The sequence below is a fragment of the Lipophrys pholis genome (assembly GCF_963383615.2).
Source record: "Lipophrys pholis genome assembly, chromosome: 18".
In the NCBI taxonomy this organism is placed as follows: Eukaryota; Metazoa; Chordata; class Actinopteri; order Blenniiformes; family Blenniidae; genus Lipophrys; species Lipophrys pholis.
Genome location: NC_137646.1, coordinates 21,817,052 through 21,889,140, shown reverse-complemented (window position 1 = coordinate 21,889,140; position 72,089 = coordinate 21,817,052). Strand labels below are relative to the sequence as shown.

Sequence of the window (72,089 nt, the reverse complement as noted above, 5' to 3'; positions counted from 1 at the left end):
AGACAATGCCATTTATCAAAGTGGAAATACATAAAAAGTTGTATTTGTACTATTTTTAAAAACATTAATTCACTTATATACAACTGCTGCATTGCTTTCATATTTTAGAAAAACTCCCATTTTGATGATTTAGTTTTTGATAATGTCCCAAAATGCCACATCATTTTTCATGTGGTGTCGTTTATATATTGTACCGTGCAATTCACCGACATAAATGCAGTAAAGACCACTCGACTCTGTATTTCAGGGATGGGTCATTAACCAGACATAACTTCAACTCAGCTCTGCTCAATAGGACTTTGTCTCTTTCAGTTTAATTTACATTTATTTGATAGGACCGAACACAGAACAGTCATTTCAGGGCACTTCTAAAGAGAAACGCAACAATTATCTTAATATGATGCAGTACGTTGAAGGATTTCCATCTTGTCTCAAGTTCTTGTACCTCTTTGATTGTTTAGTCTGCTTCCCGTCGTGATCCTTCCACAAAGGCAAAGTTATGCACACAGTCGCGATCAACTGAAAACTTCTCTATCGTGTGGCCGTACGGCTGTATAATGCAACGGTCTGACCCCAGTTCTGACAGCCGATTAAAGCCGTTTACAAATAAATAAGAGTCTGAAAGAATAAGATCTCAGTCTTGCTGATGCTGCTGCTGCTGCTGCTGGGGAGTTCCTGCTGTAAACTCGAGGTCAGAACAGCCCGAGCTGTCGCGTCTGTCAATAAACCTTCCAGCTTAATTGGCTGAAAACAGACTTTCACCAAGGACGAGTCATATTCAAACAGGAGTCATTAAATGTGATTAGACGTGATGTTGATTCACCGTGGCTTCGATGAGGATTCTGTTTGGCTTGCTTCCCAACTCTGCCTAAATTATATTTAATCTTAGTCGCGTGGCAATTTAATTCAATTAAAGGTAAATCAGACCTACATATTGATCATTTAACGCTTCTGATGACTTTGTTTAATATTGAACTGCTTCATAAGCACCGCAGCCTGTAATTTTCTTTCATTTACTGCTTTAAAAGGTGAATTATGTTCATTCTTACTTTTGGTAAATCCGCCGAGTTTTCTTCTCCGGGACTGACGACACTGCCGACGATCACAAAGCTCTTAAAAGATCTTGTCCGGCGAGATGCTTTTGGAGGCTGCGGCGAATGATCTCATTACTCATCTGCAACGCGGCAGAAAACAAACACCGTCTCACACACTTGTCACAAATAATGAGCTTCGGGGGACCAAGTTACAGACACCGAGATTTACATTTATTACACGCTCAAGTGCTGAGCTATAATAACAAGTCACTGTTATACCGAAACCCTGGATACAAAAGTAGTCTTACAGTATAAAGTCATTAGCTGCGGAAAGGGGGGGGGGGGGGGGGGGGGGGGGGGGGGGGACAAACAGCACGCAAAACCAAGGTATTAGCTTATTCATTACTCGCTCCAGAGAACACATTTTGGTTTTTATACAGCTTAGCTGAAGAGACAGAGGCATTACACTGGTTGCGCTGGATGAGTACGAGTGAATTTCGGGTCCAGCGAGGTCCGGCGTCTCCCTGCAGTGATAGAGTCTTCGGTTTAGACCGGCCAAAACCGACACGGTGAAAGTAATTGCGTAATATTCCACATCACTTCTGAAAGCCACGACGTGAAGAAGGAGGTGACGAGGCCCGATTTGGATCCATCATTGGGAAATGAAAGCCCAATTTTAAGTTAGAAATGATCCTCTGTGATGGACTGGTGACCTGTTCAGGTTGTACTCTGCCTTCTTCCGCCCGTCCAGATATGAACTATTTCTATGTAGATAAAGGTAAACAATAGAAATTATGAGCTCGAAGTCAGATTTTCTTTTGTGATAAAATGTGTGTATATCACATCTATAACTCTTTTCCTAAGTCTCATCAATTTACGGTTGTAGTTAAGAATACCAGAGTACCCAGAAGAAACCCATTCACACACACACACACACACAGGAAGAACATACAAACCCGTCCTCGCACGTCGCCTAAATCCCTCATTTGAAAGTATAGAAGATGAATTTATGTCTCTGTACCACAGCTTTGCCCCTACAAGGGTAAACAGCAGTAACTCCCGCAACATAAAGACAAAAAACATAATTCAAAGTTGACGGTTTTACACCCGAATGCCACTGGCGCAAAGCACCCGGGATACCTAAAGAAGTCCAAATCCTGCCTTCTGTCTTCGAACGATGCGCAGACGACACCACTATTGTCTCTGCACGCAGTTGGGAGTAGTTGTCGGTCTCCACCAGCTCCTGAAGGAGAAACCTGTCTCTCCAGCTGCCAACGCGGCAATATGACCACCAGCTTGTTTTCCGCTCGTAAAAATATCAATTAGATCTGCCACATTCGACAATAAAATGTATATTTAAAGCTTTAAAAGTGAAGCACCGGGTAGTTTTATCTTTAAAAAAAAAAAAAAAAAGGCTATTTTAATGGATCGTTATGAGTGATTAGCTGCAGCTGCAATATCAACAGATGAATGATGTTGATTCTCCGGATGACGCAGTCGCTTTGACTCGGATTTTTGTGTGTTTCTCCGCAGACGATAAAAAGAAGTCTTCGAAAGCACAATTGCGAAACACAAACGCCAACTCTGAGCCGCGTGCGGCGCGTTTTGAAGGCGTCACGTTTCACCGTTTTATAAATGTCCGACGAGGGGAGAGGAAGACGAGTCACGAGACGAGCGTCGGCGACGGCAAAAAGCCGTTTCTGCGAATTGTTGAATGAGAACAACAAAAAGAAGCACCGCATTACAAATACCTGCAACTTACAAATTCTGGGCTGTGGAGCTTATCACACACACACACACACACACACACACACACACACACACACACACACAGAAAGAGAATGAAGGAAATGACGGATGAAATAAATGAAATGGAAAACGAGAAACACGGAACTACATGCAATCATTTCACTTCTTCACGATAATCGTGTGCGTGCGTGCGTGTGTGTGTGTGTGTGTGTGTGTCATCAGCTGAATCCAGCCCTCTGGCCTCTGTTTACCGCAGTCGGAATGGAAATCCCCAAATACATGTCATAAAATAATCTTTTTTTTTTTTTTTCTTTTAAATGAAAAGGATCACAGTGTGACAGCTCGGATCTGGTGCCTCTCGACTTTCCCGCCAAAGGTCACACATGGCACCGCCTTAAATTGACAGACCTTAAAAGTTGCTTTACACTCGAGGCCTTGCCGTGTAACACTTATTGCTTCAGCTGAATATTTGATCACATTCATAAGCCCAAAGCCCCAGATTGAAGCGGTTAGTGTGCGTATATCCCCCGCAGGTTCGGTCTAACCGCCAGATGTGGGCCAGGGGAGGAGGGGCCAGCACATCTGTATCGATTCAAACGGGTGGGGGCGGGCTCGCGAGCGCACGCCAATTCACACACACACACACACACACACACACATCTACAGGTGTGGCTTTGTACCACGGGGTGAGAAAAGGGTACGGCTTTAAAAGTGAGTGGAATTCAAGCAGGCGCACATTTCATAAAAGCCCCTATTTGATGTGCTAGGTGTCAGTCAAGCATGATGTCTGAGACACACACACACACACACACACACACACACACACAGGTAGGAGGCTATAAGAGAGGGAGGAAGCGAGGCGAGGGAAGGAGAGGGTGTAATTATTGAGGATGATGTGTATAGAGGCCTATGCGGAATGACAGCTTCCCTTTCATTTCTCTGATCACTGGTTTAATCCTGACAGAGCTACAGCGGGCCACGGAGCAGCTCTGTCTGCCTGCCTGAGCCCCACCGCCCTGTGTGTGTGTGTGTGTGTGTGTGTGTGTGTGTGTGTGTGTGTGTGTGTGTGTGTGTGTGTGTGCATCTGCACACCTGTGAGCGTGCACAAGGCTGAGGTGACAAAGTATATATAGGTGTGCACATCTCTGCATTCGATGGTGTCATAACACAAGCTATTTTTGTGTGTGTGTGTGTGTGTGTGTGTGTGTGTGTGTGTGTGTGTGTGTGTGTGTGTGTTCGCTGCCCAGGAAAATGTGTTGTACAGGCTGATTGCGGTGGCAAGCAAATGCTGCTTTTAATGAAGGATGAAGGGGGGGTGGGGGGGTGGGCGGTGGGGGGGGACGAGCGGGGAAACACAGGAAATTAAATTGATATGTAAATGACGGAAATTCTCATTTGAGCTGAAGGTTGAGAGTGCTACAGCATTAACCAGCTTATGAGTTAATAATGATTTTTTTCTCTCCCTCTTTTCCTCCGTCTGACTCACACACAATCTCTCTCTTTCATACGGAGGGAGAAGATGAAGACAACATATGTCCCTGAATGTGAACTCTCTGGAGGTTTAACCCCCCCGCACCCCACCACTTCATTGTATAATCTGGACCTTCTCAAAAATGACAACCAGCGACTCTCAAAGCTGCACATCCCTCCTACTTTTCTAAACCATTGTTTTCCTGTAAAACTGTTAAAAGAACAAGCAGACGAGTCTCGGATGGACGTGCGGGGCGACGGGTGTCGGACAGCTTGTAAGAGCAGCGTCGCTCCGTGTATTGAGGGAGTTTAAAAAAAAAAAAAAAAAAAACTAAGACAACATCGGCTGCAGCTCCAGAGTGCACCAGAGGCAAATGACTGCAGAACGATCACTGCAGCTATTATCAACCGCTGGGGTTATTATTTTCTCTCCCCCTCGCTTTGGTATTAGCTGGAACCGAGCAGCCCAGTCAAAAGTCCTTGCCCTGCAGCCTCCGGTGATTGGAAAATGATATTAAACCAGACATTGTGTTCCCCAGTGCAAAAAAAAAAAAAAAAAAAAAAAGAAAGCGAGAGAGAGAAGAGGGGAGGGAACACACAAAGCTGCAACAAATGAAAATGGTTGAGGCCCTGCAGGAGAAAGAGGGGGCAGTGGCAAGTCACACACAGGACACAGCGCAGACCCACGCAGTCAGAAATGGGCAAAGGAAAAAATAAAAAAAGCCGGGGACACAATGCATTAGGCATCACGCGCGTAAAGAGAGGCAGACAACCACACATGCTCCCGTGACATAAATGGACTCTGATTAGAAAGTATTAGCCCCAAAAAAACATCAGACACAAATGGAAACCACATCAGTGATCTGGTCCCGCTCCGGTCAGAGAAGCGGGGGAAGGCCGGGGGCCGCCTGGTGAAATCCTCGCTCTGCACAAAGCAAACAAGACATTTTCCATCTCTATTATTTCATACCCCCGAGAGGAGATAGGGGGGGAAAAAAAAAAAATTTGACGTGAGCGATGCCGCGAGGAGCGGCGACATCTATCTGGGCGACGAAGAGGCGTCGGTGAGCCACAGGTCTGGATCACTGCAAAGCCCCCCCATCACTGCAGCAGGAGCACGCACGCACACACACACACACACACACACACACACACACACACACACACACACACACACACACACACACACACACACACACACACACACACACACACACACACACACACACACACACACACACACACACACACACACACACACACAGTTACACACACACACACACACACACAGTTACACTCCTTTCACACATGTGCAATACATGCAACATCACTCAAAAACTTGGTTTTACCACTAAAAGCAGAAAATAAAAGTTTGCCGACTGTGCCGCCTTTTAGTTCGACCAATATTAAAGACAGTGGCAACTAAAATTGAAAAGGAGTGTTAAGATCGCATATAATGTAAAAAGAAAAATCAAACTTTCTACCTTCACGTGAAAGAAAAGTAACTATTTGAATGACGTGTTTAATCAGTTTTTACTGAAAAAAAATGGAGAAAGTCACTCATTTTCAATGAAAACTGCTTCATTTTAAAAGGGAACTATGTCAATCTAAAGAGGCCAAATAATGTGAGTTTATCTTATAGTCAGACTTTTTCATCCACTTCGTTTTTAAACTCAACTCAGAAGATCCGACTCAGAAGATCCGACTCTTTGACCCGACGTTATTCCCTTTGAAATGAGTCCACGTGTAAATCACATGAACATTAGCGCGTACAAAACTTGATAATGTACAACGTAGAGGCGAATCTACTCACGTACTGAATTGGCGAATAAAAGACGTGCAAATTATAACAGAAAATCCATTCAGTGTATTTGCCTTCTAAAATGTAGACCATCAAACATGTGGAGACGTATAACGTCAACATGTTTGAAAAGGTGGTGCAAATCAGTGATGAGTCCATGCTGAACATTTACAAATGAACAAGTAAATGATTGTTCTCGTGTAAAAAAAAAAAAAAAAAAAAAAAGGGGGCCTAATGCCTCCAAGGACGCACATGGGAATTCTCCTGTTATTATTCTGAGCTGATCAAAATGCACCTAAACTGACATGGCATTATGTTTGCATCAGTAAAATCAGGCCCTGTGCCTTTGAAGGAACTCATTCAGGTCTAAATAATACACCAGAAACAAATCCAGCTGAAAAAAAAAGGTTTTGAAGTTTTAAGCACTTCCAGAATCTTCATTTCATTTCAGAAAAAGTTTTGCATGCGCCGACGTTCGATTGCGGCGACTCTCAACTATAAAACTGCAAAGTCCCAGGAGAACTTGGACTGGGAGTCATGACACTCTGGGGTTGTTGTTTTTGTCCGTCTATTTCGCGCATGTACAGAACTTTTTACAGCCGGCGTGTTGCACGCGTTTCTGCCGTCGACGGAGGCCAGAGCATTTTCAAAAAGTTGCACCTCGTATTTTCAGTGGTTTAGAGTTTAGATTGAAAACCAGTTCACGAAACTCTGGCTTGTTTTACAGCGTTTAGAACATTGTTTTCTCCGCTTCGCTCCTTTAGAGGTGGTTAAAGGATTTCTCACAAATTGACGGGCAAAACAGATGGTCGTTAGTCAGCGGTGGAAAATAAATGCAATATTTCAGAGGACCTTCATTTTCCTGAATTTGATTCAAAACATTGAGACTTTTGAGAGTTTCTCTTATAAAAGCCGAGCCACCACAGGGGAAATCATATTTCTCTCTTTTTTCACCCATTATTTTCTTTGTTTGCCTTGTTTGGATGATAACTGGTGCCCGTGTGGGTCATTTCATTTCAGGTAATAGGGCCACTGCTAAATTATTTATATCCAAAATGCACCTTTATTTTAGTTTCTATTTCCAGTATTCTGTATTTTGGGTACATTTTGTCCTCAAAGAGAGTGCAATTATTTTGTGGTTGAACCATTTAAAATCTCCTGGCTAATATATATATATATATACATACACTCTTTTGTACATTTCCTAGGAGTAATTTCAAAACATTACACTGTAGAGACCGTCAGCAAACTACTAATATGCTCTTAAAATACTTTATTTATTAAGTCTAGTACATTGTGCAAGCCGTCTATAATGTACAGATGGATGGATGCACAGACGGACGGACTCGGTGTCCATTAAGAATTAAAATACTTTCAAGGTCTCTGATGTTTCGGCCCAGATGAGGGGACATGTAAGGTAAAAAGTTTAACCACTCGGTATTTTCCTACCATTTCCGTGCAGACACCAACGCACTGTTGAAGCATTTAAAGCCATTATTTCCATTAGAGAATATCACAGGGGCTTTTTTCCCCGCTTGCTTATAACGTGTTAAAATGTCAACAAATGGAGGGGAAAAAAAACCCCCACCAAAATGAAGATGTTTCTTCCTGTAGTGGGTTGCCAGGTCTGCTATTATCGCATGAACTTGTGCCGTTTTTTTTTTAATTGTTGCAGCAGTTTGTTTTTGTGCAGGTCGGACCTTCTGAATGCAAATTACATGTATAATATCTATGAGTAAAGATCGTAACACAATCGGTTTACATGAACGTCGCCGCCACCCTGAAATGTAGCAGAGTCCATTTAAAAATCGGGCACTTCACAAAAAAAAAAAAAAAGTGTTTGATTATCTTTATGGGTGTAAACAAAAACAACGGATGGTTGAAAACGCATTCTGATTTGACAGATGAAAATCTGAGTCTTGGACGGCTCTACAAATGCAATGTAATTACAGAAAGATGTCTTTGGGTGTCGGGTGAAAGAAATCTTTTGAGAGGAAATGCTTTTAAGCCAGCACGCTGAAAAATTTTATTTTGGAAAGATTACTGAATAAACGATTGCAGTGGCAGCCACGCTGTCTGGATTTTACAAACGGTAAACATGGTTTCGTGTGGGCATATTTTGATGTCCTTCTGGTTTGGTGCGATTTTGTGTGTCAGACCTGGCAACCCTGTAATGTACATGTCAGCTTACGCATCTGCAGAGTTGCTCTCACCTGCTTTTATTGAGACATTGCCTTTACTTCAGTAAGTTCTCAAAATCTCAGTGCAGCGTTACACGCAAATGTCCTTGTTTTAATAAAAAGAAAAAAGAAAAGCAGAGGTCACTGCAGCAGGAAGAATGTGGGGTTCAGGTGGAAGCCTTTTACCAGGAAAATTTCTCTTTTGACTTCTTTGAAGGAATCATAAAAACATTCTGAATAATGAATAATTCCTTGCTGAATCATCCTGCCACACTTTTAAAGCGCACTGCAGTCGAGGAGTCGACGCCAAATTCGTGTTTTTCTCGGCGTGTAGATACCCAGACTGTGTAGTCACCGCACCTTTTTTTGGTACATATTCATTTAATACTGATGACCGAATTAGGCAAGTCCGTCTCGGAAATGATTTAGTGTCGATTTTATTGTCACAGATGCAGTCATAAAACACACCTTTCCCCAAAGTAAACATGACAACACAGAATGTCTGAACCGATTTCAAATAGTCAAGCATGAAGCATTACGGGATAATAAAACTAATTCTGCAACCTGCTGCGCTGTAGATGTGGGGCGTGTGTGTGTTGATGCATGAATTTAATTCTAAAGCCGATATTGGCCACTTCAAACCACAAGCCCATGCAAATACCCTGCAAAATAGGGTAGTAAGACTTTTAAATCTAGATATAAGCTTAGACTGTAAAAATCAAGGACTTTTAAATAACTTTTAAAACATGTAAAAAAAAAAAAAGTGTCATTTAATACGTAGTGTACTGAACATTCCCCTTGAAGAAAAAGGCAAATTCAAACCTATAGAATCGATTTATATATTAGTTTTTGCGACGTTTCGGCACCTGAATATTCAAAATCCAAAACGTTTTCTCCTCCTTGGGCTTTAGTACTAATAAACGCGAGTCTGAAAGGACTCAGAGGGCTGAAATAAAGCCTTTTGGGACATTACTGAAGAGCAGCAGGAAATGTCAAAACATCAAGTCGCATGATGGGAATGTAACTGGATGAGAGGCCCTCAAGGCGAAGGCACTGATGTCGGTCAGGATGCCACCAGTATCCCTTTACTTCTCAAAACCGAGTGAAATCCTTCCTGTCACGTTCGTAACATGTCACTTACCGAAGCGACTCTCCTCCGGTTTGTCCGAGAGGCGGGCCCTCCGGAGGGACGCGTTTAAACCCGACAAGGTTCAGAGGCCATTTTGAAAGAGGGCTGCTCGCCGACGGCGCCCGCGCTGTCAGATCACCGCAGCCACATCCGCACTCTCGGAAAATAATTACAGCAAATGTTTTGTTTGAGCCGGCACGCCTTGGTGTATTATCAAAGGAATAGGAGAGGGAGACAGGCCGGAGAGGAGGAGGAGGAGGAGGAGGAAGGAAGGAGAAGAAGGCGAGGATGATGCCAAAACGAAGGCACACATAAAAGAGAGAGAAGTCATGTAACGGGGCAGCAAATGGTTGCAACAATGAGGGTTCAGAACATAATTATTTGAGGTTAAACATTTTTCCCTTGGCCTGTGGAGCTGTCAATTGAAATGAAAAGCACTGGGGTAATGGAAACAGAGATGGGGCCTTCTATTCGCCGCGCTCGCTCTGGGTATTGTAACCCTGATGTCTGAACACCCAGGATGAGCGAGAGGGAGCGGCGGCGGCGGCGGCGGCGGCGATGCCTTATCAGAAGACAAAAAAAAAAAAAAAAACTAATCCAACTGGAGAGCTGATCAACCAGTGAAAAGATATTCTGACAGAGAGAGGTCATCTGTTAGTATTGTACTCCGAACTTATCTCTGGAATACAGGGCCGCCCGAGTGGACGACCGCGAACGCCTCTTAATTGCCTCCAACAATGACGTTCGAAAAATTGAAGCCGGACAGTTTGACAAAAACACTCTGTGTGGACGTTCAGAACCGTGTGAATGTAACGGGAGGTAAAAGCAGACAGACCAAAGGAAGGTCAAGGAAGCAGTGATTGGTACTGAAGAGACTATTGATCCTCTAACCGACGTAGTCGCGGAGACGACCGACTTGACTTTTTGTCGCAGGTTTGATCTGAACACAACCTCCTATCTCCGTGCACCCGTGAGGCGGTTTTGAAAAAAGTCGAGATGTTATTGATTTCACTGGCAATGGGGGGGGCAACAAAGTTTAATTTAACCACATTTGAACCTGATTGGATTTGTTCCTATTCTGTCACCACTCTTCCCCTAAAAATCTAAAAGAGAAAATTACCCAACGCACGGGTTGATGGTGAGACGTTTGGGGTTGAAGGCCAAACAGAAGCTTGAAGTTTCGGATCGTCGATCGAGATTTTTTCAGACTTATTTCCACCCTTTGAAGAACCGGTTTTCAATTCCCATATCTAATCCGAGGTGTGTATCACCCACCGCTAACCAGGTTGAGGAAGTTAGACTCTCCACGTTGAATCACAATCGTCCATTCCACTGTGATGAAAATGATCTGCGGGAGGTGTGTCCGCCGCCGATTGGTTGAGATCTGTCATTCCTGCCAAGGTTTGATGCCGGACCAGCAACTGATGGTGTCAAATTTTCCCCACAATCGCCACGGAATTGCATGCGAGGCAAGTCTGCGAAAAAACCAAGTATTTTCTGCCCAAGAGGAACAACTGGATCAATCTAGTTTGCGAGCAAACACACTGACAGAAAACAGACTTTTAAAATAATAGTACGTTCCGGACCACCGTAGCAAAGACGGATTGTTTGGACGCAGTAACACAAAACACGCTTGGTGCAGACAAAAGTAACTTGTGTATGAATGTTATTCAAGATGTTTTTCATTTTTATCTTATGTCGGGAGGCGCTCTAATAGTCATTTTTATTCCTCTGCAACAGTAATATCTAATAGAAAACATCATGTTTTTCCTCGTCTTACTAAATACATTAGTGCACTTTAGCAGTAGCTTTCTTTGTTGCCAAAGAAAGCATAATTGAGAGCTTCTCTCACAAATCGGCATACTTTGCATATATAACCGGAGTCTGAATAAACATTTATATAAACTGCGACTATAAACTTTGCAACTATGAAATGGTAATTCTGCCTAACTGTATGTTTGATTCCATTTATGAGAGGCAATTTGAGAAAGTGAACGATAAATGGTCGCAGACATTCATCAGATCGGGGAAGATCGGCTCATGGGAAACTTTTGAAAACTTGTTGACATAGTTGAGGGACGGGTGGACGCTCACAAATGAGGACATTGCATTTTCTCTAAAAAAAAAAAAAAAAAAAAAAAGGTGCAAAAGAAATGAGCAGTACACCGTATCAGTAACGGAAATGAAAGAACAGAACTTCCCTATGTAATCACACAACCGAGACACAAGATCAGATTCGTCGGATAATTGATTTACGGTTGCGGTTTGTCTTACAAACTCTTCTTGATCCACTATTTGGTTGGACCCAGACTCCCGGCGACCTTGGATGGAATACGAAATGAACTAAAGTTTGGTTTTTTTCCCCCCATCAACAATCCAATCAACCATCCTCCACGCAGACATACATTCCCTCTTCCCCACTCCATAGAAAGCAGTATTTTGCTCAGTCTTGATAAAACGCATTATATTCCGTATTCATGAAGGCGTGTAGTGTCTGTCGTATGTGATGACCAACATCACCACCTTACCAACCTCACTGCTAAAGTTGGTCTGAAAACTTCCTTCATGTTCATTTGTTTAAAAAAAAAAAAAAAAGAGGTTGACGATAATGTGACTTTGATTTCTCAACAGTGAAAATTGGAATAAGGACAATAAACATGGGATCCGACTGATACGAAAGACGAATGAGTCGATGAACAAAACAACTCCAATCAGGTCTGCGACTTTGGCAAATAAGATAAACTTTTTGTACAAAAGAACAACGCATCTGCAGAACTTTTCATGAAATCCTTTCTTTTTCTCTTAAAAGATCAGTTAGTCGATGTTCAAAGTACATCAATGAAACTAATAATTTACATTTTTCTTCTTTTTACATGAGAGGCACAGAGGAAAAAGTACCTGTAGACTTATTTTGAGAAAAAGTAGCGGAGCTATTCATTTATTTTCTCTTTTCATTTAATGAAACAGTTGGAAACTGTTTCAAAAGGGAACACAAATTGTAATAATAATCACAATAATAGTCTCATCAATTAACTGAAACGTGATCCTCTTTCATCATAAACTTAATATAACCAGTGCTCAAACACTCTGTACCAACTTCAACAATCAATAAAGTTTGTATATTCAAATATCTTGTATTTTTTTATCAAGACCCACCATGATCCCAAACAAAAATGTGAACTTAATGTATTAACCCGTTTTAAACAAACCTGTCAGAAAGGTAGAAAACGCTTTTACTAATTTCACTTTTTAACTGAAAATCAATCTGAATTACAACAGATTAGTGCATCTTTTAAGAAAATCCAGTCAAATTCTATCTAGCGCAGGAAACTCAATCATATATATATATATATATATATATATATATATATGATTAAATTCTTAATTCCCTCTTCCACCTTTACACTGCCACCCTGTGCCATCCAGTCCAGTTCAAACGTCTCATTCCTTTATTCACTCTGTGTATAAACTTTTAGGTGAGCCTATAATCTCAAGGTATTCTGCACTTCAAGTGATAAATGGCGAATGTCGAGCTCAATACAAATAGAAGCACTGATAGAGTCGGCTCTACAGCCCGCTTTGGCTTCTGGACGTGTATTTAATGAGTCTTTACCCAGCATCCCTCACCGATGCCCATCTAAATACATTTTCTCAGGAAAACAATTTCAAAATACTGGCTCCATTCGCCTGTACACACCAAGGTAAATGTGTGTGATTTGAGCATGAGCCCAGTGTCATCAGTCATGGAGTGCCTAAAATCCACATCTAAGCAGGTGCTGCTGGGCAGACTCGGCCCTGCGCTGTTAAATGGATTGTTTAGCTGCCTAAGCCAACTCAGAGCTGTAAAGCACAGTGGATAAGGCCTCAATATTCTCGGTTTGCCCATAATTCATCATATTGTGCTTCGGCTGTGTTTTTTTTTTTATACCAGCCAATATGCGGCGCATTGCCGTGTCACACTGCACGGCGCTCGCAGCCGCACGCAGCAGGCACTTCGAAAGCTGCCGTTTGGAAAATGCAACTTTAATTTAGATGTGCGATAATGTAGCTCAGGGCGGCACGGAGGTGCAGGAGCTCGCAAATCTCGCATCGTCGGGAAAATATCGCTCGTTTGAATCTGGGCTTCACCTGTGTGGGGTTTGCACATTCCGCCAATGCACTTGGGTAATTTGTAACCAATAATGTAATAATAGCCATTATATCAAATAGAAAAAGATCTTTTACAACAATGACTGAGACACCATGTTGTAGAGAATGTATGAATCCACTACAACTATTTTTGATAAGCAAACCGCACAAAACCTCATTTTAAAACGCTTCTTCAAATGTGTAACTTAATGCATTATTGGCAAAGTTTTATTACAATAATGGACCAATTTACATCAAACAGGCCAAAATGATTACATCATTTTTCGTTACAAGGTGTTGACCCTCTCAAAATTGAATAAAACTGTATAGAATATTAATAGATGGGTAATGCACCTAACTAAACCGTCACACTTATTGATGTAAACACAGTTAAATAACCTCTATACTTATTCTCATCTGCTCAAGCCGGAAGCTTTATAAATATGATTCAGTTGCAGACTTGAATAATTCAATACAGCATTTCTAAAATCTATACTAATGGGGGGGAAAAACTTTTCCATTGCATATAATGAAAAGACATTTTGCACTTTAAATGGCGTGTTTCAATAAGTTGCATTTGAGTTGGTGTGGTGGCAGTGAGGAATGGATTTAAAAGTCACATTATGTCATCAAGAATGAAGTTTTAAACATTTATTCTCTACCCGTTTCTCTGGAAAAGCTCCGTCTGCTTGACCTCTGGCTGCGCCTGACTTCTGACCGACAGGCTGGCGCTGCAGCCTCTCCGCAAGGCCGCGTCTTCAAGCGTCCGTCCAACCTCATTTACCGGGCATTCAGCGGCTCTCTCCTCTGAAGAGATGAAGGCGAAAGCGAGATGCCGAGGTGTTACGAGTCCAGATTGGTCAAAAGGTTACCGAGCGATGGCTCGAGTGACGCAGGGAACAGCAGCACAATGGAAGGTTAAAATAAAAGCATGGGGCTGGAGGAGGCCGTTTAGAAATTGAAGGCGGGCGAGAGAGAGAGAGAGAGAGCGAGATGATGGAGGTACAAAGAGGAGGATAGAAATACTATGAAGTGTGTGGCAGGCTGAAGGTGAGAGGTGGAGAGCACAGTGCCTCATTAAATGGGAAACTCTAAAGAGTCAGTCAGGAAGCAGATGCTTGAGCTTCAATGCCGTTTTGAACAGAGAATCACAGATCAAGAGATAAAGTCAGTGTGACCTTTCAGACAGCATCCCCGGAGAGACAAATGGAAAGACAAAGACCACCACAAACACACACACACACTCACTGTATTAGCCTGTTTTTCTCAGTCGCCTCCTCAGGGCCGTGCTGTAAGCCTTCCACTGGGAGGTACGGCCCTATGCATCCACAACATACATTATACCCTCAAAAATAACATTAAACATCACACAGACATAGAAAGGTTTTGCAGGTAACACAAAATAATAGCACAAAAGATGGGAGTGTGCTGCAATCAAAACGCAGCAGATGTTGTAAAGAAAAAAAAAAAAAAAAAGTCACATTCCTCCTCCAGAGAGCACAGCTGACTGGCGTTCTCATGCCGACAAAATGCAGGAAGAGGGAACTGCATAAGAAATGTGGGGAGCATCGAGAGAGGGGGCCCTCCTTTTTAGATTCTTCCGTGTCGACAAAGCTGGAGGAAAACAGCTGTTACATGGAGTCGGATGCATGGAGCGAAATATATAACTCGCTCGCTGCACGGAGATCAAAATGGATTTCAATCTGCAACTCTCAGTGGGGGGGGGGGGGGGGGGGGCGGACGAGGGGAAGACTAAAGTGTTTACAACTCCAGCAGCAAAGGACAAGGGAGGAAAAAAAAAAAAAAAAGCCCAACAGAAAACTTCCCACTACTCCAGAAGACTCTGTGGGTGTTTCTCTACCTGAAGGTTGAGTGCTTGGAAAAGGAAGGATCCTTTCATGTTGGATCCTGCAAACACCGGAGTCTTCCCTAATGTCCAGAGCGGGCAGTGACTGCACACTGCATATATGCGTCATTCCTCTTCTGTGTATTGCACCTATGTCTTTTCTACAAATTGCAATCAGGTGGAAGATTATTACCTCGACTGCTGTTTCATTTTTTGGACAACCATTGAAGAAAAGCATCAGACTGAAGCACAAAACATCAAGAAAAGAGATCAAACACAATAAAACATCTAAAATCAAATACAGTTGAATGATTGGAAATCAAGAGTATCGCCTGATTAAATGCTCTATTGCCATTATTTTCAGAAACATAATAATTCATCTTTTTGTCAGTTGTGGAATACAGTTTAGTTTTTGTTTCTTAAAGAGGAAATCTTAAAGTATTGCATTTCATGGTCACAGCAAACAAATGAAAATCCAATTATGGGAGAAAGCTAAAAACGAGAATATCAATATTTTTCTAGAGTTCATTTAAAAAACCCATCCATCTTTTATAAAACTTTATCCATCCGTCTTCTATGCCACAGGGGCTGCAATTTCTGTCAGGTGTTTTTTTTTTGCTCGTCTAATGACACTCTTGTACAATGTTCCTCCAGAAAATGAAGTACTGCATGGCCACCAGCGGCCTAAAAGGCCTGTTTTAACATTAATTAAGACCCCCGTTTACAATATTTATATACATGCATTTTCGTTTCAGCGAAGTTTCGCAGATTTCTAAACTATGTAGGTACCACGTCGGGCCACTAGTTGGTGTCGTGCACATCGAGCAATACAATCTTAAAAAAAAAAAAAAAAAGTATGACGAGTATTCGTATGGACCTGACAACCATGTTGGATTGCTATTCCGGGAGACTCCGCTATAAAACTATCAAGTCCCGGGAGAATACGTTTGGCCGCCATTGTCGTTACTGTCCATCTACTCGCACATGTGCAGAAGAAGTATTTACGACGGTATACAGTGGAGTAGAAGGGCGTCAGAAACATCATGAACATGCAGTACAAACCACCCCGGGAATTTAAAGAAAGTGAGAAGTAACCTCATGTTGTGAAACAACAAGTCATAACACGACAACAAGTCGTAATGACTAACGAACCACCGTTGGAAAGCTGATAAGGTATAATGAGTGACTTTAAAGGCCGCTGCTCCAGTGAGGCCGCGGCTTCAGAGTTCACTTCAGACTTCACCGTGAAGAGGAAACAAGCCGGTATCAGCATAAATAAAATAGCTGGCAATCATCAAAACACTGTTTTTTTTGCGCCCGGTGGCAGCTCCGCGCCGCCCTCCATTAGCCTTTTTAAAAAACAGGAGATAAACAAGACAAGGAGAGGAAACGACGGAGGAAAAACGGCAAGAAATAATGAGCGAACTCGAAACAGAGAAGGTGCGCAGAACAAGTGAAGTGCACATCACACAAACCTGCGCGAGAGTTGACGGGACACGTCCTCTGGCGCACGCATTTCCTGTATGTGAACACGCCGAGCGTGTACATTAACGTATGTGTTGATTGTGGGTCTATTGATCTCCGGGAGCCTGTCGTGAACGAGCGAGCGTGAAGTGATTGGGGTGCAGCCCAGCTCACATCCAAATGAGTGCTTTGCATGATTGCTACCACTCAGCGTGACACGGCAGCGAAATATGTATACCCACAAGCTATAATATAACTTGTGTTCTCCTTTTTCCATGCATATTTATGCTGCAACTCTCCCCCTTTGGAGTCACAGGGGGTAGATCATCGTGACTTAATTTTTTTTTTTTTTTCAGTGAATGCGGAAAGTTTAGAGTAAAGTTTTTAAATAAAAAAAAAAAAATTAAGAAAAAAAAAAAAAAAACTGTTTACCCCCATGGGCCAGATTTGACAGTCGAGGAATTTTAAATCCCTGAAATGCATTTTGATTGTTGGTGTATTGACTGAAAATGATATTGCAAAATGAGAATTTGCAGGGGGCTGCGGGAATGAAAAGGATTTCTGTCAGGATTATCCAGTCTTTGTCTGATTATCCAGGAAACATGGAGCTGTGTCAGGTAGAGGCGGTTGTAATTGTCGGTGTGCGGTTTCTGTTTACCGCTGGCGTGCGTGCGCGTCTGTACACAGACGGCGTGTGTGCGTGTGTGTGTGTGTCGCTTCTTTGAAAAGCACCGGCGTTCGGAGCACTGATTGAGATAATTAGCATGAGAATTGAACCATCACAACGCACCAGTACACTGTATGATTACCTCTGTGTGTCTTTCAATTCGGAGAGTCCTCCAGCATTTACCTCTCTAGCTTTGTGAACAACGGCGAGCTTTGGCTGCGACATTAAAGAACAAGTCCAAATTGTCGAAGTGTTTGTCGCTCCACATGAAGCAGATCGGCGGTTGGCTGTCAAAACGATGTTTTGTCAGAGAGGATGGCGCCGTAACCATTCTTGTGATGTACCGTCTCCTTCAATGGAAAACGTTTTGCACAATTGACAAAGCATTTTTATTTTTTTTTTTGTGATGAAACGTATCAAAGTCCTGTTGTTGTGAACGGTTGTGGCGGGAATGAGGGTGCAGAGGATTTCACTTCAGCAGCATAAACGCTTTCCTGTGAATGTTATATATATATATATATATATATATATATATAGAGAGAGAGAGAGAGGGGGTCAAAGAGAAGTTAAACCCCAAATGAAAAAGAGCAATCTTGAAGTAATTTAATACTGAAATCTATACAGTACCTGAATAGGTTTTCTTCGTGTACTCAGGTTTATTTATGCAGTGTAAAGATGTGTTGAGTAGGTAATTAGTGTGTGTGTGTGTGTGTGTCTGTGTGTGTGTGTGTATTTACAATCCTGAAATGCCAAAGAGATAAGTAAGCTTCTCTTGTAGGAAAAGATTTCAATCTTATATCACTTATGCATGGAACAATGTGCATAATTAATACAAAATAATACATAATGTGATCGTCATGTGACGGCCTGGACGCAGTGGTTGACTTAAATCATTTCAAAAAAAACTTTCTATATGCCAACGTTCTGATTAAACTCCAAAAACACTTGAGGGCCTGATGACATTTTTCAAGTGAAAACGAAAACTTTTTGTTTCTTTTTAGGGGTTCGTTTACATGACAACGGTACTCTGAGCCTCTGAAACACCAACTTTTTGAACACGCTCCTACTTCGTTTCCGTAAAAAAGGCCAAATGTTCCTTAAACAAAACAAGGAAAAAAAAAAAAAAGAAAGAAAAAGTTTTCACTTGAAATGTGTAAAGGGAGCCTAAAAATACTGTATTATGTCTGTCCGTTGGAATGGAACTACGATGTAAATATTAAAGCCGTTTTGTTAACTTTATTAGAAAAGTACTGTTAATTATAAAGAGTGAGCTCCACAAATACTCTATTATCTTATTTTTCTGTGTGTGTGTGTGTGTGTGTGTGTGTACCAGTTGCAATGCAGTTTTTCAGCCAATCAGAGAGCAGTGGGGGTCCACACCTTTTATTAGACGCAATCGGGGGGGCAATTTCCTTATTTACCGACCAATGTTGCACTTTGGTTGCTGTTTTATAAGAAGTACTCTTCGACCCTGATTATGCCAGTACTTCTGCAGTACTTCTTTGCGCCTGTGCTTGAGATTGCACGCTTAAATCGAACCTGCTGTTCTCTGATGCTGCAGGAGTTTGATAAGAATCGTGAAGTTACGGGAAGAGCGTATGCAAGTTAGGAGACGTGTGTGTGTGTGTGTGTGTGTGTGTGTGTGTGTGTGTGTGTGTGTGTGTGCGTGTGCATGACATTGACAAAATAATGAAAATAATTTAGTAAATGAAGACACCTGCCTCTGGATAGGAAACATGTGCACTACAGGTTGGTTCTAATTCAGAAAGAGGGATCCTCTTTGTGGGAGTTGAAAAGATCTGCGGCTTCGTGCCATTTCACAACGAAACTCTCCCTCAACCTGCCGAGTTATTAGCCCACGCTGGTGGCGGCGCCGTCCTTGACGCTCATTTCCCCAGCGGGCGCCGAGGGCAACCACGGGGGCACGCAGACGGGTCATCGTGCTCCGCTTTGGGTGGGGTCGCGCTGCGCTGTGCCAGAACTGCACAGCCGCATCACGAAATCTCCTCTGTGATTACAGTCCCTGACACGTGGACATAGTAGGCCAGCTGCTCTGCCACCTGTCCATGTGAAGGGAAAAAAAAAAAGAAAAATAAAGGTGCAGCAGAGGAGATATGAATCAGGAGTGACGGTGAAGAGAGGCAGCGTTATAAAAGAGAACACAAGGATAAAAGGAGGGCGAGAGCGGGAATTAAAGGCAAGACCGAAAAGGACGGCGGCTGAGGGCTGAATGAGAAAATGGAAATAAGAAAAAGGAAAGAAATGGAAATGAGCGCTCGGAGAGGGAGAAAGCGGCACGGGTAATGAAATAGAGTGACGTGGAGAGGGGGAGACAGGGGAAAGACAAAGAGTGAGGCCATAATAGGGATGCAAAATTTCCAAAAAGGAGCAATACATGCAGAGACACTCTGAAATACATAATTAAATCGTGGCATTCAGTGATTCTCTTTTGTGATCTCTCAAAAGCAGGAAACCACTGCGGCCATGAAATGGGGAGACATTTTTATTAAATCCTGTGGGTCTCTTTAGATGCAGCTCACTTGGTATTCAGGGACATCATTACCAAAATCTACAAAAGCTCTTATCAGTTATAATACTGCACAGCGCTGTGCCTGTGCGTAGATGTGTGTGTGTATATATATATATGTGTGTGTGTGTGTGTGTGTGTCTTTGACAAGGCCTGGCAGCAATCTCTGCTTCACATCTTTCGGGCTCTGAGGAGAATGGGCAGTCCAGCTTTTCTACAGTGTTTCTGACATTTCCATTAGTCAGGATGAAAGCTAAACAGGTATCAGACAAGCCGGACGCGGCCTCGTAAGGAGAGCGAACAAAAGGCGGCCCGACACCTCGCCCTGACGGAGGTGGGTGGGGGGGGGGGGGGGGGGGGGGGTTGGGGGGGGCACGCAGGTACATGTATGGCGCACGAACAACACAAAGCCAATTAGAAGAGAAGACGACAGGTCAACAGTGTGTGATGCAACAATTCGACCCCCTATCTTCTAAATCAAAAATAATGTGCGAGCCGCTTGAACCTACGAGTCGGAATTAAGCATCCCCTCCTGGGATTTTCAATGTCAGAACATTCATTATAGGGCTCAATGGGGCACAACTCTTTCATTAAGGGCTCCATAACACATCTCACTGGGGTTCACTCGTTATCAGTTGGTGCCTCACTCCACTGCGGCTACATTTTAGGCGGGAGTCAGAGCGAGGGCGACACTACTGTAGGGGTGGGGGTGGGGGCGGGGACGTGATGATGTCGTCGATGAAGTTATATGGCTCTGTCTGCCTGTCCTTCATGCACAGGATCTCCGTTAAACTGCAAGCCGTCTTCAGAAATAACACAGGCCTCTCATGGACGACGCGAGAGGGAAACTGGTCATTCAGTGGGATCGCGCCCCCCCCCCCACCACCCCACCCCCCGCAACTAAATATCTCCATCAGGTCAGTCGCATCAGATGGTAAAACAAGCCAATTATAGTGCGAGCATACCAACTCGGACGCATAATTACAAATCCTGATTGAAAAAAAACAAGTTAATTTGCAGAATACTCAAGAAAAATGCAGAGGCGCTGAATAGCGAAGACAAAAAAAAAAAAAAAAAAAAACAATTCTTGGCATCCGTTAAAACCTTTGGCAACAGCAAAAGCCTTTAAAGATTTTTGTATCCATCTGGAGGCTTTTAGCACCTGTCTGCTGCTCGTTTCTGACACTCTTCCACTGCGATGCGTTCAGGCTCTTTAAGTTTGCAGGAGACCTTTGTGCCGGAGCACATCGCAGAGCCCTCTGAAGGTTCTTTTTCTCGCTCGGATTTAAGTCAGGATTGATGTTCCGACAGAGAAGGTTTTGTACATTATTGCTTGTTAATTTGACGAGGGTAAGCTATAAAACAAGGTCAGGGAAAATGTTTCCAGTCCTCAGTCGCCGCGTGAACCAGTTCTCTGGAAAATACTGTTAAATATACACAACCAACAATATTGAGACATTGAAGGCCAATGGATTATTTACCATTATTCATTATATGTAGAAACCGTTTACTGGTTTTTTTTTTACTTTTTTGGCAACATTTTGCCTGCGCTGTCAGAAAAAATGATCGTTTTCTTTGTTGCTATAGCAGCATGCTGTTGTTATACAGTGACATCTAGTGGTTTTAGATGGTATGTTCAGGTATATATTGATTTATAAGCTTCTTCTCATTGCATCAGGCAAACAACTAAATAATGTGCAACCTATAGTCTGGAAAATACAGCAGATTTCTTACTGCAAATCCATGTACATGGCTTTATTCTGCGACTTATAGTCCAGAACATATGTTACTTCGATGATGCTGATAAACGCGTGGTACCATTCGAACACCAAGTTAAATTAATGAACAGAGAAGTTGCTAGCGGAAAGCATCTCAGCTCCAGAAGGTTAATTATTAATATTGTTGTTGCAGCTTCTAATGCGAACGTTTCCAGGTGTCTTTACTAATTTATAACAAAGAGGATATGGCTTTAATGGTCGCTCTTTTCCGGGCTGCATCTCGGGGTTTCGGAGAACTTTCTCCATAAACAAACTAGGTCATAATTGAGGAAACGGAATTATGATTAAGGATGTTGGTTTGGCCAGCAGAAGGCTCACAACTCACAAGTGGCACCCCGATCATTACCGTTATCGGAAACAAGCGACCTTTTAATTTGCAGTAAAACTATGAAATATAAAACACTGGATCGCGCCACCTTGTTCCTCCCCAGCGACACGTCGAGTGTTGAAGGTTGTTTTAGAACATCTTGAAGCGGCACTCGCTGACCCAACCTGCCCCGTTCCTCGGCAGCGATTTAAAACACAGAAGCAGCTGGCGCCAACGTTGCCCCCCCCCCCCCCCCAATATTACCCAAATGATGCCGCTATGCAGATTCCACGGCGAGCTGTCTTGTCAAATAATGCTAACAGGCACGTATAGCAAAATGTGTGTGCGCGAGAGTGTGATTGTGTATATGATCACTGCCCATGCTCAGCAGCTGTTCGTTTCAAGGGTAAGGCTTGCAGCCACACACACACACACACACACACACAGAAACACATACGTAAACACGGCAGAGAAGAGATTATAGGTCACCGCATGTAAATGCCAGCCGCATGTTCCCAGGCAGAGAGCGGTAATTAATTCTATTAATTCAATTGATGAGAGGACAGTGACTGTACAGGTTCACTGAGCACGTGGCAACAAGCTCAATCTGGTCTCCATATTCTGCAAGTCTGGCTTTAAAAAGAAGAAAGAAAAAAAAAAAAAAACTGTTCTAATTTGTCTAAAAGATTTTAATTTACAAAGCAACAAATGCCTGAAGTCGGACTAACAGTGGCGAGCATAGTAAGAAAACGGTACTGCTGTGAGGTAAAGGGAAAAGGAACGACTGCTTCTAAGAGCAAAGCACTACGTACTAGTTAACTTGCATAATTAAAGTTAGAATCTCAATGTGACCCATTGTTCTTTCCCCAAAACTTGTGTTACTGTGTTGGATGCAGATTTCATGTTGAAGTCAGTCCTTTCATGTCCGGGTGTCCAAAGACCCCCATACTGAAAACAATATCAGTGGTGGGATGTGATTATAAACATTGATATCAATGATTAGTGGGCGCCGTAGCTAATTGGTGGCTATTAATCATGTTTTGATCGCATCTCATTAGTGGATACAAAGAAGAAATAAATCATGAGTGTGCAGTACATGATCCAGCGTGTTTTGGTTTATAACATTGTGGCGTTCATATTAAATAACAGATTGGAAGCATACCGACACTTTCCTAGAACCTATCCATCTGCTGTTTGTCACAAACCAAAACTGTGTTGACACGTCACAGTTGCAATTTGTTCAGTTGACGTCCTTCCTCTGAAGAAGTGAATGCAATGGCGGCAAAGCGGGTCCTCATCCAATATGGCAGCAACGACGAAGGTCACTCCGGCAGTCAATAAGCATCCAACTGTAGGTCTATTTCACGTGAATGAAACATTGACGAACATTGCGCGTTTGAGTTGATAAAACAAGGCACGATTAAATCGTTTCATAGAATTACTCATAAAATTGCGTTAAGCTCCCAGAATGAGGCTGGTGTCAAATTACAAGGTGTCAAAGCCTGTCATTCAGTTCAGCAGTCCAAGATTTGTCTTGGAAAGCCAGTTGGTCCATGTTTTCTCTTCTCCAATAGGCTTCCAGATTACTGAACCATAAAGAAAAAATCCTTAAAATTAAGACAATAATTTCACTTCAATGCTTCCTCTGGGGTACAAGTGAAAAATAAGCATATATTTAGTCTCATTTGTGATGCTCACTTAATAAACCTCTGGATGTCTCAAAGGCTCCAACAATGAAGCAGTGCTGCGTCAGTCGCTCTGGTTTACGCAGCAGGTGAGTCTCGGACGTCTGTTTTCGCCGGATTTGGAGACGAGCTGTATCACCAGAATAACACATGTCCTGGACAGAGCAGAATTCCAGCGTGAACGCTCGTCCCCAAAGAGGATAATGTTGTTCTAATCCTGCAAGGGGGGGGGGGGGGGGGGGGGGGTCACTGTGGGTGACCATCAATCCTTCATGACAGGGTTCCCATTAAAAGCGATGTCTTTACCAAGACGGCAATTTCTCCTGCATTTTCCTTCACCTTCTGTGATGCCTTCACAGTGTACGAGCCGACAATGAATATTACAATATTTTACTGGGGGTGGTATATCAAGTCCTGAAAACACCTCATCCACATAATTTGATAGTTTTTATTCACACACAGGGTCACTTATTAGCAAATCATTCTGATTTCGGAGGAGTGGTTCGCCATCCTGACGACTTCTCTACAGGGTACAGCTCAGATTTACCGACTTTTATGCCATCTTCATGCAAAATAACGATAATTGTAGCTGTTTTACTAACAAAGGTGTTATTTTTTCTTCATAACATTTATTTAATCATTAAAAAAAAAGCCATACATACACAAAAAGCCATTGCAGATAAAACAGTGACCTCAATGGTCTGATTATATATGATGCCAGATTATTACCAAAACGAAGCCTTACAGATTCGACACAAATATTTGAAAAACGGCACGAACATACAAACAGTATTTGACTTGTATCGCCAGAAAAAAAAAAAAAAGTTCTTGTCTCCATTTTCAGCTCTGCAAGCATTTTTAAATCATAATAAGCTGGATTGATGACCACTTATTTTTTGCTTTCTGGCCTTTTCGTCTCCAAAGGATCTCTGAAAATCTGGACTGAAGGTGGATTATTTTTATGTATAAGGTTAAATAAAAAAATAAAAATACAGCTCATAGTAATATATTTCTTGTCAAAATCTTATTTGTCCCGCCTGACTGCCACCCACTCTGAATGTCTTTAATAAAGCAACTGTCATATCGTTGAACTGGCACCGGGTCTGCAGAGCCAAAGCTGCTCTGCGCCTGAAATACAACTCGTCTGTGCTGGAACCGCAACGTACAAGCTTTTTTTTTTTTTTTTTTAAAAAGGGAGGCGGGAGAACTGACCAGCAGACCGTGAGTGGGGGAAAAAAAGAAAAGGAAAACTCAGCTGCGAATAAAAGAGAGGAACTTCCAGCCAAGTCAAACTCGGAACACATAAAGCGTGGATTTACTGTTGCGCAGCGCGGCGGCCATGATGGTCTCTAAAGCCTTCTTTTAGTGCCTCGAGATTCTCTCCAGTGAGTGTTTAAAACCATCCAGGCTTCGGCGTCACTTGAGACGAAAGCACATTTTCAGCGTTGTCGATGGCAATTGTTCAATATTCCGTGTAAAACGGGGGCCCAGAGTGGGAGCTCAGATTTGAGGGCTCTTGGGGGTCAGTGTGTGTTTTGGTGACGAGCTTTTCCATTCAGAAAAGGATATTAAAAAAAAAATTTCATTTTATATTGTAATTCAAGGTATTTTTCTTTAAAAAGTAGTTGATTTTGAAAAACAAATGACAAAATCATGACAAAACACCCCAAAAAGTGCCAGTTTGTGCGACTTCATTTTCACGTTTTCAAAATAAGAGCGGATATGAGGACGGTGCTATGTGTTTCTGGCAAGAGTGTCGGTTTAAAATGTCATGTGCAGACATCTCTGCACGCATATCACACCAAAGTGGAGGTGGAAGAGGGTTTATTTTGCAAGAAATGTGGGACTTTGTGCTGAAAACGGCTTAAATTCGATGGCACTCTCGATACACATTTGGAGTTAAGAAGTGGCAAAAGCCAGAACCGCTGTATTAACCTGCTATATCTCCAATTTGCTTCCGTGTGTGCGGAGAGAAAGAATCCTCAGCAACTTCAACTGGCATTTTATTTTATGCTTGAGTATGAATAATACGAAGTAACAAAGCACGTATTTGTATAGCCAACACAAACCTCACAACACAGGCACATCCCATAATACAAACACCTGCAGTGCATGCACGCACTTTGCATGTCTGATTTTATGATTAACATATTACATTTAGGAATAGTGATTTTCATTTTGTTACTTAAACATAGTGAGTTTTTAATGTTTTTGACTATAAAGGGAGTAAAGTTTCGATGTTTTAGACTTTAAGAATATTGTGTTTTAATGTTTTTTTTACTGTAGCATTAGTAAATCTTTGTTTTTTAATTTAAAATTGTAATCTTAACTGTAAGAATAGTGAGTTTTAATGATTACTTAATTTTCTTTTTTACATTTTAATGATTTCATTTCAACTTTAAAGATATTAAAATTGAAAGTTTTTTTTTTTACTTGGAAAAATAGTACATTTTAATGTATTTGACTACGGTGAGTTTTATTGATTTTTACTTAGTACATTTTACATTGTAATGATTTTGTCTTTAGGAATAGAATATGTTAATGTTTTTCCACTCTAAGAGTAGTGACTTTAAAAGCTTTTGACTCATTGGATGACATCACACGGTCATTAGAATTTATTAGTTATTAGATCACATTAGAGGATCAGAAACGCAAGAACTATGAACTTTCATTTGAAACATTTTAGTGTAAACTTGGCCTTAGAACTTGCAAATCAATTTAATTAATTTCTTAATTCACACAGGTTGAATGAGAGCAAAAAACCATAATAAAGAAAATGCCCATGTTATTGTCTTGATCTGCAATGATGAGGCTTTCTTTCATCACTCAAATAGCTTTTTAAAGCTTCTGCGAAGTAAGCATGCACCTGAGATCCCAGCAAACTTTTCCCAACTCCTAATCCCGGGATTGACAGTTCAGACCCTTGGGGGGGCACGATGAATAATTTGTGGGCTGGCGAGCTGCAGGCAGGCGGAGGAATCTTAGACAAAAGTAATAAAATGGCGGAGTCAACAGCTTCATGAACTATTTATCTTTCTGGAACCGATATGTTCTCCTTCAGTCTCTTTCTGCACCGCTCCACTCCAGCCACCTTACTTGTCAAAGCCCGCAGCAGTCCGGACTTTATTGGAACTTTGATTCAGTTGCACAAGTTGTCACTTTCTAAGGACTTTGGTGCAATAACGGAGACAGGTTATTGGTGGGAGAGGACACAAAAAGAGACTAATGGAAAAAAAGAAGAAGAAGACGGCTTCAGTGGAAAGAAAAGCCAGGACGCGGTACGACAAAGAGCGAAACGACATTGGGAGCAACACAAAAGTTGACAATGATCAATTACATTAATATGGGTTGCTGCAGACAGTGGACTTTGGAAAGATTAACTAGGTGCGAGTGATAGAGACGATACACAGCAGTGACAGAGTAAAGCTCCGCTTGGATATCCAGCCTTCAAAAAAGGGGTTTCCGTAGGCCTGGGGTTCCGTACGGGTGATCCCACTTCCCACATCAATTACCGGACTTAAGCTAAACGCACATTTGTAAAACCTCACAGTCCAAATTGTTTTGGCACACGGGGCATTTTAGTTGAGAGGTTCCTGCTGGGAACAGTGAAGTAAAGTGAGTGAAGATACTCCCCATGTCATCGCGCTGGTGGGAACGTTGTGGTTTCTTTCCCCACATCAGTGTGTTGAATGGATTCTGAACTATGAACCCTTTTCTAATGCTGGAGAGCATTCGTCATCGCTGAGGACGGAATCTCAGGAGAAATGCTCTCTTAAAACACATTAAAAACTTTTTTTTTTTTTTTAAATCAGTCTACATCTGAAACTAATTGTGAAACGAGATAAGAATATCAGGCCCAAAGGTGTTTTTTTGTTTCTTCACTTACTTCCAAAATGTTTGACACTCTCTCTGTGTTCAGTCCAGCTCATCAAGCAGGCTCCAGGTGCGACTGGCAAACAGGAAGAAGGCGGTCCTTTGTCCTTTTATGGTGAATCGAGGCGAACGTACCAGGTGTAGCAGAGACTAGGGGTAGGAGTAATTGTGTTAATCGTTGTCCATTCTTTGATTTCCCTGGATTTCTGGTATTTCAGGACTGTGGTGGGTGAATTTGTAGAACCTCAAAGTAAAGTTTATCAACCGTGTCGATGGTTTGGTTGCATGGGGGGGGGGGGGGCGACAGGTGTATAAAGCCTGCAAGTAGATCCCCGGGGCGGTTGATGGTGGTACTGCCCGCCTGAAGAGAGATGACAGAGGTGAGTTTGGCCATAATTAAAAGCTAAATTCCCTTTTGTCCTCTTTGAGCTCCTTACATTTCTGCTTCTGTCACGCCAATCGTTTATTTCAAGAAAGCCAAACTCAATTTCTCATCAAATCCTGCATTCATGCCAACTTCATTAGGATGCGGTCAGACGCATTCTCCACCTTTCGCACCCCCACAGTGCAGGTTTGAATACCGACGTGAGTGTGAGCGTGAACGCTCTGAAGTGGCTGGTTAGGTGTGCGGCTTTGCAGAATGTCAGCGAGTCGTACCGACGGGCCAAACACGCGAAACATCTTGGTTTCCGTGTATCACTCGGCTGCCTCTTATTCATGACCCCTCTCAAGCTTTTAACGACAGCAAGTCGGACGCGCATGGGGGCCCCCGTAGTATTCCTATCGGCACGCTGACCCCCCGGCTAAGCAGAAGCCACTTCTACGACTCCCTCTAAAGGGTAAGTACCGTTCTGCGACTGGGGGTGACGGTGCTCTGAGTGCTTTTTTTTCGCCGTCTCACTCTCTCCTCTAACCACTCGGATTGTCCAGGAGTTGAACCCATCCAGCAAGGCAGCGGAGTAGACCGCAAGTTCACGGTCCCACTTTTACATCATGTTTTATTTAAAAACAGCGTTTAAACATTCAATTCCCTTAAAAACCCCTTTTCTCGTTCTGGAAGAGGCTGAAGGGAACCTCAACCTCTGGTTTTGAGACGGAGTGCTCATCATGACCATCCACATCTACCACCTGTCCGCAGTACCGCCACTCTGAACGAGTACTTCTGGGCAGCCACCGCATAGTGGGAAAAAAAATACCCCAACTCCGTACAACTGTATTCCCTACTGTACTACTACTGCAGGAATTACAATACACTTGTGTAATTCTAGTTTAAACTTTTTTCAGTTATTGCACAATTAGTTCAAGATAGGACACAAGAGAATAAACTTTGTATATATAAGTAGATAATTAGATAAATATACTGGACATTTAGCTTTATACAGAATGCCCAGACGGGGGGAAAATACACAGCTGCAGTAATATTTCCAATATTTATAGTATTCAGCGTTCCACCAAATTATAGAGGAAGTAACGTAAATTTAGAAAACAAAGGTATAAGGCATTGCTTTTAATTATTATGTATGTATTATGTACAGTAAGTATTGCTACTTGCACCAGATAATCCTAAGTACTGCTTGTTTAGATGATAACGTTATCATGATTACTTTAATGTTTTTAACCGTGTTTATTACTTTTTTTACTTTCAATTTGTGCACGCTCACAATTATTAGGGCATTTCATTATTATAGGGAAGTTTTTAAGTTTTGGTTACTTATTCAAGTTATCATGACTTATCCCGGTCATTTTGCATTAGTTAAAAATGTTATGGAAACTTGTTGCCTTGGAAAAATTGCATAAAATCAACTCATGAAATTTTACAGTGCACATAAATCTGTGTACATACAAGTTGTTCTGTGCCTGTATTACCCTTGTGTGGTTCTTTCTTAATGGGGCGGCTCTTTCTCTTCTGTAGGTCTGACTGATGAAACTTCCTGATTCAAGTTGATTTCAAAAGTCGAGAAAGTTCATATTTAAGCAGACGATTGGTTTTTAATTGAAAAGGGACAAGAAAGGACACAAGCCAGCAGAAACTCAACCCACCCCGGAAAACTTGAAAAAAAAAATATAATTACATATTCTGTACAAAGATTAAAGTATGAATTACTGTCCTGTCTTCCCTACCAATTTTAAAATAGTATCCTTTTAATTTTACAATTCATAAAATTCAATTTAACAAACTACAATGTTGAGGTGCCTCGGGGAGCGCTGCCTGAATTTACCTGCAGTGACGTCTGATCCTCGATATATTGACAATAAACTACTGCTGACAGCGATTCTCTTCCATTTCAATTTAATTACTATAATGCAATTTTCAACTTTCTTCTCACGGCACTTCTCTTGAAGAAACTCGCTGACAATCAAACGTGACTATGAATAGGCAGCATGAGGGTAAAAAGACTTTTTAATAGTAATTAACCTTGAGCAGAACCAGAGTCCCTCCCTGTATCATGTAGGGTATGACTCTAGTAGATTAAACCACATATTCACAACATTTATGTGCCAAATGACAGAGAAAGAGAAGACAGAATAATCTTGAATGTCCAATGTAGTGAGACACAATGCTTCTTATATGAGTCGGTGGCATTGAAAGAAGAGAGAAGATGCTCAATGCATTGAAAATCGAGCCTAAACATAAAGCAACAGACCTGAGAAAATACTTCAGACTGATGTCAGCCCACCCAAATTATCCTTATTATGAATTCAATATAACTAACCCTATTAAAGAGGTACATTTGAAGCCTCCTGAAAGGATGGAGCTGAAAGCTCTGCGTCGCTTTCTACTCACGGAGACAATGCTGCCACAAACATGTTCTTGACTCATAAGGAGCCTTTTTTTTTTCCCCCAATAAGTCTCTTTAAGATGCAAATCAGTCACCTGCCCTGTTTTCTTTCTGCCAAGAATGGAAACGGCTGGCGACGTTCTGTCTGTCTGTACAAGACATTCAGAAATGTAATAAAAGGCGTTAAACCTTCAAAGGCCATTCAGTGAAATACTCTCAAGGTGTGATTAGAGGCTATTTCAAGACTACAGGATGCATAGATGCTCTAATTTGCCATTCATATGAAAGAAGGTGGGTTGAATGAACCGAGCAAAACGGCACACAATTCATGATGGAATAATACACTGGATACATTTCTACCTGGTATGTTTATATGCATTTTTATTTGTTCAGGTAAGAGGCCTCTCAAGGTAACAATCAGGGCAACTGGACTTGGTTATTTTTCTTGGAAGGCATTTTGCCTCCTATCTAAGTGAGTGCTGTTCCTTTAATTATTACATCATATCTAACTGGAATTTGAAAAATAAAAGAGTGGGGGAAAAAAAATGACTACGGACTATTAAATTACACTGTCCCAGTCTATCGTGTAGTGTGTGCAAGACCATAAGTGAAAATAAACGTCCTCGGCACCTAAGATGTTCAAAAATGAACACGCACACTAGTTTGATTGCCCAAGCACACACATTTAGAAGTAACAGACGAAACGTGGAAGTTAATTAAAATTTCATTTGCCCAGTTAAGGGCTTGACATGTGGACATTGTCCCTGTGAGGCAGCCGCTCTGCCAAGCCAGCCACACAGATATTCCATCATGACAGCAGTGAATTCATTTACCATTATTTATACAATTAAATAGTAGGGAATTTAAAAAAGGTGACGTTACTTAATTACAGCACAAAAAAAAAAAAAGTGCTTGCATAGCGTAAAGTTAAAAAAAATATATACAAGGTGTGTAGATGTAAACTGGATGCTGGATGCAACAAGTGGCTCCTACTTGATTAAATTCAAAACCCTTTTTCAGTTTTTGAAAGAACCAGATGATAAAAATTAGGGCAAATTATGGACGACTTTTCTTTCAGTATTTGTGAAAAATAAATAAAACCGCGACCAAACATTTCAATAAAATATAAATTCACATTTTTTGTTCAGTAACTATTTGGTCATTTACCTCCGTTCGTCCCTCTTCATCTCGCGGTTTCCATAAACTTGAACATGCAGCAGCTCTGCAACACTATTTTCTTACCTTCTCCTTGTAAGTCAGACGCTGTCGAGCTTCCGGCGAGCAGATGTGGGACGAGCGTGTGCTTGCCAGTGTTCTGAAGTGAATAGAAACGTGAAGGTGAGCCGGCGGGGAGCCGGCGTCAGAATAAGCAGGATTGATGTGCTCACAGCGGACGACCTCGGATCCATCATCGGCTCGTCCAAATTGAGTGCACGGGTTTGTGTCGGCGCCGAGTATACCTGCAGTATAGTGCCCTTTACAGGTCCGCGCCACACGGGAGGCCTCCGCAGAGAGGCTATTGTACTGGTCCCTACCAAACACTAGAATTCACACCTGAACAGTTCATGTGAACACACACACACGCACGCACACGCACACGCACACGCACGCTGTTGCTGAGCAGACCTGTGCAAGGCTGCTAATTTAGGAACAAAGCTGGAGTACCGGTGTGTTCCAGGAACAGATTTGGTTGAATGCTGTGAATCAGACAGTCCAGCTGTGTGTCTTGATGCAGACGCCGGGAATTTTAGCAGGACAGATGTAGCACACATTTACTTCTTATTTATTTATTTTTTTCTAAAGAGGATGCACACTGTATTTCTTGTTTTCTTGCTTGTCCCACTGAATCCACAAGTATTTCGTGACCGCAGACAGGTGGACGTGCTGAAATGTTCGCGCATTTTAAATAAAACATTTAAAGCCAGGATCCCAGAAAACACTGACACGGTTTTAAAAGCAACGGCAAAGAGAAGGTATTTCCTTTTGTTCACGCAAATATTTTATTTCTCAATAATTCACCGGTGGAAATGGAAGGGACAAACTGCAGCCGTGGTCGTTGGGAAGTAGTCGCTGTGTTTACAGAGTTGCTCCATCATGTCCTGCCAATAAAATTCAATAAATCAATGCGAGCTCAGGGATTCAAATCTACTTGAATGCACCCTCGAGGCTTGGTGTTATCCAAGTCGGTTCAGGGTAGAAGTGGAAAAAAAAATTAAATAAACGTCTCTGCCTGCGTCACCGCTGTCAAGAAAGATGGAGCTGTGGCAATCCACACATACGTGATAGAAATAGTACGTGTTTGATTGATTTGTGTCAGACAACTGAAGCCTTTGGTAGATTATGCAGCCAGTAGCTAGAGAATGGTGAATACAGATATTAAAATAGAACAGCTCTTCAAATTGCTGTAATTATCCTATTCGACATCGATTAGTTACGTTTAAGTCAGGCGGCGTCATTCATGTTGGTTTTCGATGCATAATGGCGGCATTGATCCCGGATGGCATTAAGAGATTAAAAGGTTCCCTGTCCTCTCGTGTTGTTGACAAGCGCCGTAACGCATTGCGGTCATTAGCATTAAGCTGGCTCATCAATAAGCACTTGGCTGATCCATCGGTCTTCCTCAGATGTAGCCCAGGGGACACCCCCCCCACCCCCCCCCACCCCCCCCACCCTCCTGTCATACCGGTTCCCCCATCAGCTCTGAGAGCTCCTGGCGCTGGCGCCCAAAGATCCAAACGGTCACTCCTCAAACACACACAGACTCGTACACAGCTGACGGGAAGGTTTCAGGTGTCACCGCCAGCGCCTGTTTGCTCAACTGCTCAGTTGGTGCTGCTATAGGGGCTGTGTCAATGTAGCCACTTCTGCTTGTCAGCATGTTGTCAGTGCACTCTTGTTTGTCATTTTGTTTTGTGTTGACTTGATCGTTGAGTACTTGTGAGTGTGCGAGAGAAGAGGACTTTAAAAAAAAGTAACCGTCAACTTTAGTAATATCTCGTACAGCATTTTCATTTGTATGTGCTGTGTAGGTGTTGCTGTGTAAGTGTCGGGCTTGGCGGTGTCAGTGTCACTCATCGGGAGACTGTGCGGTGCCGGTGTGTGACAGCCAGACGTGGTCTGATGTGATAGCGTGCTACAGTGAATGACAATGTCTCGGTTGGGAAACCAGTGTGTCGCCTTTGAGAAGGAATGTGAGAGAAAAGAGATGAGGGAGAAGAAAAAAAACAACCTGTGAGACTAAAGAAACCGCCGCAGTAGACTGCTACAGTTCATCGTGTACAGCCTCTCCCTCGGCGTGGTCCAGACATCCCATCAGCAGCAGGGCGCCGCTCGCGTTGTCTCTCACAAGGATGATGAAGGGGTGATCGGCGTAGAACAGCTTCGGCTTCTCCACTTTCTCCTCCTCCAGTTCGGTTTCTCCCTTCCCGGCGTCGGCGGCCAGCTCCAGGGACGCCCAGTGGAGAGCGCCCCCGAGATGAAGCTTCCCCTTGCTTTGGTCCGAAAACCCGGAAAAGTCCGCCGCCTTCTGGTCCCAGGCGTCGGTCAGGCCCAGAGCTGATAGCTGCTTCTGGAATCGGGAACACGAAAACAACAGACAGTGGTGAAAACTTGCACTCAAGTTCTGAAAAAAAGAAAAAAGAAAAACCTGAGGCCATCCCGCGCCAGCTGATCAATTATGCAGACAAAATAAGTAGTGGGAGGGAAAGCAAAGTTTAAACTTTCATGATGCTGTGACATTCAGAAGAAGACAACACACGCTGCTGCCCGTACCAAAACCCGCCGTACCATTACCGTGAACATCCACATACTCTCCGAAACAGTCAATCACTAACTTCTCAAAAGTTGTTTTTTTTTCTTTCTTCTTTTTCTGGCCATAATGTTGATTTTCCCCAAAAATGTGAGGCTGGGGAGGCAGGCTGACAGTTGCCCTTGTTGTGAGTTGGCAGAACAAAGTGGGCGACAGGCAGAGAGGAGACGGAAGGAGGAAGCAGAGGATGAATAATTTAAGAGTGATGCCCCGTGACCTCGGCACCTCCTTTGTTTTGCCTCTGATATGAATTCCACAGAAAGTCGTCGTCATGACAGGTAGTTTATCCTCCCATGGCAGAGGGCCACTCACAGTGACAGGCTCCTCCAGGGGCCAGATGAGAGCATGTGTGGGTGTGGATGCGAGCTCTCGTGTGTGTGTGTGTGTGTGTGTGTGTGTGTGTGTGTGTGTGTGTGTGTATGGATGAGCAGGAGGCCAGGGCCGGAAGCGGGCTGCGGAGAGGACGAGTGTTTGACGATCGTGTTTTTCCCGCACTGTTTAAACTTTCGCTGGCTAAACTCTTTATTGGAGAGATCGTTCACTGGCAGGCGTGACGGTAAATCATTTGGATGCGTTGCCTGGGCAAATGTAAAAGCTCTGTGGGCGATGCCTCGCTGACTTTGGCTCCGCTCGCAGGACCACATTGTTGCAGCTCAGCGTAATGCAGCTTAGATCAGAAAACCACACGCTAATGGACAATTGTGATAATCCACGTAGAGTGGCTGCTTCCCTGCCTAATAGTAGAGACATGCACAGAAGAGGAAATTACACTAGATCATGTCAGCTTATGCCTAAACATGAAATAAGTTGATGTATACCCAGCTGTAGGCATGTGTCACTCCGACTACATTGTCTTCCTGCAGGAAGCCCTCCATCCTCTCCCAGAGACACACACACGCCACCTCCTGCTCTAATGCACTTCTATTGTCCTCATTCATTATTCCTCCACTCTTCTTCTCTCCTACCACTACATCACTGTCTGTCTCTGCTGCTCTGCCACTCGCCTGGCGTCCCCATCCCTCATCGTGCCCCACGTGCCTCTATTTTATCCCATTCTATTCCTAACTCAGACTTTTTCCTCCTCGCCTCATCTTTCTACCCCTCTGACAGGCCGGTTCCACCCAGTACGCAGTGCTCTTTCCAACTTTACCCATCTCCAGTGGCCATCTTTAACAGATATTTGCTCCTTATCTATTGAGAGGAGACACGAAAATTTCACATCAAGGTTATTGGGATCAGAATGATCACACTTGTGTTGTAAAAATGTGCTAAATGTACTGACGCAAGTGCTGATTTCATCTTTCATTTATCTGTCCATCCCTCATCTTGACACGTTCTATCTAACTTAGGGTCGCCGATATCAGCCCACATTATGCAAAAGGTAGATTTCACCATTTATAGGTCACCAGTTCATCACAGTTAACGCAGGGAAACGCGCCTAATCAATCATCAGGCAAAGTCATTGAAAGCTGCATTTTGTTCAGGTTGCAAACCATAAGCCTTTTCTCTGTCTACCTTCTATCTAGTTGAATTGTGTTCATTTTGTCGCTCTAAGCACATAAGACGTTTCCTGCATTTACCGGTCGTTAAAAAAAGAGTCTATACATACCTTCTATCTAGTGGATAGATTACTCTCAGACTACACCACCCCCTCTTACTCTTCCCGTTAAAGCAAAAACCTTTGAGGCCGAAGAGTACAAATACAAGACTCATTGGCAGCACAATGGGAAATAGCATGGGGGTTTCAGCCGACCCCGCCGAGGCCTTCTGTGCCACTGCATTATATGGGGAGAGGAGCCTCTGGGAGGTGCTCTTTTGCCTGCCCTTTCCTCAATCGCTCACCACATGAATCTGAGATCGAACAGCACTGGGTGGACTGCTGATGCGTCGCACACAACATCGACGAACTATATGTCTGCGAGCGAGAGCCACAGGCATTGTCAGCTGGTGGCTTCGTTGGCGTGTGCGTGTGTATGCGCAGGGCTCACTTGGCCCACAGCGGAGCAGCCGAAGCAGGCCTGAGGTAGCATGGCACTAACCCTGAGGCATGCAACACTCAGCATCACATTATTTCACCCTGATGGTTGAGCCCACTCAGTAGCTTGTTGGGTGTACCTGTGGGAGTTTTAAGGGGACAGTTCACGGCAGCTCGGGCGCGTAACAGCTCCATCCATAAGCCATGAGGAGTCTTGATGGATGATTTCGAAACCAGTCAGAGGAGCTTTAATAATGACAACGCAGGTACGGGAGGAAAGGGAACGATCAGACAACGAGGCGACAGCTTGACAGCCCTCCTGCATGAAAACTGATAGGATCTGAACTGGGAAAAGACCTAAAGATGATTAAAATCTGAAAAAAGACAGCACAATAGAACACACAGCGTGACTATTTCCACAAACATAAAGCAACGTTTTACCCTCACAGCGATAGTACGGAGAGAAAACAGCAAGCCCGATTCTCTAAAATCTCACAAAATGCTGTTTGTTTGTGTGTAGTACCGATTGTGCTCGTATGAATGTTTTTCATTGTGTTCGTCTGTGATGTTTCCAGTGCGCGAATCGCATATTGCATTTATTGTTTTAAGAACTGCAGTTGAGCCAACGCAAATTTCCCAAGGGTTCAATAAAGCACACTTGTTTCTATTTTAATCTTGCAAGGACTCGGGGTTTTGAGTTTCAGCACAAAACAGAAACTCACATCAATCAAACGCCATCTCCCTTGCTAATTATCGCTACAATTAGCAAAGAAAAGGCAGAAAAACAAATAGAAAACAATAAATTTGAATGCGATAGCAGATAAGGACACATTGGCAACAAGGGATGTAAACTACAAAAAGAGTTAGAGGAAGAAGATTGAGAAAGCGCGGGCAAAAGGTGAACTTCAGCAGAACTGAAGCCTGCAACTAACTTCGATCTCCCCGTTTCAAGAGTCTTGTTTCTGTTCTGCGTCGGAAAATTGTAAAATAATGATTTGCACTACTTCATAGTGATGCCTTCAAAGCAGCAACAGTTAAAAAACCCAAGAGATGAGAAATGAGAAGTTTGCACATACGAATGTTCGGCATTTTTATTAGAAAAACAAAAAACAAAATGTGTGAACGATTCATTTCCAAACTAAATGTTTGCATTAATGATCTGTCAGTCAAATTATTCATCTCAATGTGTGTTCACACTTTGGATTTGGTCTCTACTGGTTTATCTATCCGTTTAGGCGTACTCTGGTTTGTACTCCCACTTGTATATTCAACGTTGACTGAGGCTAATGATATCAGTTCATAGCCAATAAGAAGCTTATACAATGCATAAGCAATACTTCTTCTGAACACACCAACATGACTACAGAAGATGCATGCCGGGCTTGATTTGTACGTCTTTGGTTTGTAATGCATCTGTATGCAGGTCAAATCACATCAGAGTCGTCTTCGTACTGCCCAAATCCCACCTGTTCGGGGGCCGTGATTTTCGTTTTGTTGCATAGCAATGTTTCCGTGGCTGCATTTGCAATTGAATGAATAAACAGAGGTGAGTCACAGCTACCAACGCAGTGTGTGTGCATCATCCAACACACACACACATACACATACACATACACACACACAAGGTGCACGATAGTAGGTGCATCAGGACAAACACAGACCATGTTGACCTTCATTCAAGAGGGTTGGGCAGCCTCTTCAACCAAAGGGCATGCGGTCAGCTTGGAGAGAAAGGGGAAAACTCGTTGTAAACAGATCGGACTGGCAGCAGAGGCTCCGGTGATGATGCTGGAATAGAGAGCAATGCAGCCTTCATTGTTTGACTCAGTAGGTGGTGTTCCAGGCATAAAACTATTCACTATTGGTTACTGAAACAAACTAGGGCGATGGCTTTGTTACTGTAGTTTTTCTTCTATTTAAAATACGGTTCACTCTTTCCACTTCCAAGCAAACGTTTGCATATCTGAATTGAAGGTAAAAATCCAAACGCAGCAATCTCTCAAAGATCAGAGAGTAAAGTCCATGATGGTGGAAGTTCAGACAGTAGTGTCCCATAACATTTGGTAGAGAAGTGTCCAATACGTCACAGAAAATGTCCGAAAATCAACCTAAAGCATGCTCCATCGTCCCAACACCCAGATGATGTTTTCTTTAGGTATTAATGCTCAGAGATGTGAACAGACTTCAGGAGAACATTGTCACTACTTGTTTAGAAGTAAATAAACACCAATACACAAGGTGAGAATCCCTGTTGTGGCAAAAGTAGCCTGGTCTACTTACCTTTGTTCAAGTTCCCCATCTGTCATTGTTTTCTATTAAAAGTGATAAAAGTTCCAAACAGTCATTGAAAGTGTTTCGAGGACATGTTACAGTGGCTGGATCAGAAAACAAATGACACCTTGGACAAGAGGCATTGTGCGTTTATATCTTCAAACCGAGGCCACCAGCTGAGTCAGACTGACCAAATTAGATTCAATCGATCTGGACGAGAATCAGGTCAACCATCAAAACAAAGTGGTGCAACTCCTCCTGAACACTTTACACCCCATGTTCTCTCTGGCTCAACAATAACACTCCTCGAACAACTCTTTTAAGCTCCTGCCATCATACACAACTACAGGCGTGTTATGCCTAATTCATTACTGCCGTTAACATCTTGCGTGGGTGTTTTCAAGCATGCAGCGTGGGGCACTGGCATCAACACAGCTCCATTTAATGGGCACATTAGAATCTCTTCTCTTTTTCTCACACCATCAGCTTTTTAGGGGCTTCAAAGCCTCTTCGTCTCTATTGAGACTCATCGGCATTACTCTTATTTACCCATTTGGTATCTTATTTACATGTGCTTTATACCTGTTTTGCTTGGTCAATGCGCTCAGCATTTCATTCACTCGACCACATATGATGCTCTTTCATTCCACAAGGCCATCTTACTGCGAATAAAACTGAAAAAGATAAAAAATAAATAAAAAAAAGAACTCTTTGCTTTTAGTGAGATGTTTAACTAATGGATATAAAACGCGTCTGATTAATTCATATGATGCCGGGCGATGGCAGCTGCGTAAAAACAGCTGGCCCTCGACACTGTATACCGCAGAGTGTGCTCTTGTAAATATTTGATGGCCTTTTGACCTCATTAGCCATGATTGAGTGAGCTCTCTGGTGCACACTCATATGTCTTAGTCACCAATTGGAGATAAAGCCAGAATGAAGCCCGAGCTTGGCCATTAGTGTGCACACGTGTGTGTGTGTGTGTGTGTGTGTGTGTGTGTGTGTGTGTGTGTGTGTGTGTGTGTGTGTGTGTGTGTGTGTGTGTGTGTGTGTGTGTGTGTGTGTGTGTGTGTGTGTGTGTGTGTGTGTGTGTGTGTGTGTGTGTGTGTGTGTGTGTATTAATGTGTGGCCTGGTCAGCAGTTGATCAGAGAGAGAGGCCGGGAGCGAGAGAGAGGGATGAGGGTGGTTTATTCAGTGACCTCTGGGCAAGGCTTGTTAAGAGGGTTCTCCGTCTCTGGCTACAGATCCCGACACTGTCTGCCCTTCACCAGAGGAAAACACCACAAATAGGGAGACGGAAAAGAGAGGGAGAGAAAAAAAAAAAAAAAGGCCAAATGCATCAGCTATTTATAGTCCCGGTTCCGCTTGCCACCTTGTCCCCAAGCAATCATTGACCCTCCTCGTCCTCCTCCACCTCTCTTGCTCACTTCCCAGGCGGATGTCAGTCCTATTTAGGTCAGCCGAGCCACGGTGTGGTCGCTCAGTGATATTAGAGAGCCCGAGTGAGACCTGAGAAAAGGATTTAGATCCCTGGAAAAGATAGGCCTGAGGGTACAGAGGTGAAGGAGGGAATGGGTGTACCGAGATGTGTTAAATCCACTCAACGGGACGTGCCTGATTTTGTTTGTTCTCATTTGCCTCGTACAGAGGGCACACGTGAGGGCTGACACACACACACAAACACACACACATATAGACACACACACGCTTGTGATCTTCAGTTTTTCCAGATGCTGCACTTGAATCTCAAGACTTCATGGCCGTCCCAGGCACTGACAGAGGGGTAAACAGTATTAACGCACTGAGATGAGCAATTATTTGCCTGACCCAATTGGAAAAATGATCGTCCAAGAGCACAAGGTAGGCTGTTACTGACCTCAGGGATGGACAGAGACGCAATGGGATTGAATTCGGCCTGAGGGTTTGTGCAGAGGTTCAGCCTTTTCCTAACGATTCCTGAAATGCGCTTCTTATTCCTTACAGGCCAAATTGACGAAGACAACGCGTGACGAGTCAGACAAGCAGCGGCCAAAACGCTAATGTGCTTAAACATAATTAGGTTACGTAAGAAGAGTAGTGTACAGCTACTTTTAAGTTATTTACAAGACTCAAAGCTTTTTTTTTTTCTCCTTTTTTTCTCCCTTCTTCTTCAGTCTGGCAAACTTCCTCGGAGAGACAAAGGAGGATTTGTGCAACAGTACGTTTTCTCACAGCCGTGTCAAAAGGAGTTGTTTCAAGCTTTAGTTCTAGATTACTGCCTCTTCCCCAGAGTGTCCCGACAATGTTAATGTCAAAATCTTGTTCTTTGGGGCATGGCTAGAGAATTACATGGCAGCACAGCTCTACGGAGATGTTTGCTAAACTAAGAAGAGGGGAAAGTGGATTTCATCAGCCCGTGATGAGGTTACAACATACATATAAAGAGGACATGGTAATAAGTTCCAGTCAGTGTACCCTGCCTAGGGGAAATGGGTTTTACTGGCATACCCTCTGTATCTGTCAGGTCCAACTAACCTCTCTCTCTTATTTTTTGCTTACTCTGCCTTTTTCATTCACTCATCCACAGCTGTAACGCTGTAACGTACAGCATCAGACATATTCACACTGACTGCAATGCAAATGTTAAGAGGGGAATGAGATTAGAAAGTCAGTGGAGAGATCTGAGAGGATGCAAACAGATGTGAATTGTGTGAAATGGGGCGAAGACGAATCCATTGACAGTGGAGGTGTTTTAAGTTGAGCCAAAGTATCAGTGCAGCCATGTATGGCTCTACTTTGTAACTGTCCAGAGGCTAAATGAAAAAGGAGAGAAAGCGGAGGAAATGAAGAGAAAGAGTAATGTCTGGTATCCACTGTTTACTCTGTCCTTTGGGTGGGCTTGTAGCTCACCCGTGGTATTTCAGTACAATGTATTGGCTGGCGGATTGTGCCGACTCAGCCTTTCAGTCATTTTTGGCCTTGCTTTTGGGGCTTCTCGCATCGCTAATTAGACTGCTTTGTAAAACTGATTGCTTATTTGCCTGTTTCAATCATAATTATTGATATAATTTCCTGCTTTGTTGGGCTGATTTGCATTCATGAACCTGGACCATAGATTGTAAATAAAAATTGATGAGGGGGTTTCCATTCACTCCCACACCAACGCCAAAAACTCGCAGCTTCATGTGCTCACATGCAGCACTGCTGGAACCAAGCATTGGAATGGCAGTATTAACATTAACCGTTCCACCTGGTTGCAAATGACTACTCTCCCATGTGGGGCTGTCAATCACGATGTTATATAACATTTTTCAAAGCTTAAAACAAAACAGGGCCAGGCACAAAATGACTGGTCGTGATGAAAAATACTTCAAATGGCAAAAGGCACCTTTGAAAAAATGTACAAAGATGCAGGCAAGATTTATGAACTATAGTTGCATGCCGAGCCACATCTCAGACAAATGTACGTGGAGCTATCAACAGTGAGAATCACAAGCGTTGAATTAAGGGCCAGTTTATATGACATCATTCGCAAGTGAAAATGCAGAACTTTGAAGCTGTTTACAAAACGGTGCTCGGAGTAAGTGAAAATGCCACTTTTTTCAAAATGGCTTTCAAGGTGGAACTTTTTGAAAACACTCCAACTCAGAGAAAACTGGGCAAAAAGAGGCATGGGCACCACAGCTGCAGTAAATGGTTCTGCACATGCACGCGTAGATGGACAATAACAACAATGGCTGCCTCCAGTGTCATGACTCACAGTCCATATTGTAATTGTAACAATGCCCTTTTCACTTAAAATGTTGTCATGTAAACAGGGCCTGAGTCGATTTGATCAATTGGAACAGCTTTACAGGAGCTGGACAGGAGCCAAGAAGGATCTGGTGAATTTTAGAAGTAAGGCTTCTCGTCTCTTCCAATTCCCTGACAGAGGCTTTCAACGTTTTGAATCCATGCATATCTCATAAGCATTTATGTAGAAGTTTTTCATTCTGAGCCAGAGCTACCTGCAGCTTTTTTTCCATTTTAAATAGCAAACACCTCTTCTGAAAGGTCACATCAATCGTCATTTGTTCAGAGGAAATCTGTAGCTTGACGAAAGACTAAAATTAAATTCAGCTCTTGCCAGGTTTGTGCTCTGCGCAAACTCACGTCTGTACTTTGCCAAAGAATATTGGAGAGGCAAAGTGAGTGCACTCAGTATCTAATTCTGTAGTTTTAACACCAATACTATGAGAAGTTCTATTCATGACCAGCAGCATTTGGATCAAGTAGCTTGTGGCAAATTTGGTCGACTGCATCATTCATTAGATGTTGAATACGAAACAACGTAACTGGAACATCTCCACTGAATGCAGTAATTTGGCAGCTGGAAATAAAATCAGTTGACTCGCATGAGAACAGCAACTCTTGCCAAAAAAGTTAATCTTGATACAAACATGTGGTTTTACCTCGACCCCCTTAAAAGTGTTTCCAGAAGGGGCGGTGGCCTGCTTTTGTATCTGGCACCATGTGCATCCTCCTGCCCCTGTGACTGACCCCCCCCCCCCCCCATGCAGCCCGACAACATGGCAGCATGACACAGTCTCTTGGTTTGGCCTGCATGAACCTTAACAACCTCCATACACTCACATTAGCATGAGCTGCCACTGAGCTGTTGCCTGCCTGCCTGCTTGGCCCTCCTCCTGCTCTGCACTCTCCCGACTTCTTCCAGCTACCTGCTGACTTGCGGGGGCACAAGAAGCAGAGATCCAGACTGCCAGCTGGGGCCGAGACGCAACCTTTGCGCTCTTCCAAATAGGACGTCCGTGGGAGGCTTCACGGGGGTTAGAGGTCACGGTCATCGGTGGGCCGCCTCTTAGCCTCCGAGCAGGAAGGGGTTCGCTTCACTGCTGAAGCTTGATTCTACGTGTACAGCTGGACGCACATCACCTCAAGGGAAAGAGGAGAAAGGTGGAAAGGATTGACATTTTGAACCCACCTGAGTCAAAGTCTCTATTGAGCTGGAAGGGACAAGCTTGGCTGCTGCTTCAGTTGCACTGAAAAAGAGGAAGACGGAAAACTCCACAAGAAACAGAGGTTTCTATGCAGCATGGAGGCACAGCAGCAAGGAGGGGCAGAGGGAGGAGACATGGGTATGAAAAGAGAGAAAAACAAAAACTAAAGGAAAACAAGGTAAGAACTGGCTAAGAAATATAAAAAGGAAAAAAGGATGAAGGTGAGGAAACAATGAGAGTGATGACTGCATCGCGTGGTGATATGAGGAAGCGTTTCAGGTGAAGTGAAAAACGATGCAGTGTGTGGATGCAGGAAATGAACGAGAGAGGAAAGCGGGATGGAGGCGGCACGCAGGGATTCACTCTGTCAAACTCCACTACAGTGTTAGCTGAGCAAGAGGGCTGCCTGCTCTCCGCTGCACACTAAATACACTGTGAGAGCGCCTCAGTCCGCTGGTCTGACCAACATGGATCACGGGACAAACTACAGAGAGACGAACCGCATCACTCACACAGGAATACCTCGAGATATACACACAGGGAATAAAATAAACAAACGCTTATTTGGTGTCTGGTGTGTTTAAAAGAGAAGAAAAAAAAAGTCAGTAAAGTGAAAATTTCAAGAAAGAAAACATATATGTCATACATGGATTGTTTGCTATGTTGTTATTTTGAACGTATTTGATCTTTTTCCATAAAGGTTTATCCTTACTTTTCATTCAATTTGACAATGATTTTGATTTTGAAAAATCTTAATTCTGGGAGCACAGTCGTGGTTAGTGCTCTCGCCTCAGTGAGAAGGTTGTGGGTTCCAATACTGGCCATGCCTTTCTTTGTTTAAATTTGTTTAAAAAAGATCAATGATAATAATTCACTTGGTGGTTTAGTGGGCCGGACTGGAGCTCCCTTGCGGGCCGGTTTTGGCCCATTACCTCGTGTTTGACACCCGTTTTTGTAGAGGCGAGATAGGTTTAGAGTGCATGGAGTGCCAGATTGTTAAAAGAAAGACCAAATCGAGATCTTCTCGACCCTGAGATGGAACAAAGTGACACAGCGAATCTGATTATCCTGTGGGCCTCTTGAAAAAAAAAAAAAAAAAGATCAACCCGATCTTCTGTCAGTACTTCTAAGCACTTCAGAAACCTTTCTCTATGCCTGCCATGGAGCACAGGAATAATACATTACTGCTGTGTGAATCTGTATTAATGACCTATCTCAGAATAAGTCTCACGTCGACACCGCGAGTGCAGTCAATCATAAATCACAAAGAACATAGGGGTTGCTGTACGAACCTGCAGACTGAGGGAGCTGGTGATGTTAGCAGCCGGCAGTGAGATGGCCACACTGGTGACGCCGGCCTTCTCCAGCCACTCCGACATCAGCTCCAGGGTCAGCAGCTTCTCTAAGCGGGCCAGCTTTTCCACGTGAAAGGGCAGCAGGAGCACGAGGCTGGTCTTCCCCCCCCACAGAGGCGCCTCCAGGACCTGCACCATGTTGTTAATGTCCTCGTGGTGACGGTACAAGCCTGCGGGTGGAGGGCAGCGGGAGGCAGGCACAGAGTCGGGGAGAGATCAGAGAGCGGAGGAGAAAAGCGGTGCAGTAATTGAACTTTTTAGCAACACTTCTCCTGGAAGTTGGCAGAGGGTTTTTTTTTTTTTTTTGCCGGCCGTTTGGTGCCACCTGAGGTCTCGCCTGCCTCAATGAGCCGTACTGAGGTGTGAAGACTACAGATGGATCACCTCCAGCACTGAAGTGATGGCGGCGCAATGACATAAGATCACATGGCATTAAGTACACCAACACTAATGCAATATAAAACCGAAACATATTTTTTCTTGCTGCACATAGGGAAACTCACGCCGCCTTGTTTTCGGGGAATAAATAAAATATAAAAAAACATGCTAAATAAATCATGAGACACACGGTGATAAATAGAAGGGAGGCAGATTGGACCTTACAGATGTTCAAGACACTTTTTTAGAGCTTGATTCCTTTGGCGGCATTTATGCGCTGGCAGGAGTACAGCAGCGACAGACTGTGTGTGTGTGTGTGCGTGTGCATGTGTGTTTGTGCACTACCTGCTCTGTGCATCATCACTACTTTGGTGTATTTCGTCCCCAAGAAAGTACGCCGATCCGTGCCATCCTGGCCGAACTCTCTCTCCCACAGCCCTGAAAAAACAAAGCCATTTATTAAAACAGAACGCTTTGACTGAGCAGGACACGAAAAAAACAAAGAAAAGTAGAAAAAAACAAAAGGAGTGGAAAAGTAGGTTAAACAATGTCATGTTCATGAAATACATATAGGCCTCCTACACTGGCTGGTGCAGCTCATGAATCATTAAAGTACACCGTGCAATAAAAACATAAAGACTTCTTAGGGCTGCTGAGGCGGAGTGCAGAGTCGCATTCACTCACCACGTCCTGCTCGGCTTCGCTAACCCCCCTGACAGCTGTCAATTTAAGAGGGGCCGAGAGTTGTGGAATTACTGCGGTAATAACCTCACTTCACGGCCCATTCAATAGAGCGGAGGTCGACAGATTACGACTTGTGGACACGTCTCTCTCTTTGTGAATGACACCTGGTGCCAGATGTGTCTTGTAACGAATGATTTAGCACATACTGTTATTGATGAATCGATTGGAAAGAAAATTACAGCACACAATACTAAGTGCTCAGGTGCAATGAGGCTTGAAAAAAAGAAAAATATATAAAAGCCGCCTTTATTGCCAACATGGAAATGTGGACACAGATTACAAAGACCAGCACTGAAAAAGTGTGAAAAGAGGATGGAGTGACCTCTAAAAGTTGGAAAACTGAAAATATAAACGTCTAATAAGGTACCACACACTGCATTTGGCTCTTTATGGAAAGTTTAGAGGAACCACAGCGCACAGATGGCATGAGGGATGGTGCTCCGAGTCGAAAAGGAACAGTAAAGAACACCAACGCACATTCATGAAACATTCCTGACATTATGCTTGTGCTACAAGAGAGATGCTGGAGGTAATCCATGTCTGTAAGATCAATCCTTTGAGGTCCGTGGACACAAGTGCAAAATTTAATAATCCATCCAGTAATGAGACAATTGGCAATGAAAACTGTAGCTAGTTTTTCTTATGTTTGGCGGGACCAGATTGCAGCATGTCGTGGACTGGTTTTGGCCCACGCGCCTTATGTTTGACACCCCCCCACACCATTTTCAGTCTCTTAAGATAATATAACCTGTATTTTATTTTCAAATTGTGAAAAGAATCGACAGTTTGACGCTGAAATAAGCAAAAAGCAGCAGTTTTCTTTCCGCCTGAAACACTCGTAACTTTCCATCAGTCTTCATGTGAGCTTTTGATACAGGACTGTCAGGTTACGTGGTGTGATGCTATTTCCAGCTATCTCCACACGGCAGATTTTCCACAGGAAAACTACATGTGCCCTATCAGAGAGCGAGAGGTTAATGCATCTTCTTACCCTTTCATCCACAGCTCTTTCAAAAAAAAAAAAAAAAAAAAAAAAAAAAACAACCTACGGAATGTAACATTTTTTCTTCTCGTTTCTTGTACGTATAGTGTTCACTATACGGTCCTCGACAGACGCGTGACCTTGCGTTGACTCCCTTTCACTCACACACATATAGGGACTTGAGAAAAAGCATCTCCACAGGATGAGAAAATTAAATGTATGCGCTTTAGCGTCGCTTGCGGAGGCCCGTAGGTGTGGAATGAACGAGATAAAAATGTTATTAACTGTCTGTTTTCAGGAAGAGCTTAAAGCAACAGTTATTCCTAAAACACGTTTTAGCGGAAGATTTTCACGCGGTTTATTTTAATGCAAAAATCGATCAATTTTATACTTCTTTATCTTTACCCACCATGTGATGGACCACTTAGGAGTGCAACAGTCTACATGCATTTTTATTCAGCATTCACCAGTTTTCACTGGGTACTCATGTTTTCCCTCACAGTCCCCAAAACAAGCTTTAAAGGCTCGATAGTCACCCTAAGACAACATTTCAAGTAAAAATGCATTGTTCTTGTTTCAGGAAAGTTTTGCATTTACACGGCAACATACTAAAAAATGCTGAAAACAATGTAGTTTTCATGCTGAGCCACCAGTCGGTGCTGTTGTGCATTTTTGTAATAAACCCCCCCACACATGCAGATTACAAGAGACTATAAACATTAACAATGCCGAGTACACGGACATGTATGGACAGACAACCAAGTCTGATTGTTATTACGGGTAACTCTTAACTATACAATCATTTACTATCTACGAGTGCATGTGTAGAAGAACTATTTATTACGGCCATGGTGCGTGTGCACAGTAGCGGCGTGTCTGTTGTCTACAGAGACGGAGCCCAAGCATTTTTAAAAAGTTGTGTTTTCCCTGGTTGCAACCGACGTTGTTGCGTAAAATGATACCGAAAAAACACATCAAAGGTTTTGTGTTTTCACTCGAAAACGTTGTGTAAACAAGACCTTAGTTTGTATTTTAACATGTTGATTTATCTATTGTTCACTTCAGGTGGCTTTCCGAAGATTCAAGATTTTTTATTTGCCATCTCTATTCATAACCGGACAGTTTAGACACTGAGGACTTCTTGCGCGGGGCTTTATTGGAAGTCGAGTTAAAAACACACGACTGTCAAAAAAGAAATTGAGAAGACACTCTGCAAGAGTGATATAAAAAAATAAAAAAATAAATAAAAAATAAAAAGAAGACCAGGGTAAGAACTTCTGAGGATGAGCTGGGCCTGAGCCAAACACAAAATCCCTGCAAAAGTGACGTGTTTCTGGCTCTCCAACCTGCTCACACACGCCGCCTCCAGACAGACACAGAAATATGATCGCGCTGGAATCCAACCGCAACCGTCTGAGGGTTACCTGAAGTGGCAACCGTGCTGCGGCAATGATGTCATGATGATGAACCGTTCTCTCCACACAGTGCGAGTACATAGAGGTGGGGGGAGGGGGGGGGGGGGGTTTATGACCTGGCCCGCCTTGCACAGTGGAGTGTGTGGATCAGTGCAGAGTCTGGGATTTTTTTCGGCTCGTTACCAAGACGCGTGTGCTGCCTGTTCAAGACTTTGTCTTCCTGTGCGGGACGGTGCTTCTGCAACCTGGATCCATTAATATCCATCAGCAACAAAACAGCCAGACAGTTGTTCTGCTCAGAAATCCAATGTTCACAAGCACTTCCCAGTTCGTACTGTAAACTCCGGGCAGAATTCAGAGGAGAATCGATGAGCCCGGGAGGCTTCCTCTCCTCCCTCATCAACTTTTGATTACACTTAGTTGTGCTATTTCAGAAGCTATTATTAGAGGTTAAATATGCTGCGCCTTGTTGTTCTATCTCACCATTTTTAGATCCCCACGCTGTTGCATTATCATGTTCTCTTTGCCGTTTTGTTGTTTTTTTCATTCCCCACACAATATCATTTTGTTCTTCTGTCGCCAGTGTTTATTTAAAACAAAAACAAAGCCCGAATTAATTAACCGGCGTGGACGAGAACTCCCAAAGCAGGCCTTTTACATCCCTCCACTCTTGTCTGTCAATCTTCTCTCCCCCCCTCTCAGCAGGCCACCCTTTCTCTGGTTACTCTTCTCCATTTTCGTCCGCTGCTCCCTCCCTTCTCTCTCTCTTTGTCCCCTTCCCCTCCAGAAATCTCTCTCTGCTTTTTACATCTCCCGACTCTAAACATGTTCCACTGCTAATTGGCCCTGACCTTCCCTTTCTTTGAATGCTGTGTACCGCCAAGGGAAACAGGGATGGCAAAGAGCTTTTTTTTTTTTTTTTTTTTTTTTTAATTCCCCCTCTTCAATAATTAACTAAAGGGAATGAGAGTGAAACAAACAAACAACAACAAAAACAATGGGCATGGAGGCAGACATCCCGTTCGGTGCCAGAAAGAATCCCGGCCCAGTCTCGGAAACCATTACATTATCACCCGCTAGGAGCCTCTTTAGGGAGGTGAAACCAGAAACAAATGGCAAAGTTAAAACAAAACAAAGAGTGCAGCTGAGCGAGGAGTAAACTATCGACCGATTTTCAAATTATGAATCAAAACTAAAGGAATCCACTTTTCTGTAATCTAATTTGTGTGCTACAATCTGCTGTGTAATCTAATTTGTATATTTCCAGCTTGAAAAAAACAACAACTAATGAACCAACCAACGAGGGTCGTTTCGCTGGAAAGGAAAAAAAAAGAAAATCATTTTGTAATGAAGTCAAAACATCAAACAAAGGAAATTAATTAAATTGCTTATCAATGTATAGTCTGTCAGCGAATGTTATTTTTTTCGGGGGGGGGGGGGGGGGGGGGGGGGGGGTATCTGTTGGCAACCTGTTTTCACTTCAGCAGCCCTGCTTGCTTTGCACCTAATAATAAGACAAAAAAAAAAAAGTACCAGCAGGAGGAAGCTGCGGGAACGGAGGCAGATAAACTCCGATAAGGACATGTGGGGAGAGGAGAGGAAGAGGGGACGGGGGTAGATCAGAGACGTGATAAACAATGACAAAAGCAAACAAAAATAAGCCGACGAACACCACGGAGGAATGGAAGTGAAAACAGAAGGGTATATTTAACACCTCATCACAGCTTCCGGGAAGCTGCCAACAACAACAACAACAACAGAAAAAAAAAAGGGGGATCCTCCGTCAGCGGGCGTTCGAACACGAGCTGCACTCGAGGACTGAGGGACGGTGGATTACATTCCATCAAGAGTGATGGTCAAAATTGAAAACAGGCTCCTTCTTTGAATGAGTAAAAAGTCGAGCCAAGTAGCGAAAAGAGAGAAAAAAGGTCACATGCAAAATACGGTGGCGTGTTTTGTGGAAAAGATGGATATGTTTTCGGGGCGCCACTGCTGAATCACAGATGGAGCTTGGACTGCGCTGATCCACAAATGTTGACTACTATCAGCCACTGCAGCCTGTCACAAAGAGGCGAGGCGAGCCAAAGCTGTGCCACCGCAGAATTTGGAGCGATGCGGGCACAGATGTTAGCCGTGACACGGGGGTGGGGGGGGGTGGGGAGAGAATCTGGACACTTGTTACTTAATTATTTAAGATGACACATCACCCCCCAATGGAAGATGAATAAGCTCTCAGCGACAGACCGCGGGATCATTCTTTATCTGCTGCGACCGACCCAGCTGGAATCCGACACGTGCCCACCGCACACAGGTGGGCACGCTGGCAACACGCCGTGAAGCGGGCAAACAGGCGGGCCTGACGAGGTGGAGGGGAGGGGGACGGGGCGGAGGGGGGGCGGACGCGCCTGTTGTCTGCCATATTACCAGTGGAGGATTTCTCATCCAAACTCTGCACAGCTCTGACACATTCACACACTGTGGAGTCGCTCCAAATGACTCGGCAATCATCAAGCACACAAATCTATTCCAGCGTCACTCGGCCCAGACGAGACAAGTCGCAATGTTACAGGGCGACATCCAATCACATCAAATCCAATGAAAAATTCAGTGTTGAGACGCTACGTTTACAACACCAATGACATGATTGTGTACAACTTATCCACATTTTATGCTCGATCCTGCAACGGCTGGAGTAAAACTCAGCCTAATGGTAAAATGGTACAATAATCATGTCCACCACATATTTATAAGGAGAATCATGAGGCCTTAGGCTACTTTTTAAACACAAAATACTTTGTCAGGGGTGTCAAACTCATTTTAGTTCAAGGGCCACGTACAGCCCGATATCATCTTGAGTGGGCCGGACTGGGAAATTAGTTGCATAATAACCTTTCAATTCAAATTTTTAAAGTTCTTCTCTGCTGTGGTGTCAAGTAGAAGTTTAAAAAATGTCAATTTTTTGGGCAAAACGTTTCACAATTAGTCCTACAATCTCAACATAATGCCAATATTTGGTGCAAAATACAGTGAAATGTTCCACAAAAAAAAAAAACACCTTCAACTGTTGCACTTTGCAGACTTTGGCCCTGAAGAACTGTTTTAAAAAGTCAATGGATTCTTTGGTAATTTTATTTTTCATTTGCTTGGTTGTTTCACAGGCCTGATTGGATCCCCTTGTGAGTTGTTTTTGGCCAACGGGCCTTATGTTTGACACCCTGCTTCAGATCAAGTGTCCCAAACATGTTAATCGAGGGGTAAAAACGACCCTCGAGAAGGTTCAGCTTCACGTATACAGGGTCAAATTCAGCACCGTCATCTCATGGTACTTCACATTCAAACACAATTTAGAAAAAAACCCAACAAGTAATAAGACGCCTATGATGTTCATGAGAGATGATCGATACCTGGCTACTACCTTACTGATGGACAATGTAGTAGCGCTACTACTCCCAAAAGCCACAGAATGACGGGGAGTTTGTTGAAAATGTACTTGGCTGCAAAAATCCTGTGTTTTGATAAATGACAGGCCTTTTCCACCACCAGTCTGAAAAGCATTTCAAATTACACTTTCGAAATTCCATGGTGCTCATAATCATTTTTTTTAGAGAGTGCCTTAAATTTGCATTTGCAGAATCTACTCGTGTTTAGTTTTTTTTTTTTTTTGCCACACAGTATTTATAGGTTAATTTGCATTCGATTTTCTGCTGCATGTGGCCCCTGGATTGAAATGAGCTTGACAAACTCTGCCTTAAAATGGACATCAGACCTGAGCAAAACAGGACAGTGATGCTGGTGTCAAATCACAGGTACTTGGCGCTGAATGTCTACAGACTCGATGCTGTTCGAATAAAGGCTTCCCGAACAGTTTTCAACACATACGGAACTAAATAACAGAATCTAAAAAGCGGATTTCATACAGAGGATGACTTCAGTGCTTGATTTTGAAGGATCATTAACGAGAAGGACTTTATTTTCCAGTGATTGCTGAAAAGCAGCCCTAATGGAGGGGAAAATGGGGGGAAAAATAACCCTGAAAATCATGTTACACATCCTCTAATGCCTTTTTTGAGTTGTAGTTGAGGTAAAAACTGTGAGGTTTAAGCAATTTATATAAACTTCTAAATATATTTTATATTATATCAAATTGTTGAACGTCTAATTTTTCAAAAAGAAATAGGTGCATCAAAATGAGGAAATTTCAACTTTATGTGTTTGATAATACAGTAAAGGCAAATACAATTGGGAGAACTGTATATTTCTGAGTTACGGGCCTAGTCTATCGATAAATGTGTTTCTGTTGTGGGAGTAAAACTCTTTGATGAACCTAAATGTAGTAGCTTGTTGTCAACTTTGAAAAAAGCTGTGAAATACAAAATACATGTGGGGTAAAGTTCAGACTGATGAGAGAAAAGGAAGGAAATTAATTGTGGTATTGTTATGTTATTTAGAGCGTTCTTTTGTTTAGTTTTTTCTTTTGATGTTGGTTTTGTTGTTTTTGGTTTATGTTTGTAAATTGCACCTATTCCAGGTAGTTCCATGGGATTTATAGGATAGGCATAAAAAAAAAAAGCTTCAGCCTATCCCCTCGTCTTAGATATTACTTGCTGGTGTCTGTATTTTCTATGCGTTGAATTATGACCAGAAATAAACCATTACATATCTAATGAGGATGGTTTGTTTGATGATCATGTGTACTTTCTATAAGAATGGTTCTATATGTACTGTTAATGTTTGAATGGATAAAAGCTCAGGCAGCTATTTCCACTACCTCAGAATATCTAAAGTTACTTTAACTGTTTCCCCTCACCTTTGAAACGCATTACATTGGCCAGGATCAGGGCTCCGGCCCTGGCCTTGATTTCTGCCTCGACGGGCGCCCCGTCCAGCCCACCGAGGCCGGCCTTCGCCCAGTCATGGAGCCGTTTGTGGTCAGCCGCAGAGTCCCCTTTCCCCAGCGTCTGCTGCTGCAGCCGGAACTTTGTGGACGTCTCCTTCGCAAAGCTGAGAGCCGGAGCCTGCTTGGAGAACAACGCCGAGGACGCGTGAGCGTGAAAGCTGGTCCCGTTGGCTCCGGTCAAGCTCTTCAAGGCCCCCGATAGAGACTCCCAGACCTGCAGCGCTCTGGTCTGGTTGGGGGGCTTGAGGAGGTCTCGGACCTGACCGGCCGTGCTGCCTGCGGAGCCCTCGCCCAGCGCTTGAAGCGACGAGGCGAGCAGCAGAGGGGAGAAGAGTGTGTTTGGGGCGGGGGAGTTGGAACGGAGGGCTCGGTACAGACGCAGGCCCAGGGCCCAGCTGGGGTCACCCAAGGGAGAGGGTGGGCGAGGCGGGGGGCTGCTGTCTGTGCCTCCCTGCACCAGGAGAACCGGCACCGCGACAAGGAGGCCGAGGGGAATTCTGGGCAGCATGGCAGACCTGGAGGAGATGCAAAAATATGAGCAAATACGTCATTCTTTTATAATTCAAAGCTGAAATCAGTGCATTTTAACAGTTTATATTTGGGGTTGAAGCATTACAAACACAGTCTAAGGCTTCCTGCTCACACTCAGGCATAGCAGTGAACTTCATTTAGTTAAAAGAAAGAAAAAAAAGTGAGACTAATGTTTATGAAATAGGTTTGTCATCATTTTTTAACTAACTTTTTAGTCGCCCCTCCCCCACAGTATGCGACTTCTGTTCCGACTTCCGACAAACCTCCTTAAAAAAACCAAAAAACGAGGAAATAAAGACGCGTCACATTTACCGGTATTTCTCCCCTTCTCTTTCTCCTCCGCCGTGCCTCCGGTTGATGGGGTTGGTGGTGGTGGTGGGTGGGGGCTGTGAGACGTGGCGGCTCCCCGGAGGAAGTGAGCCGGTACTCTGGAGGAAGTTCGCCGGGCTCTCGCTCGCCCTCCTGCCCGGCTCTGCGCGCTCTCAGCCCCGCTGCGCGTTCACGCACTCCCCGCAACTTCCACGGAGTGAGAAAAAAAGATCCACAAAACTCAAAAAAAAAAAAAGAAAAAAAGAAAAGTGTAACAACACATCATTTGTAAATAGCGCACGCATTTAAACATAAATATATGTATTTAAAGATGGAAAAAACAAACATGTATGGGATCTCCACAGGCTTTTTGCATTTATCCCTTATTTATCCCTTTACAGAACCATAATTAAATATCTGGAAGTCCTTCTAGGAGTATATTACAGCCTGTCCTTTGGAGTTTTGGCAGGAGTTATGTATATATAATGTTAGTACAGGGTTTTTTTTTTAAGTTGCAGTAAATGAGGCGTCCCTCCATACAGTCAAAGCCAGATTTTGTGGGTTTTTTTTTTTTTATTATTTCATTTTATTTGCAGGGATAGTAAAGCCTCTTGTTCTTGGCTCGGGTGGGAGTTGTAGTTCCCGGAGTCACTCAAGCGGGGTCGCTAATGATCTTCCCATGGCCTCAGCTCAGTGACCCCCGTGAGAGGTTTCTGCATGTGGGCCAAGGAAGGGGTGGGGGGGGGGGGGGACTGGACTCCCAGCACCTCTCAGCAAATCCTGATTGGTTTAATCTGTCCAAGGAATCCTCCTTCTTGGTCTTGATTTAGTGTCAGAAATGTTCAAAACAGACCCTGTTTTACAGTCTGCTGATAGATAATGAAATTACATTTGGAGACCACACTTACTCACACACACACACACATACACACACACATACACACGCTTGCCTCAGTTGCTGCAACAGTGTCGTCCACTGTCAAGGAAAAGTAGGCCAGACCATGCAATGCCTGCAATACGCCTGACCCCTTCCAAATGTCCTCATTCTGTATTCTCCTCATTTTGCCTCCGTAAATTGTTCCCGCCCTCTCCCCTACAGCAGAACAAGGAGTGCCGAGGAGATAACTTGTAACGCAGTGCTTTGGGACAGGGATTATCGCCCCAAATTTCAGGATGGAGAATGGTCATATAGGGTGCTAATCAATAAATGGAGAGATAGACTAAGGAGGCTAGAGAAGGATCAGAGAGGGATATGGGGGAAGATAACTGCTCGAGACCACCAATGCTCAGCAATCAGGCCGAACATGACAGCTTGTAGACCCAACCAATTATTTACCCCAGCCAAATCAATAGAGCTCTCTCCGAAAAGATAGCCATCAGCAGCACTATCTGGAACACATTCACAGCAGAAAGCACAAGCACACACCAAGCACTCCACTTGCTGCCACTCTTGTTCTCCGTCCCTTTTGCAAACACACACACACACACACACACACGTGCGCGCGCTTCCCCTCACACACACTTCGTTATCGCACTTCCTTGGAAATAAAAGACAAATCATGCAATTATTGACCTATACTACACTGAAAATGACACACACACACACAAAAAAAAAAAACTGTGAACACACATCTCCGAATGATGCTGGGGCCTGACTGAGTCTATCTGGTGGTGATGAGTCGATGTGTGCCACCACAAAAGGTTGTAACCTTCACCAGTGGAGTCGCCGCCCCCTCCCGGGACCTCCCAGCGCCGCATCACAGTCAGTTTTGTCAGTAATGAGCGGAGACATGCGCTACGTTGTAGGTGATTCATAAAAAGCCGGGCCTGTGCCGCAGTTAAACGAGTCCCCAGGGGCGGTGTGTGGGGGGGGGGGGGGGGAGGTTGGGAACACGAGGAGCTCCTCACTCAGCGGATTTCACTCCTGTGGTTGTGTGAAGGGATTCTCACCGCTGCGCAGCCACACATTTACCTCTTTTACCAAAGGCCTCACCCGCACCCTGCTCCGCTGGCCGTCACCTCTCCACACTCTGTCCTCAGCCCGGAGCGCCCATTCGGTTTTATTGCTCTTGATTTCATTGTCTTTGGCAGTAAATATTGTAATTCACTTCGTACCTTATCCTCTTATGCGGCTGTTAGCTGTTGTTTTTGGATGCTGTCGAGGTCAAACGCCCCTGGCTCAAAGGCTCGTCAGCAGAATCAGCACCTCGCAATGAAAACTGTTACGGTCACTGCCAAATGGCCCAAAGCGATCCACTCGCCCCGTGCCCTGTTCCCTGTTTGTGCTGAAATCCCCCCTCTGCTTTCTTTTCAACACACACACACATACACACACACACACTTTACTATTTTCTTCCTCTTTTGCTCTTTGCAGAATTAGATATTTCACTTCACACTGCATTTGCTCAGCTTTCTTTTGCCAGCCTTTCACTCCATAATGCTCAGCTCCTCTTTCTCTTGCGTTTCATCTCTCCCTCCATGTCGCTGTGCCGGAGGTTCAAGCAGTCTCTCCATACTGCTCCTTACCTCTGGGGCCTCTGCAATCGCACACCTTTTTTTTATCCCTCTTTATGTTCCTGGAAGAATCATGACACTTGTACTTTGGGGCATACAGCAGACAGAGCCCCTTAACTATACAAAACAAACCCCTCAAATGTATGTAAAAACGTCCTCCCACTACCATTCCTGCAACGTCTCCTTTCTCCTCTCACCGAGCGTCAACCCGTTTCCTCCCTGCCTCTCGCCTCCTCTCATTTCATCACCCCGACTCCTACTCACTTCCCATCTCTCCTCTCCTCGTCCTCCTCCATCGTCTGAAATCTCACCCCCGTGCCTCGGCGTCTCACATGTTTTTGGAATCCGTACAGAACAAACAGCATGTAACACGTGAGCCCCGCTTCTCGTCAGTTCTGGTCTGCGTCGTCTGTCATCAGCCCCTGGCCCCTCTCAGCCAATAGAAAGGCAGCGTAGGACCCTGTCTGGACCGGACCCGCGGGATCCCGTTGCTTTCCATCAACTTTCACTGTGGTTCTTTTTTAAAATGACGGCTCTGACTTAACGTCTGGCTGAGCTGCTCAGCTGCAACCTAGAGTTTGACTGGAGCATTAACCTATCCACTGCCTCGTCCTGATTGGAGAAATTTTCCTGAATGACACAAGTATTTTTAAGTAATCAGGACCTTGATTTTTGCCGTTATTGAGTCTTTTTTTTAGCCAGCCCCAAATTTTGTATCAGTGGGTTAGAACTAGATTCTACAACCAATCACTCAATAGATTTAATGCAGAAAATAAGCATATTGCAAACATTGATTACTTTCCCCTCCCGGAGCTTAAATTCAGCTGCCAAAATAACGAGGTTGTTGTTAGGCTAACACAAAACTACATTCATTTGATTAACCTGATTTTGATGAGTCGCCCCTTCAAATCATCTGATTGCAATGAATGCCCATCAGCCTTTCTGCAGAACTTTATAGATTTCATTCTGGTGTGTTGAAGTAGAAATACATTGGACCAGAAGGGCCTACCACTGCCTTAAAAGTTCAGCTCTTTTGCTAAAGTCCTCCTGGTGACCTCTAAACACTGATCTAGTGGCAAAGCTTCAGTTCGGAAAGTTTCCCATAGAAAATGTGGAATTGATAATCGCACTGCGCTTTGGATTGGAGATGTCATCTTGTACATGATTGACTGGAATACCGTACAACCTCAATGCAAAACTTTCCTTCTCATCCCAAGACACTGTAAATTATCTCACTCCGGGACTGACGTAAGGCTCAAAGTTTACAGGAATTTGATTTTCTCTGGCGGATACACTTCACGAATGTCCAGCGTCTCAATGCGGATCTCGCCTTTTTTCAGCAATGCAATATCAGCGAATGCTCGTCGTTTCGTCCGAGCTGATTCTATGTTTCAAGATGTGCACACGAAATAGGGAAAACGAAGGGGAGCTATCGGTGCGAAGGGGCTCCAGCTTTGCTCTGTAAAGATAACAATAATGTTCACCCGAACATTATCAGTGCAAACACGCACGGAGAGAGGTCTGACGATTTGATGTTCGTGATGGGTATCGTGGCGTTAGACATGCAGACTATAAAAAAAAAACGACATACAACTAAAACCTGACATCACCAACAATGGAGCTACTACCATTACTACAGTATAACAACTAATGTAATGGACTGCAAACGTTCACAGGGGACAGACGGGAAGAAGGAGGAACATGGACAAACAGAAACTCGGCAAAAGACAACAGCCATAAAATATGTTGAGCTTCGCTTCACTGAACATCTAAAAATACACCTTCACTGCAAGATTTAGTGAATTGTGGACGAGCGCAACCCTCCACTGGGATTCTCTCTTCAAACCCCCCCCCCCCCCCCCCCCCCCCCCGATTTAAATCTGGGGCAAAACTCTCGGAAGCAACAGGAGGCATCGGTGGACAGATGGAAAGAGGGGACTATGTGTATTTAATCGATGGGGGGGCTGAGGGGGAGAGGCAGCCGTGAGGGAAAGGTGAGGAGGGGCCAACGACGCTCGGGGTCGGGGTGAACATGTTGAACAGCGACCAAAATCACACGCACATCTGCTGTTCATCTTGAATGTTTCCAATAAGCTTTAAATGTTTCCTGCGGCGCTGTGGATACACACTGAGCTGCCAAGACAGAACAGGGGCTGGTGTTTGATTTCCTTTGCGTGAAAAAAAAAAAAAAAAAAAAAGGTGGTCTGTCACCTTGTTCTGAAAGCAGGTATTCATAATACTTACTGAAATACGTCAGTGGGGAGGAAAAAAAAAAAAGCAGCAAACTTGTAATGTATGGATGCTCGTTTCTCGTTTCACGCAGCAAGAAAGACAAATAAGTGGCTTTTAATGTGCTCAGTGAGTCAGACAGAAGCAAATGCCAGGCACCCTCACGAGTACACAGCTGCTGCGAGCAAGTGTTGACAACTATCTTCATAAGAATTAAATATTGCTCTGAACCCCACCCCTGGTAACCGCCACACACCTGTGACTCAGGATCAGCCAGACGTGTTGACGTTAAATCAACACGTTCACTTTCCCTTTTTGGACGCATCGCAAAAACCTGTGCACAATGTGGGCCCCACACCAGCTGCACAATGACACACATAGGTCTGTAGTCAAAAGTACGGACACGCACCTTCAAAAGACAGATATGTTGACATCCTCACCCCCTCCTCCTCCTCCTCCTCCTCCTCCTCCTCCTCACACAGAAACTCGCAAACACACGAAGCTTATATCCTCTGGCTGTGAGTTTGCCAGCAGCCAGCTGGTACTGTCATGTCTGATAGGCTGGAACAGAGACAGAGACAGAGACGGAGACGAGGCCGGCAGAGGAAAGAAGGAAGGAGGGAGGCAAGCTGGGAAAACGTCTCCAGCAGAATGTATTAGTAAGGCCCTGTCTGTCTGGATGAGTGTGTTGCCGATTTGGGAAAAACTGTATCAAAGCCTGGCAACTCATTACGCTGTCTCGTTTTGGTCCGCGGGGAGCATCTCCCCGTCCCTCGTCCCAATCCCCGCCAACTGCACAACTTTGTTTGTTTGCGTGCGGCTCGCCCCGTTTACTCGGATTGACCCTGCGATTTGCATTTTCGCACACAGTTTGAGTCTAATTGTATTTCTTTGTAAACTAAATGTGATCACACCGGCGATAAATGGCGCGGCGATGATAGAATGCGAGACGTGTCCTCGTGCCAATTTAGGTAATTATGTCAAAGCAAATCTTTGCAGTCAAAGAAAATCAATAAGAAGATGAGCTAATATGGAAATGTCGCATATCAAGACAACAGAGTATAATTTGATGCCCGGCCCTTAAATCTAATCGCGTACATATTCGCTGAATGCCCGATGATAAAACTTTATCGCAGTGTTTTGCAAAAGTCTTTTAAGCTTGTAATGTGAATATGTGAAGTTGTTGTACTGGACAGTTTATAGTCACAGCGACGGGAGCTGATGAAGGTCACCGGCTTCTTAAAACCAACTGTCCATTGAAGACAAATGGTCCTTGAAAGCTCGTATAACTGCCTCCGTCCAAACGGCTAACGTACGAGCTGCTCTGTTTACATGAAGGGGTCGTCATCTAATCTGATTAAGTGGTGTGTAGTTCCTTCGGAGGTTTTAACATGACTCATTCTAGCTGCCTCCTTATTGTGACTCTCCACAGAAAGTGAAAAAAGGGGCGCGTCACATATCATGCAGTCGTAAAAAAGCCATATAAGTGAGGAGTCCGCCTTGTGTATGATTACAGTGATGAAGGTCCCAACGGCTCTCCTGATGATTAAACGGACAAATTTGTTCGTATTAGTTCACTTCTCTGAGAGGAATAAATACTGAAACGTGGGCTCATTGGCTCCAATTTCAGCATTAAATTATCAGCTTTTTTTTCATTTTTGGATCAAATTCAAAATTCTTTAATTTGCTTCTATATGTCTTTATACCCTTACCGTTCATGCACTCGCAGGTCATCAGAGCAGTTAAAGTTGAATATTCGCAAATCAGGATGGCCAACTTCATGTTTTTAAATCCTTTTTTTTATTTTTATTTTTTTAAAGCTTTTTAGCTTTTAACTCTGTTTGAGATGAAAAATTCTTTGATTTAGATTCTTCATTCTCATGTCAGTGTGCAAAACGTTGGCCAGCTCGGTTGTATTCAAAGTAGTTTGTGAATGAGGTTGTGTACAATCACTTAATTAGAAAACACAAAATATCCTGTTTTGCGTGGCCACATTTCAATGATATGTCTTTTCAGTAAATGCTAACACAGGAAAGCAATCTTCAAATTTAGGAATCACTATATTTGCTCAGAATAGTGACATTTGCTGATTTGAGGACAGAGCGAGGACATAATTGAAGCTCCCATCCAATCAATGATGACGTCATAATTGTAATAACATTTTGATGGTGGAAAATTGACATTTTCCGCCTAATTACCTTAGAAGGCTGTTAATCAGGGACACGCAGAGTATAAATACAGAACTTGTGTTGTCATAACAGTAATATTGTTGGCATAAAATTGATCTATATGTAGAATTTATGGAAAAAATATGTCAGAAGTATTTCAAAAATAAGGCCAAAGTTATTATGACTGCAAGAAACATGCTGAGACGTGACTTCAAAATACTTCAAAAGTGATGTACTTCACATACTTATGAACTGTTGTTTTCACTTGCGGACATTTAAGATTGCTTTTGGCCCATGCATTAAAAAGTGAGCATAATATTACTTATACCTTATCTCCGCCCTCTTTACATAGCCTCCATCATAATAGCTATGACCACAAGGAGGTGCAGCAAACCATCCATTTGGCCTTGGTGTGTGCAGTTGGGTCCGATTAGTGTAAATCTGTGAGTAGTAAAAACAACCATTAAATTGGAGTGACAACACCCTAGACATCCGCGTCAAACTTTATAGGACTCGATGCAGTAGTTGAGATTTTCTTTTTGTACCAAAGTAGTAAAAACCAACAACACAAAATTGGTCACTCTGAGCAAAACTTTGTTTTAATTTCCTCATTCGTTCAAATGTTAGCTCAGTACGCCTTAATAATATAGATGCATGCCTGGTATGTTAATCAGGTTTTTCATAACACCTTATCCGAGGTAATATAAGCAGGTTATGATGTTTACATGCATCAAGTAAAACACAGACGCCCGTCAAAAAGGAGTGCATGATTCCAGAGTTATAAGCAACTCCGCTGCAAATAAATATTATAGCTTTATTATCAAGAGTAGTGAATGGCTGCCATTTAATTATCATGGTACTTTTATGACCATACCTTTTTATGGTAGCTGTTAAATTTCGCTACTAATATTAGCTGTCCACCATTATACAGAGGAAGTCATTGTTATTGGGATGTGATTCCGGTTATAGAGAACAGCCGTAGAGCATGTTCAATTCAGCCCGGCCCTCAGGATGGACTGACATTTCAGCAGGATATTGTGAGTTCCTCACAATCGCAGCCAGGTAACAACCTCAGAGATTAACAGCCTTAAAGAGTACCATCGTCTGCCCCATGTTTTATTCACAGCCTCTCCCCGTGCATTACCATACATATTTATAGAGATAGCTGCATTTACATGTACACAAACACCCTTGAGCATGCACACATCCACAGAGAAGTTCAGCCTGTCCCCCCGGGGCTCAGGCTGTCATTTTAGCCCTTCACAGCCGTTACTGTATGCGCGTGTCCCACGGAGCGCGCAAACACATCCATTGTGTGCGCGCTCGGATTGACTGATAGAAGATGGCTGCAGGGCAGGTGGGCACTGAGTCATTCGCGTTGGGCAGGGGAAATGGCTGGGAAATTTCCGGGGAGGGGAGGGGAGGGGAGGAAAAGACGAAGTTGGTCAGAGGTGGACCGTCGGTCAGGCTGCCGGTTGGCCTCGTGGGGAACTGGTTCCACCACTTGCTTAAGGGCACGCTGATCGAGCAAGGAAGGCGAACTAATGTGGGAAGCCAGGCTGCGGGGGAGGAGACAGGGGAAAAGGTCAAAATATGGGGCACAGGAATGGAGCGGAGTAAAGATGCAAATGAGCGGTGTCACCTCAACATTCACCGCTTTGCATAGGGAAGGTGGAGGGTGAGTTAGACACGGGGTAATCACAGGAAAACATAACGAGATCCATCTGAAAGGAAGATTTTGAAGCACACTGAGTAATGGCGGAGGAGCGACAGGCGAGGTGAGTGGCGTATAAAGCATATAAGGCATATAAAACAGAGGCAAAAGCTGTGAAGGCGGAATACCTATCCCCGCGGCTCGGCTATTGAATCAACAGGTGATGTCATCTGGCTGAATGAAACCCCGTCATGCCGGGTTTGGGACCGAACAGCGTTCGGAACGGGTGAAGGAGGTGTAACTGCAACCTTGTAAAAGAGGAGAAATCTGCTCTCACCATTCTCATTATCCCATCATCTCCTCCTCTCTCCCCAGTTTCAAAGCCTCTCTCCCTCTCTCTTTCTGCTCTCACCCCCCCCCCCCCCCCCCTCGCCTCTCCTAAGCCGCTCTGCTATTCGCCTCGGCGAGGCTTAAGATGGAAGGATTTTGCCCTCTTCTCCCACCGTGTCAGTTCATTTCCAGTACGGAGTGCCGTATGCAGAGCCCGCATCTATCAGCGAGGAGATATAAGCTGCTATGAATGTCAAGGGTCAACTTGTGATATTATTCCGCCGTTAATGGCCCCACAGTGTTATAGGGCCTCTAATACCCCTGAAAATGACTGCTCAGACAGCTGTGTGTGTGTGTGTGTGTGTACGCGCGTGTGCGTGTGTGTGTGTGTGTGTATGTCTCACATCAACAGGACCACCTTGCACTCAGCCACATGATATCTACAGAAGGCATTGTTGGACACAGGAATTTTTCTGATGGATATTAAACACTTGTTTGAGGTGTTCAAACACCTTTTTTTTTTTTTTTTTTTCATATTTATTTAATACTTCCACAGTCAGACACAGAGTACAAGCGTACCGCATGACCAAATCTGTTGTCTCGACAGAGTCCGTGGGTTTTTGCCTTCCCTCAGTGCCCATACATTTCCATAAGTAGGAGTGAATTGTTTGCTTTCTTCAGAAAGAGACTAAGCAGGACCAATAAACAGCATTAGCAACATTCATGGGAAATAATGTTGTACATTTATGTAAATTAGTAAACAGATTAATCAGAGTCGGTGATGTTATTTTCAATATATAGCTACATCTAAACACATTAATGCACCTACAAGGTAATAGGGAGCAAACTGACAATTTATCAATGAGTCCAGAGAGAGAGAGAGAGAGAGAAAAATGAAGTAATCTAAACATGTCAGGTAAAAAAACAACTTTTCCTACTAATTTTTCTCCCAAAAAGATATGCTGTTTCACGTGTTTCACGTTCGCATTGCAATGTTTTAAAAAAAAAGTCCTTACACAGAAGCAGCAAAAACACTGAAAACTACGTACATGTCATGTTGAGCCACTAGTTTGTTTTTGTAATAACACCACACTAACGTGCATGCAGAGAACAATGCACTATAAACAATAACGACGACAAAGTTAGATTGTTATTACGGTGACTATAAGACTACAAGGAATATGGACTGGGAGTTTTTCTTACCCATCTGCACACTCTCGTGCAGGGGAACTGTTTACTACGGCCGCGGTGTGCATGTGACGCAGCAGCGAGTTCCAAAAACTTGTGTTTTCAAGCTCCATTGTCCAGGCGGACCGTGAAAAACACGGCAAAAATGTTCCGTTTTCACTTGAAACGTTGTCGTGTAAATGGGACCTCAGTTGGTACACTCTGCACTCAGAGGGTCGTTCACAACACAAAAAAAGTGAAAAAAATAAAAAAATAAGTACCATTTCTAATGGGAAAGTCTGAATCTGGAGATACAACTGTGGCCCGAGCACCAACACTTGTTTGCAATAGTGGGGACGCTGTAATTAGAGATCAATAAATGATATGAGGCAAGGAATGAGATCGTAAACACTTGTGGGATTGAATAAAATAACATTTTACTTCTTGTTAAAAACATCTCCACGAGTCTTTCCCAAAATGGATTTCAACTGAGACGCATGTCTTCTATGTCTTTCGTCGTAATCTCAAGCATATGTGGGATGTGGCGAACGCACAATAACTACATGCCGAATGGTAAATTATCACTGGTATCGGCAAACTAATAACCTTGAGTGTGTGTGTGTGTGTGGGCAAGTATTTCTTCGGCTTGCAATCATCAAAATTGCATTAGTTTCAACCTCACCCGGCGCGCGGAGTCAAAGGATGTACACCGAGAGGCTTGTAAATATTACTTCAATGTAATTCCGGAGCGGCCACAGGTGCGGCCTTCATGCATTTATTAAAAGCCCATTTCAATTTCTAAACTGTTGAATTGCATTGTGTGGTGATGCTGATCCGCAGATTCAGTTCATGTCTCGGCCCTCCCGCTGCAACGAGCGATAAAAACGCCGGCGGGACTACGAGGGAGGAAGTATTGTTGGGCCAGCGCTATGCGGTATTTGTAGTCTGCTGTGCGTCTTTGTTTTTGAGAGCGGAATCAATGGTTCAATGTGGGACATCAATAATTCAGTGTCACATTAATTTCGAGACACAGAAGCAATTATCCTAAACAAAAAAGAAACACAAAAAAAAGGAGAAGAAGTCCACAGTAGAAGAGCAGCCTTTATTGGTCTCATATTACACTGTCGATGCAACAAAAAGTACCAGCAATTATAGGCCATGTGGACATGTGCTAAAACCAGGCAGATGAGAGGGAGGGTACTAATTATCTCAGCTATTGTCCTCCTTGATTACAACATTTATGTGACGGAACTGTGCACGCGGTAGATGTGCCTGTATTAAAAGTAGCAGCGGTTTTAGGATGAATGTCGCAATTGAGAAAATACTTCACCTTTTCTCGTTTTTCAGAGAACATTGTTCTGCCGCGCTGCAACAGATGTCACGAGGTCTATCTGATTGGCTTCGATTCAGTTCTATTGCCTCAAGTGCCCCTGCATTGTCCCGAGTCTCGTTCTAACTCCAGAAGCTCTGGGTTTTTTTTTGTTTTTTTTCATTTTATTCATGTGGCTAAAAGGAAAGTCAGCATAGCATTAACACAATGCAAAAACACTTCATCACAAGTTCAAGTCCTGCTGTTAAACTTCAATTCAAAAGGACAAATGTATTAGCAAGTTCATTTAATTTAGTCTAAGCACTCTTTCTAGAGAGCGGCTCCTTTCAGGGTATTAAATTAGCAATGAATTTAAATGTAAGCAGAATTTAATCAAAAGGAAACTAAATCTAACTCGCTGTGTACAGCTGGATAGTTCACGCTCAAACAGTAAGGATTCGCACACACACACACACACACACACACACACACACACACACACACACACGCGTGAAAACGCATCGTTTTTGCTTCAGTAAAGATCCACGTCACACTGCAACAATTTGAAAACAATGTCCGGTGACCCGGCAATGGCAGGAACGTTGAAATTTATGTATTTTTCATGTTGGGCCACTTGTAGGTGCTGTTGTTTGTTTTTGTATTGAAACCATGTGCAGAGAAAATAATACGCTTCAAACATTCGCGAGTACACGGATCTTCGCAAGGACAGGCGATGCAGCGACTCTCAACTATAAAACTACCAAGTCCCAGGAGACTATGGACTGGGAGTCATGACATTTTGGAGGAAACATTTTCCATCTACTGAGCATGTGCAGAAGAATCATTGTATACCTACACCCAAAAGTTTTCTATTTTCTCTGAGAAAAGTATTGATTGCTGCTCTCTGCAGACGGTGTTATTCAGGAAACAGAGCTGGTTCAGGTTCAGGGTTTAACATAGAACAAGTAAAAAAAAATAAAAAAAAAAAGGAGATAGGAAACCTGTTTCTCCACCATATTCTCCACTTCTGCTAAAAAAGAACACAACCAATTTCTATTGACGTAAGCCTTAAATTAGTGATGAGTCGGCTAAGGAAAATAATAGATTTCATTCTTCGTCTGCTGCACTGCAGGACATCGACATGGGAGTTTTAATGACCTGAAAGGACAGGAGGGATGATTAAAGCAAAAACAAATCCTTTGATGCAGCTACATGGGAGCCTCATATTGGCCTGAGAATGGACTCAACCTCATTGATCTTTCTAAAGCTGTCCACTTTCTCTTGGTTAATAACAGTGCCTGCCTTTTGGCAGTAGTTTTCTATTTTTTTCCCCCCACTGCACACACAGTATCGCCGAGTTATAACGTCCCAAATGGAAGGGTTTATTCTGATAGGTAAAAGATTTGCTCCAGGATGCAATAGAACAATAGAATGATAAAATTACTTAAAAAATGGCATTGTCTTCCACAAGAAGTGGCTTTCCCTTACAAAGAGGCAGATGATGGTCGGCGCTATCGGTCATCTACATTTTCAAGAGAGAGCCAGTTATTTAATACGACTGTTAAAGCTAAATTACCTGAGCATCAGCTAAAATCAGTTAGTGTGTGGCCTGTGTGAGCAAGAGCTTTAACTCAACAACGGAGAACCAGAGTCTACAAAGAGCCAGTCCACCGTACTGTCATCTCTTAGTTAAGGGGCCACAAACGGCACAATTTCATCTCGAGTGGGCCGCACCGGTAAAATAGTGTCATAATAACCTTTAAATAAAAACAGCTTTTCTATGTTGTGGCACAGAGTATACGTCATGAAAATGTCTATGTGCCCACTAAACCAAACACTTACCACAGAAAACGACCACAATCTCAACATAAAACCAATTCTAATGATACATTCTGGTGCAGAACACCGTGAAATGTCCCCAAAAACTTTTTCCTCAAGCTGTTGCATTGTGTATGTTTTCACAAATTCGCCCGAACAGCATGGCTTTAAGACGAGTTTGCACACAATGAAGTGGAGCAGCGTCACCAATATCTCAGCTCGGGTTTCTGTGTCGTGTTATGTACTCTTAAGAAGAAGGAAAAAAAATCTTTTTTTACAATTTGATTGGTGGTTTGGTGGGCCAGATTGGAGCCTGTTGTGTGCCAGTTCTAGCCCATGAGCCTTATGTTTGACACCCCTCCTTGAGAGTATTGTGATATTGATTCATCATCAAAATTCTTATAAATCCTTCCCAATAGTCTGTTGATACATCTTTCCCTAAGATTCTAGAATATACATCATTAAATTTCGCCTCACATTTTTGGTCTTGATGATCTTTATCTACCTGTGGAAGTAAGGCATGGTCGAGTCATTTACTTGACGTTTCACCTGTCAGAGTACTTCCCTCCCTCTGCAACACATAAGCACGTTCGAGGAGCTGCTTTTCAAGACATTGCACGACCCTTTGATAAAAAAAAAAAAAGAAAGAACAGCAACCATTATAGAAAATGACACCAATTCCCGTTTTTCTTTGCCTTCAAACAGCCCCTTGTCCTGTTGCACTACCTGGCTTGATTTACGGTCGTCAAGGTAACCGCTCCATTATGAGCCTAATAGCTCGCTCAGAACAATGCGCGTCATAATTTTGACAAATTTCTCTATGGCTGGCTGGAAAGTCATTGTCATCATAATTGCGCTTACATGTGTGCGCCGCAGCGTGAGCACTCACCCCGGGCGCCGGGTGTATATTTTTTAAGTGGTCTAGCTCTGACAGGCCAGACAATGAGGGCAGAGTATGCACCGTGCAGAACAGCGTTCGGTGCAGTGTTTCTCTCAGAACTCCCACTGTTTGCTGTTTTCTCTCTTTCTTGCTTTCTGAAGGCGATTTAATTTCTTTCCTCCTTAACCATTCCATGCTCGGACAGCGGGAGGCCGACACGGAGGAACGTTCTGCGCGGTCGGGACTCGGAGAGTTACGAGAATGCGCGACATTCAAAGGGGATCTTGACTTTGCCGAAGCCGACACGGTAACAAAACCAGGCCCTATTCGCTTTTTGTAACGAACGGCGTCATTTTCTCGTGCCGCGTATGCGCTGGGCGTGAAGTCAAACAGACGAGGGCTCAGGTGGACAGAAGGCGGTATAGAGTGGGGAGGCTGGTGGTGGGGTTTTAGTGTGTTGTGGCCTCAGCTGTAATGAAGCAGGTGGAGATAGAGGAGGGAGCAGTAATCTGGAAAGGCTGTCTGCTTTATTACCCCACAGTCTCAACATGGGAACACACACACACACACACACACACACACACACACACACACCATGCGCGTACAAGGATAAGAACAGAAAGGCCAAAAAAAAAAAAAAGAGAGGGAACAAATTTGAATGTGTGAAGTGGAGGAGCAGAGGGGGAGGAAGGAGAGGAAGCAATCAGCCGCCTGGTCCCAATCATGCTCTCTCAGTCTCTTCCTCTGAAGCCCGTGCTCCCGGCTCTGCATTTGGACACAGTTGAGTTGCCTGAATTATTTCATGAGCATCTCGGCCTTCGCCACCAATGAAGAAAGAATGCGCGAGAATGATGTACAAGGCGCTGATTAGACCTAATTATGAATCCTGATTAAGGCTTTTAATTAGTCGAGCCAGCACTTCAGCTGGAGAGGGCGGCGGAGACGGAGGAGAGACGGCGGGAGAGATGGTTTGGAGGGCCCCGGGGATGTGATGGAAAAAAAGCGGGAGAAGGAGAAGAGCAACGAGGTGAGATGGGCTGGAATTTACGACCACTGTTTACACCGCATCTAAAGAATACACCGGGAGCTTTACGGGCTTCGGCTTATCTGGCCCGACAATATTTCAGCGCAAAGCCCAAGCTGATTCAGCGCTTAGATTTTTCTGAGCTCCCACTTTTTTTTTTCTTCTTTTTTTTTTTTAAAAACAGTTGACACAGACTCATGAAAGATACCGACAGAAATCTCTTTTAATGACACTCTGCAAGCAATTACTGGGCGGGAATGTGGAAGACGGGGCTTTGTTCATTGCCAGCCCAAATGAGGGCAAATATGCAATCATGGGAACTATTTTGAATAATAAAGTGAAATCTAAACTAGAAAAGAAGTTATCTGAGCCAGAGCCAGAGTGGAAAACGGCGTATTTTTAGCCAGAGAATAGAAAATCTAAGCGTAATGGTTCATCTTTGATTTGGAACAGCACGCCTGCAGGATTATCTAATAGCGCAGCAGTTCAGGTGCATTGATCGCAGTGCTGTAAACCAGATTTTAGCAGTCTACTGCGGTGGAAAGTAAAAGTTACAAAAATTACAATCAAGCTCAACTCTTGGCAGACACACCCATGGAGCCTTAAGATCAGGGGCGTCAAACACATTTCAGTTCGGGGGCCACAAACAGCCCAATTCCAACTTCAATGAGCCAGACTGGTAAAAAAAAAAAAAAAAAAAGTGCTATAATAACCTTTAAACTTAAACTATAAAGTTTTTCTTTGTTGTGGTGCAGAGTATATAGAATGGAAATATATGATATATACTCAGAAAACCAAACAGTTATGACTGAAAATGAATTACAATCTCAACATAAAGCCGATTTGAACAATATCTTCAGATAAATGTCGCAAAAATTCAAATAAAATTTTACTTTTAGATATTTCATTATACATGTTTTTATGCTGGATTGAAGCCTCTTGTGGACCGGTTTAGGACTACGGGCCTTATGTTTTGACACCACGGCTCTAGATTGTAGAAAGTGTCGTGATTTTGCTTTAATGTGTGCAATTCTCATCTTAACAACCTCTTTTGTGTTTTTTCTTACAGCTTGAGAATGACTGCGCTTTGAGCCGCATCCTAAAGGACTTTGTACAATTTGACGATCGTATAATTCTAAAACCAAACACTCTTCCTATAGTATCATTACAAGAGTTGGTTTAATCAGTCAGTCAAGCTTAGCAAGCTTAAGAGTAAACTCATAGATAGGAAAAGAACATTTAGGATGGAGGTCTGGGAGTCAAACTGCTTGTCTGGAGGTGAAGCAAAAGCACAATATCGTCTGCAGTCAGATTTAATCGGGAATAATATTAATGATATCGCCAATCATGCCCATTAAGGTCTTGTTTTGGACACGCAGGCACGTACCATGTTCCCTAAAAACAGAGCAATGTTGCACAGCTTAAAACCTAAATCAATTGTGTTGCGTTCCTGATGGCAACGCGTCCGACCACGCCTCATTTCAAGCAGAACACATGCGAGCGTGCACAGATGGGAGCGAGTAAATTTGCTGTATAAAGAGTGCGGGCTCCAGATGAGGAAAAATGACAAGCGAGTCAGTCTGCAGCTGGCACGAACACTGCCTTCACTTTTATTTAGCGCTTTTAGATGGAGCCCAGCGAGTTTCCGATTTCGAATTTCCGTCAAAAGTTGCCCGATTACCAAGGGCTAAATGGGCTAATCTAATAAATTGAAGTTAAGATGACGTGTCGGAATAAGGGCAGTAGCAGTACAGGCCGTGGCCTTTAGCAATGAGGTTATGTTATTTGAACACGTCGTTTTGAATTCAAAACACACGATACAATCAAAACTGTGGATAAACACATGCAAGAAGTGCAGGAAAGAAAATTCTAATGGATGCTTTTTTTTTTATATATATATTTTAAAATGTACATCCATAGTTTCTATTCATCTGCTCAATTTTGCCGCTTCAACTTTTCAAGTTTGTACGCCAGATGCACATTGACCTACACACCCAAAATCAAGACTGAAACCAACACATTTTAGACGATATAAGTTATGCAAAGCTGGAGCTGCTGCTAATGAATGTAGCAAAGAAGTATATATACATATATATATATATATATATATATATATATATATATATATATATATATATGGAAAACTTCATTCATCTCCATTCACAGTCCTCAGAGTGCCTCTAACAACTTCATATGATCTTGTATTCCCACACTACAACGTAAAGTAGAAGGACATATGCCGAGTGCAAGAAGCACATCTGTGCTTTCCACCAGGGAGTCGCAGGGAAGGCTGATATTATCTTTTGACTTCCCCACCACTGTTTGCATCCGCGCTTCTGATCTTCCTCCGTACGAGCGGCCTGATTTGCCTCGGCGCCGTTGATCCCCGCGTTCTGACAGATCCCCGTTACAAACACAACCTCTCAGTTGTTACGTTCCTCGCCTCTCATCATCTCTTCCTTCCCCTCGTTCTCCTTGCGCGCTCCCTTTGTTCTACTTCCCATCTGGCTTTTCTTCTTCCTCTTTCTCTCTCAAAGTACTTCTTACGTTCCCTCTTCTCTCTCTCTCTCCCTCTCTCTCTCTCTCGCTCTCTACTGTAGACCATTTGGCACAAACCTCATCTCTCCTCCTCTCATCCCTCGCTCTCACCTCAATTTTCGGCTGTTGCATAATTAATTAGCAGCACTGTTCACTATCAATGCAATTACTCCAGAGAATAGAGAAAGAAAGGGGGGGGGGGGGGGGGGGTTAAAATGGGAGAATAGGGCCAAAATGGAGATGCCATGAAAAACATGGAATAAAAAGGAAGGGAGAGAGAGAAAAGGAGGGTAATTTTAGCCCTTAAAGGGATGAAGTCAATATGGGCTAAAATCAAAGTGGTAATTTTGACAATGCAAAATCCATTTGGAGGCTCAGGGATCCAGATGGAAACAACA

The 72,089-nt window shown here is 43.4% G+C and overlaps 1 protein-coding gene across 1 annotated transcript; it reads right to left on the bottom strand.

The window, feature by feature from the left end:
* Positions 1 to 32,406: 32,406 nt before the first annotated feature.
* serpinh2 (serine (or cysteine) peptidase inhibitor, clade H, member 2) lies at positions 32,407 to 54,252 on the bottom strand. The gene is made up of 6 exons (XM_080485994.1): positions 54,064 to 54,252; positions 53,131 to 53,735; positions 45,528 to 45,620; positions 44,742 to 44,974; positions 33,648 to 33,986; positions 32,407 to 32,517 (listed from the first exon to the last, which is right to left on the bottom strand). Exons 2-5 carry the CDS (start codon positions 53,726 to 53,728, stop codon positions 33,681 to 33,683), a joined length of 1,230 nt encoding a protein of 409 aa, XP_080342120.1. The 5' UTR covers positions 53,729 to 53,735; positions 54,064 to 54,252; the 3' UTR covers positions 32,407 to 32,517; positions 33,648 to 33,680.
* Between the last annotated feature and the right edge of the window lie 17,837 nt (positions 54,253 to 72,089).

Bases quoted from the DNA above. Each gene is read 5' to 3' on its own strand.
- serpinh2 (XM_080485994.1), bottom strand. From the start codon at position 53,728: ATGCTGCCCAGAATTCCCCTCGGCCTCCTTGTCGCGGTGCCGGTTCTC. The intron at 45,621-53,130 runs GTGAGGGGAAAC...TTGTTTTTTCAG, and splicing joins CAATGTAATGCGTTTCAAAG to GGCTGTGGGAGAGAGAGTTC. The intron at 44,975-45,527 runs GTAGTGCACAAA...CTCCACCCGCAG, and splicing joins AGTGATGATGCACAGAGCAG to GCTTGTACCGTCACCACGAG.